This window comes from Pseudophryne corroboree, chromosome 12 (assembly GCF_028390025.1).
Source record: "Pseudophryne corroboree isolate aPseCor3 chromosome 12, aPseCor3.hap2, whole genome shotgun sequence".
Lineage (NCBI taxonomy): Eukaryota > Metazoa > Chordata > Amphibia > Anura > Myobatrachidae > Pseudophryne > Pseudophryne corroboree.
In genome coordinates, this window is record NC_086455.1 from 16,266,305 (window position 1) to 16,338,393 (window position 72,089).

General features: G+C 48.0%; 1 long non-coding RNA gene across 1 annotated transcript; it reads left to right on the forward strand.

The window, feature by feature from the left end:
- Nucleotides 1-2,994: 2,994 nt before the first annotated feature.
- On the forward strand, nt 2,995-26,825 carry LOC134981152 (uncharacterized). The gene is made up of 3 exons (XR_010190519.1): nt 2,995-3,096; nt 25,395-25,535; nt 26,585-26,825. It is a non-coding gene; the product is annotated as an uncharacterized LOC134981152 (long non-coding RNA).
- Nucleotides 26,826-72,089: the final 45,264 nt, after the last annotated feature.

Sequence of the window (72,089 nt, forward strand, 5' to 3'; positions counted from 1 at the left end):
CCTCATGATAAAGGCTATTACTAAAACACTTCCAGTTAGGACTGCTGAATCAGAGAAGCCGTGAAGTGGCCAGCAGCTAAACATGTGTTTGCAAACATTTGTGACTAATTCTCTGAATTTTATTACCAGATAGGTTCAGGGATGGTTACAGGTAATTTTCAGTGTGCGGAAGGGAATTTAGGGGTGGGGATTTGCACCCCCCTTCCTCTTTGTCTGTTGTTTGTCTGTGACCCCTCCCCCTTCCAGCACCTGATATATAATTACCTCCAGGTATGATTGAGCAGCTTCCAAATTATTTAAATCTGCTCGCAAGAAGCAAAATACGATGGCGTTTATCTGATGTAGTCAATATCCATTCCTCTTGACATCAGTCCTAGCCCTCTGACTAACCTGGCCAAGGCAAATACACAACAAACACAATGTTGGATGCTCTCCAACGCGTTTCATCAGAACTACTTCATCTGGACTTATGGAATATGGTATCCTACAATTTGTATAGTTTGGGAAATAATAAAATCTATATATGTAAAAATTAGAGATGAGCCGGTTCGGATTTACTCGGTTCTTTTACGCCAGAATTGTCGCCATTTCTTATTTTCTGGATTTTTCTTATTGGTTAACCAAAACACGTGACGTCCGATAGCCAATAAGGAGATTCGGGTAAATCTGAGTAAAACCGAACCTGCTCATCTCTAGTAAAAATGCATCTGTCTGAGGGCCAGGTGCCTTCTCAGTGTCATGGAATTATACATCAAGGGGGTCATCGCCAATGATAGCTATGCGCGGTTTGGATGACATTTGTTTACCAAGCACATGTTCCGCTGTAATACTCCTTCTGTGGGCACCATCTACAGGCTTTTATCTATTTTTTGACAATTATTATTATTATTATTCTAGTGAGTGGTGTTCAAACTAGAAGCCTGGACGTGTCTGCACTGCAGAGGCTACAATGGCTACACACGAGCCTATAACTTCAGCTGCTTAGGTGGATCTTATGATGGGCTTATGTTGTCCAGTTTAGCTTTATTTAAATGTTGGGAGGTATAAGTCTATACAGTCAGTAGGAAGTGAGACGTTTAGTGGGCAATCACTATCAATTCATGTTGTATACAATAAACAATAACAGGAGATGAGTCGTTATAAAAATAGCATATTAGCTTGTGGATGTTAGCGGGTCATTGCGACCCGATCGCATGCTGCGCTTCTTCGCAGCCGTGCGATCGAGTCGGAATTGCACATGCGCAGCGGCTGCATTGCGCAGGTGCGTCATTGCCCGGCGACTGCCGTCGTCGGGCAGCGACGTCTCCAATGAAAGCGGTCGCAGCGGCGACCGCAAGAAGATTGACAGGAGGAAGGCGGATCCGGGCGTCAACTTACCGTTTTCGGGGCGTGGACATCCGAACGCAGGCGTGTCGAGGCATTTGGAGGGCAGATGTCTGACGTCAATTCCGGGACCTGCAACGCTGAAGTGATCGCACAGGGTAAGTAAGTCTTACCCTAGTCTAGTTCTGCAGAAAACTTTTTTGGCATAACAGGGCTGCACAAGCATTCGCAGCCTTGCTATGCAAAAATACACTCCCACATAGGCGGCGTCTAGTTCATCGCACGGGCTGCAAAAAGTGGCAGAGTGTGATCAACTCGGAATGAGGGCCCTAATACAATGTGAATCAAGCACAAACATATACATATAATAGAAATTGATGCATTAAGAAAGATTTCTTCGATATGACATAGATGTCAGCTGATAACAGAACCAATATATGTGGATATTTGGAAATTCCATTCAATAGTTCAATCAGAAAAGTTTACAAATGGGCATATAATATATTGGAGTCTATATCCAGCTAAGGTAAGGATTTTTGTTACCAGTTCTGTGTTGGTGATTCTAAGGTCTCTATAGTAATGGATAACAATGCAGTTGGTAGTGGTACCCTCTGTTCCACGGTCTAATGGCAAATGGCAAAGTCGGTCCACAGTGGTCCTTATAGTGCTGTCACTGAGACAACTGACACGTTTCACTGTCTATATTCCACAGCTTTATCAAAGATGTACTGGGCTGTGCAAAGCTGTGCTTTATATACCCCAATTATTCCGTAAGTTGCATTTTTATGACTATCCGTTCAGCCCACAAAATGGCCGCCTGTACTGTGCAACTTAAATGCTGAGGTAATTAATGCACTGTAGGGGTATCCCAGTTAGAAAATACATTGCTACACATATGAGTGCAGGGATGTAACCAGACATTATTAGTCACTAGTGCAAAAAAAAAAACAACCTGCATCCAGTGAAAGAGAAAATGGCACTTTGCTACCAACGTAGATTTGGCCATAAATGCGAGACACGACCAATTTAGCATAGTTAGCAAATCTGCTTCATTCCCTATGCAAGTAATAGCAGCGATTCACCAGGATTAGTCTTGATTAGCCATACACATTACAGTAAATGGGCGGGAGGTGTAGGTAATGAGCACCCAAGTCACTTGGAACCTGTTAAATGCAAATCGAACAGAGCTTGAGTGTTTGGTACACTATACTCCCGCTATAAGGTTGCAGCCGCAGAATTTGGCTACATTTGCAAAACTGGGTGTGGCTTAGAAGTGTACGGGCCATTCAGGCGCAGCTGTCATCATCAATTTGCAATTTGCATCTGGGTCTGAGTACTGACAAGTCATCCCACTCCAGACGGGAGCATTTGCGTCTTTTAGGTGCCACGGATGCGTCCTTACTGTACCATAGCCCCATCTACACGCTCCCCCAACTGAGCATGTTGTGCGCAGCAAAGGCCTCTTACACGCAGAAAGTTAGGGGCTATACCTTTCCCTAACTGCAGAAGAAAGAGCGCAGTGATTGGAGTCACAGAGAAGGGGGCTGCCTGTAACCGCATCCTGCTTGTGTGACATAACTTGTGCAATAGCTCTAAACGAGAGGCACGCTACCGTCACTTTAAATGCAGACTCTGGTGGCAATTCAGTGTTTGACAGCGGAGAGAAGTAAAGGTGGTGCAGAGGCGCCACGACATCAGCTTCCTACTGACAGGCTGAAAACAGCTCTAAGTGACAGATGTCAGCTGCTTCTATTCCACACCGTGTGAGGGAAGGTGAGTGAGACAGATTTCACTGCATATTAATGTGATGTCAGAGTGACAGAGCTTTAAACAGCATTCTCACACAGGGAACATCTCCCAGCAAACAGTAGCTATGGATGAGAATTATTCTGCATGTAGAAAAGGAACCCAGCTCCCACTACAAAGCATTCCGGAGTCCGGGCAAAGCCTAGACTGCAATGTAATACGGACCCCTTGCAGTGGGCCGTACCGAGCGGTATTAGGCTGGGTACACATTGACGGATATATCAGCTGTTCGGCCGGTACAGCGCAAGTGGGTTGGCCGGTGTGTACACCCGATATGTCTGTGCACACATACATTTTGCGTCAGCCCTGCAGCACAGCCGATGCTGATATATATATATATATATATATATATACACACTGCTCAAAAAAATAAAGGGAACACTAAAATAACATCCTAGATCTGAATGAATGAAATATTCTTATTAAACACTTTGTTCTTTACATAGTTGAATGTGCTGACAACAAAATCACACAAAAATTAACAATAGAAATCAAATTTATTAACCCATGGAGGTCTGGATTTGGAGTCACCCTCAATATTAAAGTGGAAAAACACACTACAGGCTGGTCCAACTTTGATGTAATGTCCTTAAAACAAGTCAAAATGAGGCTCAGTAGTGTGTGTGGCCTCCACGTGCCTGTATGACCTCCCTACAACCCACACAGGTGGCTCAGGTAGTGCAGCTCATCCAGGATGGCACATCAATGCGAGCTGTGGCAAGAAGGTTTGCTGTGTCTGTCAGCGTAGTGTCCAGAGCATGGAGGCGCTACCAGGAGACAGGCCAGTACATCAGGAGACGTGGAGGAGGTCATAGGAGGGCAACAACCCAGCAGCAGGACCGCTACCTCCGCCTTTGTTCAAGGAGGAACAGGAGGAGCACTGCCAGAGCCCTGCAAAATGACCTCCAGCAAGCCACAAATGTGGATGTGTCTACTCAAACGATCAGAAACAGACTCCATGAGGGTGGTGTGAGGGCCCGATGCCCACAGGTGGGGGTTGTGCTTACAGCCCAACACCGTGCAGGACGTTTGGCATTTGCCAGAGAACACCAAGATTAGCAAATTCGCCACTGGCGCCCTGTGCTCTTCACAGATGAAAGCAGGTTCTCACTGAGCACATGTGACAGACGTGACAGAGTCTGGAGACGCCAAGGAGAACGTTCTGCTGCTTGCAACATCCTCCAGCATGACCGGTTTGGAAGTGGGTCAGTAATGGTGTGGGGTGGCATTTCTTTGGGGGGCCACACAGCCCTCCATGTGCTCACCAGAGGTAGCCTGACTGCCATTAGGTACCGAGATGAGATCCTCAGACTCCTTGTGAGACCATATGCTGGTGTAGCTGGCCCTGGGTTCCTCCTAATGCAAGACAATGCTAGACCTCATGTGGCTGGAGTGTGTCAGCAGTTCCTGCAAGACAAAGGCATTGATGCTATGGACTGGCCCGCCCATTCCCCAGACCTGAATCCAATTGAGCACATCTGGGACATCATGTCTCGCTCCATCCACCAATGCCATGTTGCACCACAGACTGTCCAGGAGTTGGCGGATGCTTTATTCCAGGTCTGGGAAGAGATCCTTCAGGAGACCATCTGCCACCTCATCAGGAGCTTGCCAAGGCGTTGTAGGGAGGTCATACAGGCACGTGGAGGCCACACACACTACTGAGCCTCATTTTGACTTGTTTTAAAGATATTACAGCAAAGTTGGATCAGCCTGTAGTGTGTTTTTCCACTTTAATTTTGAGTGCGACTCCAAATCCAGACCTCCATGGGTTAATAAATTTGATCTCCATTGATGATTTTTGTGTGATTTTGTTGTCAGCACATTCAACTATGTAAAGAACAAAGTATTTAATAAGAATATTTCATTCATTCAGATCTAGGATATGTTATTTTAGCGTTCCCTTTATTAATTTGAGCAGTGTATATATATATCTGCAGATATATTGATACATATTGGGTTTATTTGTTCTTCCAAGGTGGGTGGACATCAGTATGGGGTGTACAGAAGGATAACCCTTATCTGTGCCTGGGAAAAAGTCTTATAATCTGTGCTGAACATGACCATAATACATGTATTACACGCACCCCATACAGACACAGGACACTACACCCCAACATGACCTGACCACTGACCGTAATACATCTATTACACTCTATACAGACATAGGACACTGCACCCCCAACATGACCTGACCACTGGACATGACCATAATACATCTATTACACCCTATACAGACATCGGACACTACACCCCCAACATGACCTGACCACTGGCCATGACCATAATACATCTATTACACCCTATACATACATAGGACACTACACCCCCAACATGACCTGACCACTGGCCATGACCATAATACATCTATTACTCCCTATACAGACATAGGACACTACACCCCCAACATGACCATAATACATCTATTACACCCTATACAGACATAGGACACTACACTCCCAACATGACCATAATACACCCTATACAGACATCGGACACTACACCCCCAACATGACCTGACCACTGGCCATGACCATAATACATCTATTACACCCTATACAGACACAGGACACTACACCCCAACATGACCATAATACATCTATTACACCCTATAGAAACATAGGACACTACACCCCCAACATGACCATAATACATCTTTTACACCCTATACAGACATAGGACACTACACCGCCAACATGACCATAATACATCTATTACACCCTATACAGACACAGGACAGTACACCCCCAACATGACCTGACCACTGGCCATGACCATAATACATCTATTACACCCTATACAGACATGGGACACTACACCCCCAACATGACCTGACCACTGGCCATGACCATAATACATTTATTACACCCTATACAGACATAGGACACTACACCCCAACGTGACCTGACCACTGGCCATGACCATAATACATCTATTACACCCTATACAGACATAGGACACTACACCCCCAACATGACCTGACCACTGGCCATGACCATAATACATTTATTACACCCTATACAGACATAGGACACTACACCCCAACGTGACCTGACCACTGGCCATGACCATAATACATCTATTACACCCTATACAGACATAGGACACTACACCCCAACATGACCATATAACATCTATTACACCCTATACAGACATAGGACACTACACCCCCAACATGACCTGACCGTTGGCCATGACCATAATACATCTATTACACCCTATACAGACATAGAACATTACACCCCCAACATGACCTGACCACTGGCCATGACCATAATACATCTATTACACCCTATACAGACCTAGGACACTACATCCCCAACATGACCTGACCACTGGCCATGACAATAATACATCTATTACACCCTATACAGACCTAGGACACTACATCCCCAACATGACCTGACCACTGGCCATGACAATAATACATCTATTACCAGTGGCGGATTTAGGGGGGGGGCACCAAGGCACGTGCCCCCCCTGTCATTTTTAGTGCAGACTGACATGCGGACTAGCGTCCGCATGTCAGTCTGCGGTCTCGTTTCGTCCCCTGCTGTTAGGAGGGACACGGAGGGCACAGTGCGCGCCTCTCCTGTGTCCCTCCTGTGTCTCCGGCGGCCGCTGGTCTCATAAAGGAAGTGCCGTTCGTGAGCACTTCCTTTATTACAGTGACCCGCGGCCGCCGGAGACACAGGACGGACACAGGAGAGGCGCGCACTGTGCCCTCCGTGTCCCTCCTAACAGCAGGGGAGCGGGGGGAGCATCAGCGGCGGCGGAGGAAGGGACGCACTGGGGGGTTATATCTGGCACTGGGGGCATATTTGGCAGGGTGGGGGGGGTGGGAGAACATCTGGCACTGGGGACATATATGGCACTGGGGGGAATATCTGGCACTGGGGGGGGGGGATATCTGGCACTGGGGGCATATTTGGCAGGGAGGGGGGGGGGAGAATATCTGGCACTGGGGACATATATGGCACTGGGGGGAATATCTGGCACTGGGGGCATATCTGGCACGGGGGGGGGGGATATCTGGCACTGGGGGCATATGTGGCACTGGGGGGGGGATATGTGGCACTGGGGGGAATAACTGGCAGGGGAGGGATATCTGGCACTGGGGGCATATGTGGCACTGGGGGGGGGGGATATCTGGCACTGGGGCATATGTGGCACTGGGGCATATGTGGCACTGGGGGCATATAAAGCACTGGGGGGGGGAGATATCTGGCACTGGGGGCATATGTGGCACTGTCTGGGAATATCTGGCACTGGGGGTATATGTGTACCTGGCACATGGGGGGGGCTATATTTGGCACTGGGGGCATGTGAGTACCTGGCACCGTGGGGGAATATCTGGCACTGGGGACATATGTGGCACTGGGAGCACAGCCCTAGCAACAAGGACTACCTCCTAGCAACGAGCATGACACCCAGTGCATGAAACCCCTGGCAACGAGCATGACACCCAGTGCATGAAACCCCTGGCAACGAGCATGACACCCTGAGCATGAAAACCCCTGGCACCGTGCATGGAACCAAGAGCATGAAACCCCTGGCAACGAGCATGACACCCAGTGCATGAAACCCCTGACAACGAGCAGGTATTTGAAAAGTAATTAGAAGCCTTACTGTAGGACTTAATGTGTAATGGGCATTACGGTGTGTGGCATAATGTATCACGGACATTGCGGTGTGTGTCATAATGTGTCACAGGCATTACGGTGTATGGTATACTATATCGCTGGCATTGTGATATGTGGTATAATGTCTCAGGGTCATTGCAGTGTGTGGCATAATGTATCACGGACATTGCGGTGTGTGTCATAATGTGTCAGGCATTACGGTGTGTGGTATACTATATCACGGGCATTGTGGTATGTGGTATAATGTCTCAGGGTCATTGCAGTGTGGCATAATATATAACGGGCATTACGGTGTGTGGCATAGGGTATAACGGGCATTGCGGTATGTGTCACAGGCATTACGGTGTATGGTATACTATATCACGGGCATTGTGGTATAATGTCTCAAGGTCATTGCAGTGTGTGGCATAATGTGTCACAGACATTGTATGTGCTATAATGTATCAGGGGCAGTGCAGTGTGTAGCATAATGTATAACGGGCATTGCGATTCCTGTCATAATGTGTCACAGGCATTACGGTGTGTGGCATAATGTGTCTGGGGCATTACAGTGTGTGCATATTGTGTCATGTGCATTATTGTGTGTGGAATAATGTCTAAGGGCCATTGCAGTATGTGGCATTACTATAAGGAGGAAAAATGACAAATAATGTAAGGGGCATGAATCAGGATTATTTTTCTTTCCTGTGGTGGCCAACGTCTGGGCGTGCAGGTTGCAAAACTGGGGTATAAGGTAGTCTTTTCCTGCAATACCACGCCCATTCCAACGAAGCCACGCCCATTCCAACGAAGCCACGTCCCTAATGGTGCCCCCCCTGTAATTTTTTTCTGGATCCGCCCCTGTCTATTACACCCTATACAGACATAGGACACTACACCCAAACATGACCTGACCACTGGCCGTGACCATCTCCTATATAATAGCCCAGATCTGTGACTTTGTGCTTCATTTGCTAACGCTGGGCGGAGTCAAAACACTGGGCGGAGATAGTCAAATGAGTCACAGATCTGGGCAAATCCATAGGAGACTTGGAGCAGGAGCAGATGGTATGGGCATGGCACAGGCAGGGGTGCATACCTCCCAGCTTTCTTCAGGCAGGAGGGACACACGCACAGCAAAAAGGGGCGTGACCAACGGGAAAAGGGGCGTGGCTTAGCGGGTGGACCCACGATCGCGAGCCACGCCAATGTTTTCGTCAGTGAGGGGGCATGCCCAGTGCTCTGTGAGCTGCTGGCATGCCCCCAGCGGCGGATTATGAGTCCGGGGGGCCTAGGGCACTTGAGACAGGAACCCTATCTCATTGCTGTGTCTGCTGTGGGTTTGAGGGCGTGACCTAATTGTGGGTGTCGTGGCCACGCCCCCTTATGCAAATTCCGGGATTCTTTTTTTTTAACGGGATTTTGGCCCCTCAGCTAGGGGTAAATCCAGAGGGAGTGGTTTCTCCCCCCTACACACCCGCACAGGCAGAAGACAGCAGGGAGGCTGCTGCCTCCCTGCAACACCACAGACCTGCCAACACGCAGCAGCGTGTGCTAACTGTAACACAATGCTGCTGCTGTTGCTGGCAGGATGGGGGAGCTTCAGAGCTGGGGCAGAGCTACTCCAGCCGGGGGGCCCCCTAAAACTGTGAGGCCCGGGGTACGTACCCACTGGGTCCACCCTTAATCCGTACCCCCTGATGCCCCCTCTCCCTCTGTCTCCACTAAATAGACGCTGTGTGCATGCTAAGCAGAACAGCGAGTACAGGAGCTTCCCAACTGCCCCACCCCCACCCCCACCGCGGGACACTGCGGCCCGCGGGTGGGACAGTGGGACAGACCCCAAAAAAATGGGACTGTCCCGCGAAAATCGGGACAGTTGGGAGGTATGGCGGTGTGTGAGGGGGTATGCCATACAGACAGACGGGCACCGGCTCACTGTGTACTTGACCCCCCACATCAGCATACTCAGCTGGATCTCTCTGACGCGGAGGAGCGTCACTTTCTGGCACACTCCACGCTTCTTAGCTGCAGTTTTGTGGGGCACCTGCCGCTGTGCAGGTTCTGTACCGCCTCTGTTATCTCCAGCCCCGGCAACCCCACCGCTAGCTGCAGCGCTGCCGCCCGCAGTGAGGTGCGCCCAGCTCCTTCACACACTTTAGCCGGCGGGCAGCGCTGCAGAAGTCCGCGCTGCTTGCAGGCTCCGACCCCCTCCTCCCTCCAGCCGCAGCGTCTCCTGGGGGCTAACCAGTCACTCCCAGTCTCCCCTTACCACAGTGCCCGGCAGCCGCGAGGTCCGCACCGCGTGCATGCTATGACCCCCTCCTCCCTCCAGCCGCAGCGTCTCCTGGGGGCTAACCAGTCTCTCCCAGTCTCCCCTTACCACAGTGCCCGGCAGCCACGAGGTCCGCACCGCGTGCATGCTATGACCCCCTCCTCCCTCCAGCCGCAGCGTCTCCTGGGGGCTAACCAGTCACTCCCAGTCTCTCCTTACCACAGTGCCCGGCAGCCGCGAGGTCCGCGCCGCGTGCATGCTATGACCCCCTCCTCCCTCCAGCTGCAGCGTCTCCTGGGGGCTAACCAGTCACTCCCAGTCTCCCCTTACCACAGTGTCCGGCAGCCGCGCGAGGTCCGCGGTGTGTGACTGAGGAGTGGGGGGGGGATGCGGACGCGGACGGGCAGAGGAAGCAGGACTCCAGCCTGAGTCAACCATGCCAAGTCTCCACCAGCAGCAGATCCAAACAGGTTGGAGTGGAACAGCAGCAGCCAGCAGCAGTGACTCCGGTAAGACACATCTGTCTGTCACCACTGTTTTGTCCCTAATACCAATCTCTCCCGTGCACTGTGTTCTGTCATGTCCCTGTCACCCCTATCCTGGCCCTGTCAACCAAATCCTGGTCCTGCCGCCCCTATCCTGGCCCCGTCGCCCCTGTTCTGGCCTCGTCGCCCCTGTCCTGGCCCCGTCACCCCTGTCCTGGCCCCGTCACCCCTGTCCTGGCCCCGTATCCCCTATCCTGGCCCTGTTACTGCATACTCTCCAACTACCTTATTGGCAGGTACAGTACCCGCAGCGCCTCCAGACCCCTCCCCAATGCACCACACCTCCGCACCTTCCCCTCCACCACATGCGACACTCCACCCCTCCCCCACACGCGGTGCCTCCAGACCCCCTGCACCACCAGCGGCTCCCACTCCCCCACCACCCACAGCACCTCCAGACCCCCTCCACCATCCACCCCCCATATATGTCTTCCCCCACACCTGTCCCCCTCCACCCACAACATCTGCAGACACCCTCCTCCATTCGTGGTCCCCCCCTCACCCACCCACGGCACCTCCGCACCTGCCCCTTCACCATCTGCAGCGCCTCCGGACCCCCTTCCCCGTCCGCCGCACCTGCCTCTCCCCCACCGCGGTGCCTCCGGACCCCCTACCCCACCCCCGGCACCCCCGCCCCTTCCCATCCCACAGCACCTCCGGAACCCTTCACCCATCCGCAACATCCCTGCACCTGCCCCGCCCCCGTGGCACCCAGGGCCGGCTCCAGGCCTACTAGCACCCTGAGCGAGAAAATGTAAAAGTGCCCCCCCCCCATGCGCTCTTGGAAAAGTGGGCATGGCCTCCTGAAAAAGTGGGCGTGGTCTCGTCCCCCAGCAGTGCCAGCTACACATGACATGCCCTCCAGCAGTGCCAGCTACACGTGCTAGTGTTCACTTTTTAGGGCAGGTTGCTGATCACAGGGAGGGCACATTTTTAAGTTAGGTGGGCAAAATGATGTACATACTGTAATGCTTGTTGTTCCCATTTCCACACGCTAAAGCATGGACAGTGCGCAAAAATTTAGGGGAGTTACTTCGTGGGGAAGGTGCGTAGCCACATTATAGTGGCAATTCACATTACACCACACAGTAGTGCAGCTAATACACATTGCACCAGGTAGAACCTCCTATAAGAGCACGTTAGACACATTGCGCCAGGTAGAGCACTGAGACACACTGCCCAGCCACAGACGCCTAGCGGGAACACTACATGATATGCCCCCCAGCAGTGCCAGCTACACATGACATGCCCCCCAGCAGTGCCAGCTACACGTGACATGCCCCCCAGCAGTGCCAGCTACATAAATGGCCACACAGTTCCAGATGGATAAATGCCCCCACAGCGCAGATATGCCCCCACAGTGCCACATACATTAATGCCCTCACAGTGCAAGATATGCCCCCACAGTGCAAGAAATGTCCCCACAGTGCAAGAAATGCCCCCACAGTGCAAGAAATGCCCCCACAGTGCAAGAAATGCCCCCACAGTGCCAGATACATAAATGCCCCCACGGTGCCAGATACATAAATGCCCCCACGGTGCCAGATACATAAATGTCCCCACGGTGCCTGATACATAAATGCCCCCACGGTGCCAGATACATAAATGCCCCCACGGTGCCAGATACATAAATGTCCCCACGGTGCCTGATACATAAATGCCCCCACGGTGCCAGATACATAAATGCCCCCACGGTGCCAGATACATAAATGTCCCCACGGTGCCTGATACATAAATGCCCCCACGGTGCATGATACATAAATGCCCCCACGGTGCATGATACATAAATGCCCCCACGGTGCCTGATACATAAATGCCCCCACGGTGCCTGATACATAAATGCCCCCACGGTGCCTGATACATAAATGCCCCCACGGTGCCTGATACATAAATGCCCCCACGGTGCCTGATACATAAATGCCCCCACGGTGCCAGATAAATGCCCCCACAGAGCCAGATAAATGCCCCCACAGTGCCAGATATGTCCCCACAGTGCCAGATATGTCCCCACAGTGTCAGATATGCCCCCACAAGATAAATGCCCCCACAGAGCCAGATAAATGCCCCCACAGAGCCAGATAAATGCCCCCACAGAGCCAGATAAATGCCCCCACAGAGCCAGATAAATGCCCCCACAGAGCCAGATAAATGCCCCCACAGAGCCAGATAAATGCCCCCACAGTGCCAGATAAATGCCCCCACAGAGCCAGATAAATGCCCCCACAGTGCCAGATATGTCCCCACAGTGCCAGATATGCCCCCACAGTGCCTGATATGTCCCCACAGTGCCTGATATGTCCCCACAGTGCCTGATATGCCCCCACAGTGCCAGAAATGCCCCCACAGTGCCAGAAATGCCCCCACAGAGCCAGATAAATGCCCCCACAGAGCCAGATAAATGCCCCCACAGTGCCAGATATGTCCCCACAGTGCCTGATATGCCCCCACAGGGCCAGATATGTCCCCACAGTGCCTGATATGCCCCCACAGTGCCAAATATGCCCCCACAGAGCCAGATATGCAATGCCCCCACAGTGCCAGAAATGCCCCCCACAGAGCCAGAAATGCCCCCACAGTGCCAGAAATGCCCCCACATAACCAAAAATGCCCCCTGTGTGCCAGAAATGCCCCCACAGTGCGGATCTCCCCCCCCCCAAAAAAAAAATACCTGCGGCGCTGGGGAGGAGTACTGCTGTCCGCCTGTGTGGGAGCGCTGGCGGGCGGGCGGGAGGCCGGGCGAGTGAGCCTGAGCCTGGGTCCGGGCTGGCGGGCGGGCGGGTGGGCGGCCACTTGTGCAGGCGGGCTATGCGCGGCGCCGGCGTCTGACGTTAGATACCGGCGCCGCGCGGCGCGCATACACAGCGCGACCGCCAAATGCTGCAGCAGCACACACACAGGGCCGGCTCCAGCATCGAATATGGCGGCGCCAGCGCGTGGCGCCCATTAAGGGTGGCGCCCTGCGCGGCCGCTCTATTCGAACATGCCTAGAGCCGGCCCTGGTGGCACCCCTGCCCCTCCCCCACCTGCAGTGCCTCCGGACCCCTCCCCCATCTACAGCCTCCACTCTTCTGTCTCTCCCCCACCCGCAGCACGTCCCAACCCTTCCCCATCCGGGCCCTCCCGCATCTGCCCCCCCTCCACCTGCAGCATCTACAAACACCCTCCCCCATCCGCAGTCCCCCCCGCACCCGCTCATTCTGTACATCGTGCCCTGCAGGTGCTGTTCACGCCGTCGCAAGGGGCTGCGCCTCCTTCACCATCGCACGCCCTTTCATTGTGCAATATTTAACCACTAACAAAGGAATGCAGGTAATACTCCATATAATACAAATAGGCATGCAAGGGTTAAAGGGGCGTAGCCCCTTTGCGACGGTGTGAAGAGCGCCCGTAGGGCGCGATGAAGCACCTAGTAATACATATATTACACTATACTATACAGATATAGGATACTACACCCCCAACATGACCTGACCACTGGACATGACCATAATACATCTATTACACCCTATACAGACATAGGACACTACACCCCAACATGACCTGACCACTGGACATGACCATAATACATCTATTACACCCTATACAGACATAGGACACTACACCCCCAACATGACCTGACCACTGGACATGACCATAATACATCTATTACACCCTATACAGACATAGGACACTACACCCCAACATGACCTGACCACTGGCCATGACCATAATACATCTATTACACCCTATACAGACATAGGACACTACACCCCAACATGACCTGACCACTGGCCATGACCATAATACATCTATTACACCCTATAAAGACATAGGACACTACACCCCCAACATGACCTGACCACTGGACATGACCATAATACATCTATTACACCCTATACAGACATAGGACACTACACCCCAACATGACCTGACCACTGGACATGACCATAATACATCTATTACACCCTATACAGACATAGGACACTACACCCCCAACATGACCTGACCACTGGACATGACCATAATACATCTATTACACCCTATACAGACATAGGACACTACACCCCAACATGACCTGACCACTGGCCATGACCATAATACATCTATTACACCCTATACAGACATAGGACACTACACCCCAACATGACCTGACCACTGGCCATGACCATAATACATCTATTACACCCTATAAAGACATAGGACACTACACCCCCAACATGACCTGACCACTGGCCATGACCATAATACATCTATTACACCCTATAAAGACATAGGACACTACACCCCCAACATGACCTGACCGCTAGACGTGACCATAATCAGTGCTGTAAGTATGGCAGTACGGGGCGGTACTGCGTCACATCAAAGCTCGCGGTCCAGCAGTCAATCAAGAGCTGCCACAGCACTCGCTGCGCTCTCCTCCCCTAACACACACAGCAGAGGCTGCAAGTAAGATGGACGGCCGGTGGTACTGTCTGTCAATTTCTTACCGGTGCGCAGTTACGCCCCGTACAGCCATACTTGCAGCACTGATTATGGTCATGTGCAGTGGTCAGGTCATGTTGGAGGTGTAGTGTCTTACAGTGCCTTGCTAAAGTATTCACCCCCCTTTGCATTTTTCATGTTTTGTTGCCTCACAACCTGGAATTAAAATGGATTGTTTGAAGGTTTGCATCATTTCATTCACAGAACGTGGCTACAGCTTTGAAGATGTTTTTTTTTTTATTGTGAAGCAAACAACAAATAGGACAAAATAAAAGAAAACTTCAGCGTGCATAACTATTCACCACCCTACAGTCAGTACTTTGTAGAGCCACCTTTTGCGGCAATTACAGCTGCAAGTCGCTTTGGATCAGTCTCTATGAGCTTGCCACATCTTGCCACTGAGATTTTTGCCCATTCCTCAAGGCAAAACTGCTCCAGCTCCTTCATGTTGGATGGTTTCCGCTTGTGCACAGCAATCTTCAAGTCTGACCACAGATTCTCAATTGGCTTTGACTAGGCCAGTCCAACTCATTTAAATGTTTCCCCTTAAACCACTCGAGTGTTTCTTTAGCAGTATGCTTCGGGTCATTGTCCTGCTGGAAGGTGAACCTCCGTCCCAGTCTCAAATCACAGGCAGACTGAAACCGGTTTTGCTTAAGAATATCCCTGTATTTAGCACCATCCATCTTTCCCTCGACTCGAAACAGTTTACCAGTCCCTGCTGCTGAAAAACATCCCCACAGCATGATGCTGCCACCACCATGTTTCACTGTGGGGATGGTGTTCTTGGGGTGATGGGATGTGTTGGGTTTGCGCCAGACATAGCGTTTTCCTTGGTGGCCGAAAATTTTTAATTTTAGTCTCATCTGACCAGAGCACCTTCCTCCATACATTTGGGGAGTCGTCCACATGCCTTTTGGCAAACTCAAAAGGTGCCTTCTTATTTCTAACACTAAGTAATGGCTTTTTTCTGTCTACTCTTCCATAAAGCCCAGCTCTATGGAGTGTACGGCTCATTGTGGTCACATGCGTAGATACACCAGTCTCTGCTGTGGGTCTCTGCAGGTCCTTCAGGGTTACCTTTGGTCTCTATGCTGCCTCGCTGATTAATGCCCTCCTTGCCCGGTCTGTGAGTTTTGGTGGCCGGCCCTCTCTCTCTCGCAGGTTTGTTGTGGTACCATGTTCTTTCCATTTGAAGATGATGGATTTGATGGTGCTCCGGGGGATCATCAAAGATTTGGATATTTATTTTATAAGAGAAATAGAAAGTCTGAAAGCGCTGGTATTCAATAAAAAAAATAATCTTTCCTTTTTATTTTATGTTTGAAATGTATACAGATATATATCTCTTAAAAAAAACAAAAACCTAAAATCTATTTATAATGTTAATTATTCACTCACCACTGGACATGACCATAATACATCTATTACACCCTATACAGACACTGGGGGTCATTCTGAGTTGATCGCTCACTGCCGATTTTTGCAGCGCAGCGATCAGGTGAAAAAATGGCATTTCTGCGCATACGTATGCCCCGCAATGTGCACGCGCGACGTACGGGTACAATGCTCTTTGTGGTTGTGCTCAGGTTTTAGCAAAGTTTTCCTTCGCACTGGTGGCCGCAAGAAGATTGACAGGAAGGGGGCGTTACTGGGTGTCAACTGACCGTTTTCAGGGAGTGTTTGCAGAAACGCAGGCGTGTCTGAAAAAATGCAGGCGTGGCTGGGCGTTCGCTGGGCGGGTGTATGACGTCAAATCCGGACACGAATAGGCTGAAGTGATCGCAAGCGCTGAGTAGGTTCAGAGCTACTCAGAAACTGCACAAACAGTTTTTGCAGAGCTCGGCTGCACATGCGTTCACACTTCTGCTAAGCTAAAATACACTCCCCAGTGGGCGGCGGCATAGCGTTTGCACGGCTGCTAAAACTAGCTAGCGAGCGATCAACTCGGGATGACCCCCATAGGACACTGCAACCCCCCACGTTGCAGAGGTTTTGGGTGCAAGAGAGAGGGAGGACTAGCTGTTGCAGATGGCACTCTGCTGTGTGCTGCGCTGGGGAGAGAGGCAGAAGTAAATCAGTCTTCTTTCTCCTTGCGTTTTGTGTGGGGGGAGCGATCGCGCCGCATTTGCACCAGCCCGCCGCCACTTCCTCCCCCTCCTCCACTCTTCCTGCCCGCTATTTACCGCCCCACTGCATAGGGGACTTGTGCGGCCGCAGTCTTGCCCCCCACCCAATTACCGGGGCCCGGCGAGGCTGTCAGCACCTCTAAGTACATCTGCCCTATTGTAGTTAGTTGCTAGCATTTATTGCACAATTTCGCCTTCATGCATGAGTTCTGGGGCGTGGAAAATGTCAGTCACTGAACAACTGCTTTCCTCACTGTCGCTGTAATTCTCAGACATTCTGCTTCTGCATAGGAAAACAAAATATCATTAGAGAGAAAATAATTATTTCTACCCCTTTCATACTGAATTCCCGGGTCCCACCCGGGATTCGGAACCAGATTTGAACCATGTTTCATCAAGCCGCGTTCAGATGTACTTCCTGGCTCTGCGCCTTTCACACTAGACCCGTGTCTGCCAGTGCATCATATAAACTGAATGCTTGAAGATGACATCATCCTCATGCGCCCCTGAGCCGCCAATCAGCTCAATTTAGGCAAGACCCGGTTCATGCTTTTCACATCGCGGGCTACCTGGGTCTATCCCGGGAATTGAGGGTTACAACCAGGGTGGAAGTGCTGGGGCACACAACTCTGGTCGACCCTTTCACACCAACACCCGTACCCAGGTCACCCTGGCAATATCTTGGGTCAGAGGTGCTGTGTGTAATGGGTATTATTGAGTCAGTTGACTCCTTCAGACTCTCTGGGTCCCGCGCTTGCATCGTAACATCACAATGTCACATGATTAGTGGGCGGGGCCTGCACAGTGCGGAAATATGGTCCTGCCACGTATGGCTGCTTGCACCTGGGTAGACGGGATGTAGGTGGTCTAGTGCAAGCAATGTAGAGCCAGTCAATTCCATGGTCTCATAGTATACACAGATGCACAGCGCTAAAAAGACACATATATGACAAAGCTGTATTATACGTGGGCCTCCAGGGCTGGGTGCAAGGAATGGATGGTGATGATAACGGGCCCCAGTGCTAGTGAACCGCTTGTGATCGGCTGCGATAACCTATTTATTCATCATTCGGCTTTTTTGCGTCTCTGTGTCCTTGTTGGAGCCAAACCTCTCCTTTATTTATCGTACACAAGACGTACGGGGAGCTGTTTGCGCTGTACTAGAGGGCCTTCAGCAATTCTACCGATGCCAAATAGTGAACGCCTTGCATCAAATAAAATAAATGATCAAAAACATGCAAGCAAATGGGCACAGGTGTTGGAGAAGTTTCCCAGGCTTATATACTGCAGATTTAGAATGTATTGGCTTTAGGACATACAGTGGGACTGAAGTTGTAAAAAATGAACTTTTACACCATTCTTTCAATAGGTACTTTCAGGCAATTAATGAACTTTAATTAATTTTTAGGTAATTAAACTGAGTGGCTTCCCCCGGAGACCACGGATACCGGATAATTATACTTTGTACAACATCTATGGCCCAGAAATGAATGTATGCATTTATTTTTTCATTAAAGCTATCTATGGGGGTCATTCCGAGTTGTTCGCTCGTTGCTGATTTTCGCTATGTTGCGATTTGTTGCTAAGTGCGCATGCGCATGGTACGCAGAGCGCATGCGCTTAGTTATTTAACACAAAACTTAGCTGTTTTGCTGTGGCTTCTGCTGCGCTTTTCAGTCGCACTGGTGTTCGGTAAATGATTGACAGGAAAGGGGCGTTTCTGGGCGGCAACTCAGCGTTTTCCCGTCGTTTGCTAAAAACGCAGCCGTGTCAGGGAAAAACGCGGGAGTGTCTGGAGAAACGGGGGAGTGGCTGGCCGAATGCAGGGCGTGTTTGTGACGTCAAACCAGGAACTAAACGGACTGAGCTGATCGCAATCTGTGAGTAGGTCTGGAGCTACTCAGAAACTGCAAAGAATTATTTATTAGCAATTCTGCTAATCTTTCGTTCAATGGGGGTAATTCCAAATTGATCGCAGCAGGAAATTTTTTAGCAGTTGGGCAAAACCATGTGCACTGCAGGGGAGGCAGATATAACATGTGCAGAGAGAGTTAGATTTGGGTGGGTTATTTTGTTTCTGTGCAGGGTAAATACTGGCTGCTTTATTTTTACACTGCAATTTAGATTGCAGATTGAACACACCACACCCAAATCTAACTCTCTCTGCACATGTTATATCTGTCCCCCCTGCAGTGCACATGGTTTTGCCCAACTGCTAAAAAATTTCCTGCTGCGATCAATTTGGAATTACCCCCATTATTCCGCTATGCTAAGATACACTCCCAGCGGGCGGCGGCCTAGCGTGTGCAATGCTGCTAAAAGCAGCTAGCGAGCGAACAACTCGGAATGAGGGCCAACGTACGGGTACAAAGCGTATCATTGCTGGGCGATGGGTTTTACGAAGAATCCATTCGCACAGCCGATCGCAAGGAGATTGACAGGAAGAGGGCGTTTGTGGGTGTCAACTGACCGCTTTCTGAGAGTGTTTGGAAAAACGCAGGCGCGTCCAGGCGTTTGCAGGGCGGGTGTCTGTCGTCAATTCCGAGACCAAAAAGACTGAAGTGATCGCAGCGGCTGAGTAAGTCCAGAGCTGCTCAGAAACTGCTAAAAACATTTTCATCCCGCTCGACTGCACAGGCGTTCGCACACTTGCAAAGCGAAAATACACTCCCTCGTGGGCGACGACTATGCGTTTGCACGGCTGCTAAAAGTAGCTAGCGAGCGATCAACTCAGAATGACCCCGTTAGAGTGTAAGCTCTGTAGATCACTGTGCAATTGTTTATATAAACAAAGAATAATGCGGATAATGGCCCTCATTCCGAGTTGTTCGCTCGGTATTTTTCATCGCATCGCAGTGAAAATCCGCTTAGTACGCATGCGCAATGTTCGCACTGCGACTGCGCCAAGTAACTTTACTATGAAGAAAGTATTTTTACTCACGGCTTTTTCTTCGCTCCGGCGATCGTAATGTGATTGACAGGAAATGGGTGTTACTGGGCGGAAACACGGCGTTTCAGGGGCGTGTGGCTGAAAACGCTACCGTTTCCGGAAAAAACGCAGGAGTGGCCGGAGAAACGGTGGGAGTGCCTGGGCGAACGCTGGGTGTGTTTGTGACGTCAACCATGAACGACAAGCACTGAAATGATCGCACAGGCAGAGTAAGTCTGGAGCTACTCTGAAACTGCTAAGTAGTTAGTAATCGCATTATTGCGAATACATCGGTCGCAATTTTAAGAAGCTAAGATTCACTCCCAGTAGGCGGCGGCTTAGCGTGTGTAACTCTGCTAAATTCGCCTTGCGACCGATCAACTCGGAATGAGGGCCAATGTTTATGCGGATCACCGGAGAACAATTACTATGTTTCTGCATATTAATTAACAACACACAGAGCAGCGTGGACGTAAAATGAATTAATTTGGTGCTATATGGTTTTAAAAATGTATTTAGTTTAAAAAAACAAAAACATTTTGTGCCCCTTCTGTTACATGGCAGCCGTGCCCTCCTCCCCATATACCCAGACTTCTAGATAAAGACTGACGGCCTCAGGCACAATCTCAATAGAGACAAGGTCAGACTCATCGCTGGCAGATCCAATTATTGTTAATCATTTTATTCCCACAGCTAAGAATTCTTTGATCTCTCTTGATTATATAGGGTGGGCAGACAGGGGATTGGGTATGCCACTCTAAACTGATTTACTGGCATATCCGTAGTGAAAGGCTGGATAGGGGGAGGGGGTATAATGTTATTTGTTGTTTCTTTGCACCAGTCTGTGCCAGCTACTCTCTCACGGTCCCTGAGTGGCATGCAGATCACGCTCGCAGTCAGACTGGCAAATCCTTTAATGGTATCCTCAGTCTGCTGTGCCAGTGTGCCCCCTTGTCTGTGACTCTCGTGGGGCACTGGACTCTACCCTTGCATTGTTCCCCCAGCTGCTGCATGCGGCAGGCTCCGTAGTGGCAGAGCAGCTGGGCAGACAAAAGAGTGGCACAGTCCAGCATAAAAAGACTGGTGGGAATCAGGAGACAAAGCCCATTCTGGTGGGAGCCAAGGTGCCGTCTAAATAGGGCAAGGGTGGCCAGTTGCCCGCTGCTAAATATGCATTGTTTGCAAAATAAGTGATTTGTTGTAAGAAAAGACCGGTTCTCCTGTGGCATATCCCGTGTTTAACAGCCCATGAGCGGAGGGAAACAAACAGCACTGCACACAGAGCAGCTGTCATTCTATCTGATGCCCACCCATACATCGCCAGCACCCTCATACAGGCTCGGTGACACAACACGGACGCCATCTTGTTTATTATGAGGAGAACACACACAGGTGATTGTAGTTCATAGGAGACTTAAAACCATAAAATAAATAAAGCATGCATATTTCTCATTAATCCTCATTTTCTTTGCTGTCTTTTTAGTTATTTTTTTTGTTTAAATCCACTCACTGATCCCAGTCTAAAAAGTACTATGGGGAGTTGCATCAAGCCTTGGAGAGCGGTGAAGTGGAGTAGTTGCCCAGACAAAACAATCAACGTCTGACTGCTATTTCAAATACAGTGCTAGACCTCGCTTGCTGGAGCCGGGTGGACGCTGCCGTGAGCGGTGGCTGTGACACATCCTCCGGCTACGCTGCTATAGCCGCTGCTGTGGCGCTGCTCTCCCCCGTCTGCCTGCGGCTCTCCCCCGTCTCAGCTCCCGCATCTCAATTCTACTTTTTTTAAAGTCGAACTGAGATTGCATTGAATAGCCCAGGTCGGATCCATTCCGACAAATGAATGTCGGAATGAATCCGACTTCAATTGAATATACCCCTATATCTTCCATCCGTGTGAACAGGCCTTCATTCATTCCAGGACTGATAGAGCCACGAGAGCAGAATGGGCAAATCTTATGCGATTTTGTCGCTCACAGTTTTGGCATACCTCCCAACATTGGACAAACTGCGAGCGGAACGTCTGTGCAGCAAAACCAAGGCCGCGGTCTTAAAGAGGGTGTGGTCTATGTGAAAGGGGCGTGGCTTCGTGTGAGTTACGCGATCGCAAGCTACAGCCCCATTTTCGTCACTGAGGGGGCATGCCCAGCGCTCTGTGAGCCGCTGGCATGCCCTCTCTTCCTCTGTCTCCCGTGAATAGAAGCTGGGCACATGCACACAGCGTCTATTCACTGCCGATCTGCTAATTAGCAGTAGTGACAGGAGGCTCACAACTGACCCCCCCCCCCTCCCCCACCACTGCGGGACACTGCGGCCCACGGCTGGGACAGCGGGACAGTTCCAAAAAATACAGGACAGTTGGAAGGTATGCTATGGCCAAATGTAACTATAATCCTGGAGCACGACTGCTGAATTGGGATATGATTGGCTGCTGCCACCTTTAGGCAAGCCTGGGACTCTCCAGCTGTTGTGGAACTACAAGTTGGGAAATGGATCTTTTTTGATCGCTAGGCGTACGCAGATTGAGTGACAGGAAGCGGGTGTTTGTGGGTGGTAACTGTCCGTTTTCTGGGAGTGTCAGGAAAAACGCAGGCGTGCCCAAGCGGTTTCAGGGCAGGTGTGTGACGTCAGCTCCGGCCTCGATCAGCCTGTTTGTATCACACAGTAGGAGTAAGTCCTGGGCTACGCACAGACTGGAAAAATCATTAGCTGGTGAGTCGTGAATGGATTTGCAGCTGACCGGTGTATACAAAGCTTTTTGCACGGCGTACGTCGCAGACTTGCACGCGGTGTATTTCCACTCTGTCTGGGCGGCGACTATCCGATCGCAAACCTCTGCAAATTCACAGCAGTGCGATCAGGTCTGAATTAGGCTCTAAAATAAAAGAAATAGCAACATCTTATAAAAGGTTTCTGTACAACCCCTACACACCTCCTAGCTCGGAGTCAGTCATGTCACCGGTTACTAGTAACCTGATTGAGTGAATTCTCACAGGTATTTGTTCAGGCCACAGAAACGCCTGAGCCACAATGTACTAAAATGTGCTGTAACCCATAACAACTAATCCAGTATTAATTTATCTGCCCCATTTAGTCAGGTTGTTGACAGCACCCGTGTTCTTATCTGATACAGCGCAGTATAATCCGTACTACGGAGTCACATCTGATTTATTCCTAATTCTATAGCACAACAGTTCACTAGGATTCAGTGACATCACCGAGGAAGATATAACGCCTCATGACTCAGTGATGTCACTAGTTCCAATTAATGTTGGCTCAGACAGCAACAGGGCTACCTTCACCCAGTGCTGGCAAAAGGTGCAATTTAATAATTCAGATCTGATTGCTGCTGTGCGTTTTCGCACAGCGGGCCATCAGGTACTGACTGCGCACGCATATGCACCGCAATGCGCACACGCATCGGACAGAAACACAGGGCATCGCTGGTCAGCGAGTGGATGGTGCAAAAAATCCGATCGCATGGGCGTTCGCAAAGGTGATTGACAGGAAGAGGCCATATGTGGGTTGTAACAGACTGTTTACTGGGAGTGTCCGTAAAAACGCAGGCGTGCCCAAGCGTTTTCAGGGAGGGTGTCTGACGTCAGCTCTGGCCCCGATCAACCTGATGTACCTCTTAGGATAGGGATCACTAATCCCTCTGCTTACTGTGTATTACATTAGTTCAGTGAGAGGCGGAATAATACATGCAGAAAAAACGTTGTCTGGACAAAGAATAAATTGTTCATTTAAAAAAAAAAAAAAGATTGCATTGGCCAAACCATTGATTTTAGAGCAATAGGGGAGAATATGTATAATATGTTGTGCATGTGGCTGTGTGTATAAACATAATGTGCAGCCTCTTGTTCCGCTGCCAGTTGGCACGTACACGGCATGGTAAAGGGGCAGCTGGGTATTTTATGACACCCGCGCAGTAGGTGTCAGAGAAGAAGCCTCTTAAGCATCAGGGTGACGCCGCGTTGAACAGATCGGTTTGTTCACTGTTTATTTTTTATTTTTCTGCTACCCTGTCTACCTTGGAAAGGTGTCAATCTCTTAACCCCTTAATTGCCACTTAGGTTGTATCGTATGCCCAGCCAGCACTTGTCTGAAGATGGGAAGCTAAGGTGGGAAATGGCCACTGCACACCTCCTAGTGGCGGAGTCAGACAGGATGAGAACTGGTGAATACATTATCACTGCAGGCTCAGTGGATTTTCCTGTACAGGAGGAATCTTGGGTTCTATGCTGCATAAATAATCTGGACCAGTGGTTGTCATACTCGATCCTCAGGACCCTGGACACGTTTTCCAGGTCACCCAGCAGACGCACGTGTGCCCTCATTACTCACCGACACATCTTAAAAGATCCACAGGTGGAGCTACTGTAATTATTTCACTTGTGATTCTACGAAGAGACCTGGAAAACATGAACTGCTTAGGGTTCTGAGGACCGAGTTTGAGAACCTATGATCTGAACTAGCTGGAATGCAGACAAGCTATAGGGTGACAGATAAGGTTGCACTGAATGTAACACTCCGTTAGGAAATCAGCTTTTCACCAATATTCCTGTCTGGCTGGAAATTAACGATAAGATTTAATCATGAAGGCACCGCCTATGTTAAAATGCAAATTAGGGGTGCATTCATTTAAATATTCAGCTGCATCTTTTATATAAAGTATTTCTATCCGTCTGATTGGTAATGTGTGTATTCCCTGGATTGTTACTTACAGCGCGTTGCTGATCCGTGTATGGTGAACGCTTCTAGCAGGTGAGGCTAAACGAGTCATAGGTGGATGCAGAGACGTTACGTAAATGCAGCTACAAATCTCTTTCCATGGTGTACAGCCGCCCCTGAGTCTCAGGTGTAACTGGGCCTCTGTGTGTAGACACCGTGTAACGCTTGTGCCGTAAGAGTTTTTAGGAATTTTCATGCACGCACACTAGCAGAGAATATCACATAGTGGGGCAGATGTATTAAGCCTGGAGAAGGCATAAGGAAGTGATAAACCAGTGATATGTGTAAGGTGCTAATCACACCAGCCAATCAGCTCCTAACTGTTAATTTACATATTGGAGCTGATTGGCTGGTGTGTTTATCACCTTGCACATATTACTGGTTTATCACTTCCTTATGCCGTCTCCAGGTTAATACATCTGGCCCAGTGAGCGTTTAGTCACTTGGGTTCCAGCTTCTGCCGGACGATTTCTGCCATAAATCTCTGTTAGCCTCTACACTACACGTCTACTGATCCCATCTTTTTTTCTGCCACAGTTTAACATGAATGTTTTCCTTAACTTAATTCAGACGCCATACAGACCTACACTCCCAGAACATCTCAGAGACCGAGGCATTTTAAGACTGGAGGGTCCGGTGTGCAGACTGCTGTGGGTCCATGTCGCTGGGAAGACCATCGAAGGATCCACCATGGATGGTCTCCACACACAGGTACAGGCAGCAGCTCTGATCTGGGGGGAGGTGGGCGATGGCCAATCAGGGAAGGGAAGGTCCTTAATAGAACATCTCACAGATTAGCCCCTGCTTGAATGCAATGACCCGGACAGAGACATAGGACGCTATTCTGTAGGGATTGCAAATTCTGCTTTTTAGCAGAATTTGCAACCTTTGTCTCGCATGCTGGGGGCCGGGTCGACAGGCAGGGTCGTTCACGGGGCGGTCAGTGGCAGCGATGCAGCGCTGCAGGGGCATGACGCCAAAAACGCGGCAGGTCTGGGACATTTTTTTTTTGGGAGAGGACACGTGACATCATATGTGTCCGCTGCAACATTTACGATGGCCGCACTGTGCATGCCTTTGCAGCCAGGCTGCGTAGGCAGGGGGGCATCACTTATTTTGTGGAGAGAGCGATGCGATCGCAATTGAATTGCAATTGCATCATTGGCGGCCATTAGCATGCTGGGCGGCCTTGCCCTATGTTGGGCAGCCCACCTAGAATGCGAGTGCTAGCTATACTTACCGACTTCCTGGCTGCCCTTTTCTGGGAGAGAGCAGCCAGGTCGGCTCAGCAGGGGGCAGGGCAGGGCAATGATGAGCAGAGGCGGCGGGGCAGAGGCGGTACGGGGCGCGGTTACAGTGTTGCATAATTTAAGCCACGCCCCCGCTCTGTAATGCCGATATTACCGGCATTATACAGCAGGGGGCGTGGCTATGATGATGCGATTCAACTAGAAATGCATCATCGACTGCCGAGACCGCCCACTTTACTTACTAAGTGGGCGGCCGGGCAGGGGGGGACCAGAAAAATCGGGAGACTTGCCTGCTCTTATGGGGGGCCGGGAGGGTCACCCGATTTTTGGGAGCCTCCCGACCATTCCAGGAGAGTAGGGAAGTATGGTGCAGGCAGTTGAAGTTTTAATAAATTAGCAATATTGCAACTGAAGCTGAAAAGTTGATAAATATGCCCCTACATAAGTCACAAAATGGCGTTGCCTTTTTCCTTATTTCATATAACATTTCCATTTTTATTTAAATTCCAGGTATATGGAGGGGGCCCATCCCATGCCTCCTGTCAGTCAAAATGACTGACGGTCCTTTCCACGTCTTCTCAGGCAGCAATATCTTCTCAATGTGTCCTGTTATCTATTGGCTTAGAACTCTAGATTTCCACCCTTGAATCAATTACCCAGTTTATATATAGACTGAAGAAACAGTAAAACTGCACCCTGATAATCAGCTGCTTCACACGAATAAACCACAAAACAAATGAGAAAACCTCATCTGGGGAAATATTAACTGTGTGTCCTGTCTTTACCCAGCCGACACGGTCTCTGCAATCTGCTATGCCGCACACTTGTCAGGCCATCTACAGGGCTCCCGGCTGCCGACGCTCGCTGGACCGTGCACATAATGCCAAGAAAATCTGACCCGGGGGTTTAATCAGGTTGCCTTGTGCACCAAACCGCATGTCACATTTTCATGGTTTTCAACCCAATCAGCACACAATGAATCTAAAGCTGTGCTTCCCGTTATCAGCATCCCAACTGCAATTACAGCTTGTACTGAAGAAACAACCCACACAGGGTTCTGTCCTTACGCTGTAGATGCAAAAGCTATTCTTATATTGCGGCATTATACGGTGCTGGAATGTCACTGTTATACCAGCTACAGAACAGTAACAATAACACCTGTATCGGCTAATAACCGGAGCACCTATTGTTACCTCTGCTGCCAGAATAAATGATCTACGGTGCTACCAACTCCCTGCAATTTGTAATGAGGGCCAGCGCCCAGTGCAGAGTACTAAGCCAGCTCTGCGTGGGAGGAACACAGAAGCAGTGTGTAGTGCGTAGGTTCTCAAACCAGGCATAGGCGTGCGCAGAACATTTTATTAGGGGGTGCACCGTCGGAGGGGTGTGTTTAGCACCACCTACTGGTCGTGTCTAGCACCACCTATTGGCACTCAAAGCAATATAAACATATGCCCCCAGCGGTGCCCCTTACTCAATACCCCCAGTGGTGCCAGATAAACACATGTCCCCAGCGGTGCCAGATACACACATGTGCCCAGCGGTGCCAGATACATAAAAGCCCCCAGCGGTGCCAGATACATATATGCCCCCAGCGGTGCCAGATACATAAATGCCGCAAGTGGTGCCAGATACATAAATGCCCCCAGTGGTGCCAGATACATATATGCCCCCATTTGTGCTCACCCTCCTTTGTTGCCAGTGCCGCCGATTTCCGTCTCTGCCGCTGAGGGGAGGAGAGTGCAGCGCGCGTCTCTCCTGTGCCTCACTTCACTGAGTCCCTGGCCGTCTCCGGCGGCCATTTGAAATATGGCACCAGCTAATGAGCCAATCAAAGCTCACGGGCCGGCAGCCAATCAAGAGCCGGTCCGCGAGCTCTGATTGGCTGACAGCCGAGAGACATTGTAAATGACTGCCGGAGATGGGGACAGACAGTGAGGGGCAGGAGAGACGCGTGCAGCGCTCTCCTCCCTTCAGCGTCAGACTGAGATGGGAATCGGCGGCAGCAGCAACAGGCGTGCGCATGTGTGCGGGGGGTACCGGACATTAGAGGGTGCCTGTGCGCCCCAGGCACCCCCCGTGTGCACGCCTATGAAACCAGGTCCTCGGGGCCACACACAGTACATGTTTTCCAGGTCTCCTTACAGAGGGTAGGATGCACCAAGGTAAAAAATGCGCTCAAACCTCCGAAAATGCAGTTTTTGGAATTTTGCCCGCTTACCGCATTTGCACCAAGCCTCGGAACGCGTAGATTCCAGGGCTTGGGTATGGTGGGCAGTGCCATCTTTTACTGGCATTGCCCTTTAGAAGTCTGTGGGCAGGCCTAGAGTGGGCAGCGGCCTGCTAATGCCATCACACATACTACCCCGCTGACATTAAGATGAGAGTGGCGTCACTTACTCACTCCCTATCGGTGGAGGGGTATGAAATACAGACAAAGATAAAAAGTTAGCAAAACTCCCCGAAAATCAGGAGTCTTCCAATATGAGATGTAAATATGTGTCCACTCACATCTAGCCTCCCTGGCCTGTCCAATAAAACTGCTCTTCGGCGTGACTCGGTATCACAGAGCGTCTTTATGTGCAACTTTTTCCATTACAATGAGTCTTATTTGCAAAAGGGTCCTAGAATTTCTTATTATAATTTTCTTTTTTTGCCTTTTTTAGTCACGATATTCTGGTATTATGATTCCCAAATGAACAAGCCTTCTAATCTCTGGCACCACGCGTTGCGCTGCTGGATCCGACAGGGCAGCAAATTTCGCTCCCACTCATCTCATAAACTCACCCAGAGGACTCCATTAATAGACCAGCTCGTGAGCCTTCGGCCTATTTGGTTTCTCCAAAGTTAATTGGGCACAAACCCACTCACCAGGGAGTACTCACGTCCCTCTGTTAAAGAAAGAATCACTTGACCTCCCCCTTTGTGGCTGTGACCCTTACCTCCCGGGTCAGGCCTTCTACAAGAACGTCAAAGGGATATGTGGTGACCCCGTGATAGGGTGGGAAAAAAAACTACAACCTGTTCTTGTTGTCAGGACGACTGGCCCGTAGGGAAAGCGAGAAGTCATTAAAGTCTTTGAAAACGAAGAGGGGGGGGGGGGGGGGGGGCGACAAAGAGTGATACAACAATTAGCAAATCATTATCTGCCGTCAAGGATGGGCTGGAAAGAGCTTTTAGCCACAGATTAGCTGTGAGGAGTCTCAGATCATACAGTGGCTTCCTGGATTAAGTCACAATTTAATGGCCTTTAAGATTAGGGCCTTTCACTAGATAGTGACTCACATATTATTTCCTTTTTGCTGTACCTCGAAGGAGCCCATCCAATAAGGCCAGCTGGTTGAGATGAGAACAAGGTGTGGGGGCATGAAGGAGAATTATGGGCTTTAAGGGGGGGACTAAATTGTTTTATAGGTGGCGCTAATTAATGGGTGCCTAAAGGGCCAATTCACTAGCTCTGGGCTCACATTAATTATACCGCTTGTTGCACCCAGTGAGACCGGGTGTCATCTAAACCCATCTAAACACCTGCTTGGGGTACCCAAACAGCTATTACGGTGGCCAAACCATGGAGGTTTCGACATTTCTGTTTGCCACCTCAGCAGGCTGCGAGCAAAAATGTTTTCCCCCACTGCAATCCCACCCGAACGGAGCAACAATTGAATTACTCCATCGGACTTCAACTAGTGGCGGGCGGGCGGAAGGAAGGAAGGAAGGAAGGAAGGAAGGAAGGAAGGAAGGAAGGAAGGAAGGAAGGAAGGAAGGAAGGAAGGAAGGAAGGAAGGAAACTGTGGTCTGATGTTGGAATGAAATATTTTAAAGTTTCTATGATATGCAAAGTATCCAGTCTATGCTACTGTATGCTTCCCGATGTTTTCAAAGTAGATCGATTATCGGTGGTCTGAGCACGCATCTAAGCTGCTCTGCGTATGTCCTGCAATGATCTTGGGCTCACGCAATGGGTTTATTTGCAAAGTGATTGACAGTCAGGGACAGTTTGGGGCGTGACAACAAAAAGAGGAGACATGTCATGGCTGTTTTCAATATAAGGGAACGTTTATGAAAACTCTGCTGCATTTTATTGAAAATAAATAAATAACATTCATATTTTTGCTACATATCGGCTAGTGGTATATCGGATCATCGATGATCGGACCATAGTGGCGTTACAATTCCCTGGGTATACGGTTGCTACTCTTTGCAGTGGCCGGGTAGCAATGATGAAGCAGAGTTTTCTGTAACACTTCACCGCTTCCCATAGATACAGCAGTAGGCAACATTGGCCTTGATGAATACAGAACATTATTAAAAATGAAATACAGTATTTGTAGGGTAAGGTCAAAACCCATTTCTCTAACGTCCTAAGTGGATGCTGGGACTCCGTAAGGACCATGGGGAATAGCGGCTCCGCAGGAGACAGGGCACAAAATAAAAGCTTGAGATATCAGGTGGTGTGCACTGGCTCCTCCCCCTATGACCCTCCTCCAAGCCAGTTAGATTTTTGTGCCCGGCCGAGAAGGGTGCAAACTAGGTAGCTCTCCAGAGCTGCTTAGAATGAAAGTTTAGTTAGGTTTTTTTATTTTCAGTGAGTCCTGCTGGCAACAGGCTCACTGCATCGTGGGACTAAGGGGAGAAGAAGCGAACTCACCTGAGTGCAGAGTGGATTGGGCTTCTTAGGCTACTGGACGTTAGCTCCAGAGGGACGATCACAGGTTCAGCCTGGATGGGTCACCGGAGCCGCGCCGCCGTCCCCCTTACAGAGCCAGAAGAGACTAAGGTCCGGTGAAAGCGGCGGCAGAAGACATCCTGTCTTCAAGACTAAGGTAGCGCACAGCACCGCAGCTGTGCGCCATTGCTCTCAGCACACTTCACACTCCGGTCACTGAGGGTGCAGGGCGCTGGGGGGGAGCGCCCTGAGACGCAATATAACACACATATACCTTAGCTGGCAAAAGGAATACATCACATATAGCTCCAGGGCTATATGGATGTATTTTTTCCCCTGCCATTTTACACAAAAAAGCGGGAGTTAAGGACGTCGTGAAGGGGCGGGGCCTATCTCCTCAGCACACTGGCGCCATTATTCCCTCACAGCTCCGCTGGAAGGACGGCTCCCTGATTCTCCCCTGCAGTACTGCATCTGATTCAGGGTAAAAAAGAGAAGGGGGGGCATTTTGGCAGCAAATAACTAGATTAACAGCAGCTATAAGGGATTAACACTTATATAAGGTTATCCCTGTATATATATAGCGCTGGGTGTGTGCTGGCAGACTCTCCCTCTGTCTCTCCAAAGGGCTAAGTAGGGTCCTGTCCTCTATCAGAGCATTCCCGGTGTGTTTGCTGTGTGTCGGTACGCGTGTGTCGACATGTATGAGGAGGAAAATGAGGTGGAGGCGGAGCAGTTGCCTGTGTTAGTGATGTCACCCCCTAGGGAGTCGACACCTGACTGGATGATTGTGTTTAAGCAATTAAGTGATAATGTCAGCAATTTACAAAAAACTGTTGACGACATGAGAAAGCCGGCAAATCAATTAGTGCCTGTTCAGGCGTCTCAGACACCCTCAGGGGCCCTAAAACGGCCGCTACCTCAGTGGGTCGACACGGATCCAGATACAGATACTGAATCTAGTGTCGACGGTGACGAGACAAACGTAATGTCCAGTAGGGCCACACGTTACATGATCACGGCAATGAAAGAGGCATTGAACCTTTCTGACACTACAAATTGTTGCCTTATAGGTAATTGTCTGCACTTAGTATAATATTAGGGCAATGGATATTGTCTGAATCAAAATATAATTCATTATAAATAGGCGATGTTACCATAGTGGACAGTATACTGGATATATATAGTAAGGAATAGATATGAAATAAGTTTGAATGTATGAGGTAATGTTTAGCTGATTTAAGAGATTAGGTTTGTGTATGTGTTTATATAGATATACTGTATATTTGTGTTTTACAGCAAGATGGTAAAAAATAGTGTAGGGAACAGGTTTATTCTGCTCTAGTCATAAATAAGGCCAGAGAGGTTACAGTAAGATCAAGAGTCATTGTAGAGAAAAGGTATTAGGCCATAAATGATAATAGGTATGTGACAGAGCTCTGTTGGTCATTGGAATTCACAGGTGTGCTTACAGTAGATCAGAATCTACTGGTTTGTCTATTGTCCAGTGAAGGTTAAAAGCTAGGGAGTATAAATTAACTACTATGAAAAGAGATCACATCCATTGATAAAACATTGTGTAACCGACCCCAGGAAAACTTGTCAATACAACAGAACTTTGGATGAAAAGACATTCCAGATTTTACAATACTATACTTGCTTAAGGCAGTGTGGACACCACACTTTTATGACACCATGCCTCCGTGAACAGGACACGACAGCCCAGTTCAATGTTTGTTTTATTACACCTTGGAATCTGACAAACCTATAATTACCTATTCCATTGGAAACTATGAGAATATGATAGTTTGAATTGGTAAAATATGAGATAAAAGGACCAGACTTGTAGTTAGGAGTTAGAAGGAAGAGGGAGAGGGAGAAGAAGAAGGAGAAGGAAGGAAGTCAGTCAGGAGGAGAAGTCATGGAGAACATGCAGAAGGAATGATTCTTGGGATGGCAATCTTTAACTTGCAAGTATACATTTTATGTTAGCAATTGAAACTGTTTGTGAAACTTATGTCATGTTGTTTTATGTTATGTAACGAAGGAAGCATATATAATTATAATTAGTATATATATCACTACTGTGTATATCTTATTCTGTACGATTTGATCTGCCTGTAAATAAAGAATCATATAAAAAGAGCGGTAATATTCAAGCTTGAACTCTCTTTAAGGAATCTTAACTTAATAACTTCATAAGTCATATGTATAAGGACTGCATATATGTATCAGCCAATTAGTTTGTAAGCCTGACATAATATATTTGCAGATATATATGATAAATGCATATTAATTGAAATATATCCATATATTAAATACCATATATGATATATTAAATATTAATATTCATAAATAAGATTCCATAAATCAATATTGGCGACCACGAATTGGACTTGTTATTACTGAATCTGATTATCTGATCTATAATATTTATGAGGAGTAGCAGATGCTATAAGCTGGCTACCAAATCTGCAGAATCACGGTGGGGATGTATCTATGAAAATTTATTACCATTGTGTAATGTCAATTTTGTATTCTGTATAACCTAGGATAAATGTGTTAGTGCAATATACGTTATTTTAACTAACATAATATCTATTAGGAAGCAGCACCAAAGGCTATAAGCCTGCTGGCAAAATACAAGATCACAGTGGAATAGGTTACAAATGAGAATAAAGAATTTAAAGGCCTAGAATAGAAAATGTGCACAGTGGAAAAGAGTATTTCCAAATAAATGTATAAATGTACCAGGTATTAGAGTTTAACCTTAAGACACCGGTCAATCTTAAGGAGAGGATACCTTCAGTACTAAAAACAAAGAATATATAAATTTAGCATTGAAATGTTAAAAATGCAAAAGTTTTCTGTAGCATTTAGAAAAATGCGCAGAACTGCGGCTCTAGAAGCCAAACAGAAATGTAAAGAAGAATCAGGTTCACGTCTTCGTAAGGCGTGCCTGACCATTAATGCAAAAATGCATTCGTTATTTAAGTCCCTTAAACAGAAAAATAAACAGAAAAAGTTTGGGGCAGAAGCGAAAAGCCTGACAGTTTGTAATCAAATTGTCAAGATCTCTGATGAAGAGATAACATCCAGCAAGCAAGCTGAGATAGAAACACCAAACAGGAATAGTGTTGAGGTATGTGAAACTCTGTACACAGAGTCTACAGGAGTCAGAAATGACTTAATCAGTCAAGATCCTAAAATTAAGGAAAGTTACATGTTGCAGGACTGCATCAATGTGCAGCGCATGGAGTCTGCTATGGTCACACAGACCACCAGCAGAACAGCCTCTGTGGTAAAGGAAGAAAGTAGCAATGTGCCGGATGTGTCTATCATCAGACAGCACATTAATGTAAAGGAGGTAGCAGCAATAGGAGATGTCCCCTATACTGTGTCTAGTAAGGGGGAAGATCATTGTAACTCAGATTATGAGTATTCTGCTGAATACACTCTCAGAGTTCCCAATGTAAATGAAGAATTTGTTATGCCCTTAGGCAAAGGTGAATTGTCAGCAGATTTAAACACTGATAGCAGCAGTACAGTGCACACAGGGGTGGGGAAGTTCCCCATGGTGAAAACTCCCATGGCAACCAGAGTTGCAAACCTTGAAATGTATTCACCTGGAAACATGTTTAAAGGGAAAATCCATGAAATTAATTCAGGAATGCATGTTTACAAACAAAGTTCCCAAACTTATGTAACCCCCACAGAGCACTCAGAGACTTCTAGTGATGGTGCAAATGTTTGCATGCTCTCAGAGAGACCACATGCAGAGTGTCATTCTGCAAACCACACACCAATTAACAATGACAAAAAGGATCACCAGGATGAAAATGTTTTTATGCCCTGGTGCCATAACCATTTTATTACAGGTGTGGAAAGACAGAAAGCCCTGGGACCTGCAATACATATTTGGCAAAGTTTAACAAGTTTCTCTCCCCACAAAAGTAGGTTTTTTCAGAAGCTCCAAGATTCTTCCAAACTAAGGAGCCACACCAAGCAGCAAACGCTATGGTTAAAGACAGTCTGGGACCAGGCTGCATCACAAGGGAGTATGGTCACAAGTGAATACGGTAGTATCATTCCTTTACTTGTTAGATCCAATGAAGCCATTGTTTGCTTTGATGTTCAAACAGCCACAGTTTCCAAATTAAACCTGCATCATATCTGCAGCGACAATTGTGCTGTCATTGACACACAATGTGACAGGAAAGATTGGCACAGGCCAGAAACAATTGTTTGTTTGTTATTCAATCGTTAAAAGACACATTTGTAAATTCTGTACCTGATAACATGCAGCAGATAGGACAGAATGCATAGCAAGCTATGTTAAATCACTGTATAAATATCTGTGATAGTCATTGTATGTATTTTTGTTTGATTCATAGTAATCCTGGCAACCTGTATACAGAATGGTGCAAGACTCCAAAAAGACTCCAATTTACAAGGGAAAAGGTCTTCATTAACCCTTTCATCGCTGCTATCCAGCAAAATCTACATAGCATCCCTAAAGACTGATATATGGACAAATCCTCAAGGAGTTTTCCAGTTTCACAAGAAAGGGGAAGGTTTTCATTAACCCTTTCATCACAAGTAATCATTACTTGTCTTTCAAACTACATGTACACCCCCACAACAGTGTACAGCACATCTCATCACTGTGATTATACAGAACTGTCTCATCCCTTCATATACCTTAATCACATATATGTAAACATTTGTCTGAGATATATTTTATATCATTGCATATATACCTTGTAAATATTTTATGTTTTTTTTATATATTACACAATAGATACTACCTATGCTTCCTTCGTAAAAGCTTCAAAAGTAATTAAATATCTAATACAGGATGGTATACCACGTTATAACAAATTGGGCCGAGATTATTAAGTGGGATGAATAATTCTCTTAATAAAGACTGTCACAAGTCTAAGATAATTATTTGTAGCATAACAGGGTCACTGTATATGCACATGGCTGCATATAAAATAATATTGGATGGAATTAGATATATTTAAAGCCATTCCTAAATGATATTTAATATCTGTTTGAAGCAAAATTATATTCATTTATTGTATTGATAGGATGTTACTATATACACATCAAAAGCATTTTAAATAATTATTAGTCAAAATATAGGTAGGATAGAAAACGCCTTTATATGGGTTAAACTGGTATAAGTTTATGTAAGATTGAGATGTATAAATAGGTACAAGGTAGAATAAGGAGATTTAAGACTGCATGGTAATTTATTCAGTGAGGAAATACAGAACAGAGTAGGTGTACTACTCACAGCCATTTGTGGTACTATTGCCCGAAGACAATTAAGACCTACTATTAACAAGCAAGGAAAGAAAGAAAGAAAGAAAAAAAAAAAAAGACTGTTTCATATATGCCTGTTCTATTCAAAATCACAACCTGTTTGTGCAAAAGCAATATGGACACTGGTCACAACTGCGGCATTGGATAAACGCAAAGGAAACAGAACTGCTAAAGACTGTATAAAGACTATTACTATTACTGAGGGTCGTCACAAGTACTGAATGTTCAAGACACAGCACTCGACGTACACAGCCCTCTGCCTCAAACAGCGAAATGGCAAGCAAAGGAGCAGCTGCTACGAAGAATTCTACTTCTAGTAATGGTGCAAATGTTGCAAACGCAAGGCCATAATGCAAACGCAAGGCATCTCCAATTGCAAGCAAACCACGCAGATGACAGTCTTATCCCAGTAAATTGCTACATACAAGAACAGCAAAAATGTCCAAACGTACTGATCCAGATACAGAAAAAAGGTCTACAATTGGGCTATGGTATTCCAAATGTCTGTAGAAATTAGTTTTCCTCATGAATACTGAATAAAAACCTCAGTTTTGTCTGCTTTAGTTAAAAGTAGAATAAGGTTAGGTAAGCTAAGAATTTTTAGAGATTTTTAAAATCATAATGGTTATTATTATTACACTTATGGTATATATTATGGTTACAACGAAAGTTATGTTTGAAGGAATATTTTGAAATGTATTTGGAAGCAATTACGCTAGTTTAATGTGTGGCCAATCAAAAGAATTTCTCATGGCCACAAGGGGGCGACTGTTGCCTTATAGGTAATTGTCTGCACTTAGTATAATATTAGGGCAATGGATATTGTCTGAATCAAAATATAATTCATTATAAATAGGCGATGTTACCATAGTGGACAGTATACTGGATATATATAGTAAGGAATAGATATGAAATAAGTTTGAATGTATGAGGTAATGTTTAGCTGATTTAAGAGATTAGGTTTGTGTATGTGTTTATATAGATATACTGTATATTTGTGTTTTACAGCAAGATGGTAAAAAATAGTGTAGGGAACAGGTTTATTCTGCTCTAGTCATAAATAAGGCCAGAGAGGTTACAGTAAGATCAAGAGTCATTGTAGAGAAAAGGTATTAGGCCATAAATGATAATAGGTATGTGACAGAGCTCTGTTGGTCATTGGAATTCACAGGTGTGCTTACAGTAGATCAGAATCTACTGGTTTGTCTATTGTCCAGTGAAGGTTAAAAGCTAGGGAGTATAAATTAACTACTATGAAAAGAGATCACATCCATTGATAAAACATTGTGTAACCGACCCCAGGAAAACTTGTCAATACAACAGAACTTTGGATGAAAAGACATTCCAGATTTTACAATACTATACTTGCTTAAGGCAGTGTGGACACCACACTTTTATGACACCATGCCTCCGTGAACAGGACACGACAGCCCAGTTCAATGTTTGTTTTATTACACCTTGGAATCTGACAAACCTATAATTACCTATTCCATTGGAAACTATGAGAATATGATAGTTTGAATTGGTAAAATATGAGATAAAAGGACCAGACTTGTAGTTAGGAGTTAGAAGGAAGAGGGAGAGGGAGAAGAAGAAGGAGAAGGAAGGAAGTCAGTCAGGAGGAGAAGTCATGGAGAACATGCAGAAGGAATGATTCTTGGGATGGCAATCTTTAACTTGCAAGTATACATTTTATGTTAGCAATTGAAACTGTTTGTGAAACTTATGTCATGTTGTTTTATGTTATGTAACGAAGGAAGCATATATAATTATAATTAGTATATATATCACTACTGTGTATATCTTATTCTGTACGATTTGATCTGCCTGTAAATAAAGAATCATATAAAAAGAGCGGTAATATTCAAGCTTGAACTCTCTTTAAGGAATCTTAACTTAATAACTTCATAAGTCATATGTATAAGGACTGCATATATGTATCAGCCAATTAGTTTGTAAGCCTGACATAATATATTTGCAGATATATATGATAAATGCATATTAATTGAAATATATCCATATATTAAATACCATATATGATATATTAAATATTAATATTCATAAATAAGATTCCATAAATCAATAAAATACCTCAAAGGCGGGTATTATGTGGGGTGTGAAAAAACTGCCAATAGTTTTTCCTGAGTCTGAGGAAATAAATGAGGTGTGTGATAAAGCGTGGGTTTCCCCCGATAAAAAACAGCTAATTTCTAATAAGTTATTAGCACTATACCCTTTCCCGCCAGAGGTTAGGGCACGGTGGGAAACACCCCCTAGGGTAGATAAGGCGCTCACACGTTTATCTAAACAAGTAGCGTTACCGTCCCCTGATACGGCCACCCTCAAAGAACCAGCTGATAGGAGGCTGGAAAATATCCTGAAAAGTATATACACACATACTGGTGTTATACTGCGACCAGCAATCGCATCAGCCTGGATGTGCAGTGCTGGAGTCGCATGGGCGGATTCCCTGACTGAGAATATTGATACCCTGGATAGGGACAATATTCTGTTAACTATAGAACATTTAAAGGATGCATTGCTATATATGCGTGATGCGCAGAGGGATATTTGTACCCTGGCATCAAGAGTAAGCGCAATGTCCATCTCTGCCAGAAGAGCATTATGGACCAGACAGTGGTCAGGGGACGCAGATTCCAAACGGCACATGGAAGTATTGCCGTATAAGGGGGAGGAGTTATTTGGGGCTGGTCTAACAGACCTGGTGGCCACGGCAACGGCTGGAAAATCCACCTTTTTACCCCAGGTTACTTCACATCAACAGAAAAAGACACAGTCTTTTCAAACTCAGTCCTTTCGTTCCCATAAGTACAAGCGAGCAAAAGGTCACTCTTTTCTGCCCAAGGGCAGAGGAAGAGGAAAACGGCAGCACCATGCAGCCGCTTCCCAGGAGCAGAAGCCCTCCCCTGCTTCTGCCAAGTCTTCAGCATGACGCTGGGGCTTTACAAGCAGACTCAGACACGGTGGGGGCCCGTCTCAAGAATTTCAACGCGCAGTGGGCTCACTCGCAAGTGGATCCCTGGATTCTACAGGTAGTATCACAGGGGTACAAACTGGAATTCGAGGCGTTTCCTCCTCATCGGTTCCTGAAGTCTGCTTTACCAAAGTCTCCCTCCGACAGGGAGGCAGTTCTGGAAGCCATTCACAAGCTGTACTCCCAGCAGGTGATAATCAAGGTACCCCTCTTACAACAGGGGAAGGGGTATTATTCCACACTATTTGTGGTACCGAAGCCGGACGGCTTGGTGAGACCAATATTAAATCTAAAATCTTTGAACACTTACATAAAAAGGTTCAAATTCAAGATGGAGTCACTCAGAGCGGTGATAGCGATCCTGGAAGAGGGGGACTATATGGTGTCGCTGGACATCAAGGATGCTTATCTCCACGTCCCAATATATCCTTCTCACCAAGGGTACCTCAGGTTTGTAGTACAAAACTGTCATTATCAGTTTCAGACGCTGCCGTTTGGATTGTCCACGGCGCCTCGGGTCTTTACCAAGGTAATGGCCGAAATGATGATTCTTCTACGAAGAAAAGGCATCTTAATTATCCCTTACTTGGACGATCTCCTGATAAGGGCAAGAACCAAGGAACAGTTAGAAGTCGGAGTGGCACTATCTCAGGTAGTGCTAAGTCAGCACGGATGGATTCTAAATATTCCAAAATCGCAGCTGATTCCAACGACACGTCTACTGTTCTTAGGAATGATTCTGGACACAGTCCAGAAGAAGGTGTTTCTCCCGGAGGAGAAGGCCAGGGAGTTATCCGAGCTAGTCAGGAACCTCCTAAAACCAGGACAGGTCTCAGTGCATCAGTGCACAAGGGTCCTGGGAAAAATGGTGGCTTCTTACGAAGCGATTCCATTCGGAAGATTCCATGCAAGAACTTTTCAGTGGGATCTACTGGGAAAATGGTCCGGATCGCATCTTCAGATGCATCAACGGATAACCCTGTCGCCAAGGACAAGGGTGTCTCTCCTGTGGTGGCTTCAGAGGGCTCATCTACTAGAGGGCCGCAGATTTGGCATTCAGGATTGGATCCTGGTAACCACGGATGCCAGCCTGAGAGGCTGGGGAGCAGTCACACAGGGAAGGAATTTCCAGGGCTTGTGGTCAAGCATGGAAACATCTCTTCATATAAACATTCTAGAACTAAGGGCCATTTACAATGCCTTAATTCAAGCAAAACCTCTGCTTCAGGGTCAGGCGGTGTTGATCCAGTCGGACAACATCACGTCAGTCGCCCACATAAACAGACAGGGCGGCACGAGAAGCAGGAGGGCAATGGCAGAAACTGCAAGGATTCTTCGCTGGGCGGAAAATCATGTGATAGCACTGTCAGCAGTGTTCATTCCGGGAGTGGACAACTGGGAAGCAGACTTCCTCAGCAGACACGACCTTCACCCGGGAGAGTGGGGACTTCACCCAGAAGTCTTCCACCAAATTGTAAACCGTTGGGAAAGACCAAAGGTGGACATGATGGCGTCACGTCTAAACAAAAAACTGGACAGATATTGCGCCAGGTCAAGGGACCCTCAGGCAATAGCAGTGGACGCTCTGGTAACGCCGTGGGTGTACCAGTCAGTGTATGTATTCCCTCCTCTGCCCCTCATACCGAAAGTATTGAGAATCATAAGAAGGAGAGGAGTAAGAACTATACTCGTGGTTCCGGATTGGCCAAGAAGGTCTTGGTACCCGGAACTTCAAGAGATGCTCACGGACGAACCGTGGCCTCTACCTCTAAGACAGGACCTGCTACTGCAGGGGCCTTGTCTGTTCCAAGACTTACCGCGGCTGCGTTTGACGGCATGGCGGTTGAACGCCGGATCCTGAAGGACAAGGGCATTCCAGAAGAAGTCATCCCTACTCTGGTAAAAGCCAGAAAGGAAGTAACCGCAAAACATTATCACCGCATTTGGCGTAAATATGTTGCGTGGTGTGAGGCCAAGAAGGCCCCTACACAGGAATTTCAACTGGGTCGTTTCTTGCATTTCCTGCAAACAGGACTGTCTATGGGCCTAAAATTAGGGTCCATTAAGGTTCAAATTTCGGCCCTGTCGATATTCTTCCAGAAAGAACTGGCTTCAGTACCTGAAGTTCAGACATTTGTGAAAGGGGTGCTGCACATACAGCCTCCTTTTGTGCCTCCAGTGGCACCTTGGGATCTCAATGTTGTGTTGAGATTTCTAAAATCACACTGGTTTGAACCATTGTCTACGGTAGATTTAAAATATCTCACGTGGAAGGTGTCGATGCTGTTGGCCTTGGCTTCAGCTAGGCGTGTGTCAGAATTGGCGGCTTTATCATGTAAAAGCCCTTACCTAAATTTTCATTCTGACAGGGCGGAATTGAGGACTCGTCCTCAATTTCTACCTAAGGTGGTTTCTGCATTTCACATGAACCAACCTATTGTGGTACCTGCGGCTACTAGGGACTTAGAGGACTCTAAGTTGCTGGACGTTGTCAGGGCCTTGAAAATATATGTTTCCAGGACGGCTGGAGTCAGGAAAACTGACTCGCTGTTTATCCTGTATGCACCCAACAAGCTGGGTGCTCCTGCTTCAAAGCAGACGATTGCTCGTTGGATTTGTAGTACAATTCAGCTTGCACATTCCGTGGCAGGATTGCCACAGCCAAAATCAGTAAAAGCCCATTCCACAAGGAAAGTGGGCTCATCTTGGGCGGCTGCCCGAGGGGTCTCGGCTTTACAACTTTGCCGAGCAGCTACTTGGTCAGGGGCAAACACGTTTGCTAAATTCTACAAATTTGATACCCTGGCTGAGGAGGACCTGGAGTTCTCTCATTCGGTGCTGCAGAGTCATCCGCACTCTCCCGCCCGTTTGGGAGCTTTGGTATAATCCCCATGGTCCTTACGGAGTCCCAGCATCCACTTAGGACGTTAGAGAAAATAAGATTTTACTTACCGATAAATCTATTTCTCGTAGTCCGTAGTGGATGCTGGGCGCCCATCCCTAGTGCGGATTGTCTGCAATACTTGTATATAGTTATTGTTACAAAAAATTCGGGTTATTATTGTTGAGCCATCTTTTCAGAGGCTCCTTTAAATTTATCATACTGTTAACTGGGTTCAGATCACGAGTTGTACGGTGTGATTGGTGTGGCTGGTATGAGTCTTACCCGGGATTCAATATCCTTCCTTATTATGTACGCTCGTCCGGGCACAGTATCCTAACTGGCTTGGAGGAGGGTCATAGGGGGAGGAGCCAGTGCACACCACCTGATATCTCAAGCTTTTATTTTGTGCCCTGTCTCCTGCGGAGCCGCTATTCCCCATGGTCCTTACGGAGTCCCAGCATCCACTACGGACTACGAGAAATAGATTTATCGGTAAGTAAAATCTTATTTTTTTGTCCCCAGGCGAAAGCACCTGCTGCATCGATTCTGTGCTTCTGGGGTGTTTTCTCTTTTAAATGTAGCTTGCAGGCTCTACTGCATACTGTAGGTCTTCAACCTGTGGCCCTCCTGCTGCTGTGGAACTACACATTCCAGCATCCCCTGTCTCAGAGCATGCTGGGATGTGTAGTTCCACAGCAGCTGGAGGGCCACAGGTTGAAGACCCATGCTACTGTCTTAAGATTCAGAGATAATGCTGCCTGTACTACACTACCTTACCCACCATAGAGCATCACAGTGACTGCCATATAATACAGGGAGCATCATTGACTGCTATACACCACAGGTAGCACCAGTCACTACAATATAACGCAGAGAGCATCAGTGACTACAGTATAATACATAAGTGACCACCATATAATACAGAGAGCATCAGAAACTGCTATACAATACAGAGAGCATCAGTGACCTCCATATAATACAGAGAGCATCAGTAACAGCCATATAATACAGAAAACATCAGTGACTGCAATAAAATACAGAGAGCATCAGTGACTGCAATACAATACAGAGAGCATCAGTGACTGCAATAAAATACAGAGAGCATCAGTGACTGCAATACAATATAGAGAACATCAGTGACTGCAATACAATACAGAGAGCATCAGTGACTGCAATAAAATACAGAGAGCATCAGTGACTGCAATAAAATACAGAGAGCATCAGTGACTGCAATACAATACAGAGAGCATCAGTGACTGCAATACAATACAGAGAGCATCAGTGACTGCAATAAAATACAGAGAGCATCAGTGACTGCAATAAAATACAGAGAGCATCAGTGACTGCAATACAATACAGAGAGCATCAGTGACTGCAATACAATACAGAGAGCATCAGTGACTGCAATAAAATACAGAAAGCATCAGTGACTGCAATACAGTACAGAGAGCATCAGTAACTGCCATATAATAGAGAGCATGAGTAACCACCATATAATACAGAGAGCATCAGTGACTAAAATACAAGAGCATCAGTGACCTCCATATAATACAGAGAGCATCAATAACTGCCATATAATACAGAGAGCATCAGTTACTGCAATACAATACAGAGAGCATCAGTGACCTCCATATAGTACAGAGAGCATGAGTAACCACAATATAATACAGAGAGCATCAGTAACTCCCATATAATACAGAGAGCATCAGTGACTGCCATATAATACAGATAGCATCAATTACCTCCATATAATACAGAGAGCATCATGACCAATATACAATACAGAGAGCATCAGCGACCACCATATAATAGAAAGATCATCATTGACCGCCATATAATACAAAGACCATCAGTGATCATCATATAATACAGAGAGATTCTGTGACCAGTGGTGTCACAGGGAGGGTGCGGGCTGCTCTCGGGTGGCACCCTTCCTTGGGGGTAACATCAAAATGCTGACTCCTCCGCAGTGATAGTAACCTGCAGCACTCGGCTCCTATCACTGAAAAGGAGCCAGCAGTGCAACAAGAGTCTCTGGGGGCAGCCCACAGGCCCCCAGAGTGAGGTCATCGGGGCTTCCCCACAAAGCCACATACCTTTAGTAGGGTCATTGGGGCTCCCATGAAGCCACACCTTTTTTTTGGATGTGCATGCTCGGGTCTCTTGCCACCGGCGGTGTCACTACTGTCAGTGGCCTCCATATAATACAGAGAGCATCAGTGACTTCCATACAATACAGAGAGCATCAGTGACTTCCATATAATACAGAGAGCATCAGTGACAACCATATAATACAGAGAGCATCAGTGACATCCATATAATACAGAGAGCATCAGTGACTTCCATACAATACAGAGAAATCAGTGACAGCCATATAATACAGAGAGCATCAGTGACAGCCATATAATACAGAGAGCATCAGTGAATTTCATATAATACAGAGAGCATCAGTGACATCCATATAATACAGAGAGCATCAGTGACAGCCATATGATACAGAGAGCATCAGTGACAGCCATATGATACAGAGAGCATCAGTGACAGCCATATAATACAGAGAGTATCAGTGACAGCCATATAATACAGAGAGTATCAGTGACAGCCATATGATACAGAGAGCATCAGTGACAGCCATATAATACAGAGAGCATCAGTGACATCCATATAATACAGAGAGCATCAGTGACATCCATATAATACAGAGAGTATCAGTGACAGCCATATAATACAGAGAGCATCAGTTACTTCCATATAATACAGAGAGCATCAGTGACAGCCATATAATACAGAGAGCATCAGTGACAGCCATATAATACAGAGAGCATCAGTGACATCCATATAATACAGAGAGTATCAGTGACATCCATATAATACAGAGAGCATCAGTGACATCCATATAATACAGAGAGTATCAGTGACAGCCATATAATACAGAGAGCATCAGTTACTTCCATATAATACAGAGAGCATCAGTGACAGCCATATAATACAGAGAGCATCAGTGACAGCCATATAATACAGAGAGCATCAGTGACAGCCATATAATACAGAGAGCGTCAGTGACGCCATATAATATAGAGAGCATCTGTGATGCCATATAATACAGAGAGCATCAGTGACAGCCATATAATACAGAGAGCGTCAGTGACAGCCATATAGTACAGAGAGCATCAGTGACATCCATATAATACAGAGAGCATCAGTGACAGCTATATAATACAGAAAGCATCAGTGACAGCCATGTGACACAGAGAGCATCAGTGACTTCCATATAATACAGAGAGCATCAGTGACAGCCATATAGTACAGAGAGCATCAGTGACATCCACATAATACAGAGAGCATCAGTGACAGCCATATAGTACAGAGAGCATCAGTGACATCCATATAATACAGAGAGCATCAGTGACAGCCATATAGTACAGAGAGCATCAGTGACATCCATATAATACAGAGAGCATCAGTGACTTTCATATACAGGTTGAGTCTCCCTTATCCAAAATGCTGGGACCAGAGGTATTTTGGATATGGGATTTTTCCGTATTTTGGAATAATTGCATACCATAATGAGATATCATGGTGATGGGACCTAAATCTAAGCACAGAATGCATTTATGTTACATATACACCTTATACACACAGCCTGAAGGTAATTTTAATACAATATTTTTAATAACTTTGTGTTTTAAACAAGGTTTGTGTACATTGAGCCATCAGAAAACAAAAGTTTCACTATCTCACTCTCGCTCAAAAAAGTCCGTATTTCGGATATTTGGATATGGGATACTCAACCTGTAATAGAGAGAGCATCAGTGACAGCCACATAATACAGAAAACATCAGTGACAGCCATATAATACAGAGAGCATCAGTGACAGCCATATAGTACAGAGAGCATCAGTGACATCCATATAATACAGAGAGCATCAGTGACTTACATATAATACAGAGAGAATCAGTGTCAGCCATATGATACAGAGAGCATTAGTGACAGCCATATAATACAGAGAGCATCAGTGACAGCCATATAATACAGAAAACATCAGTGACAGCCATATAATACAGAGAGCATCAGTGACTTACATATAATACAGAGAGCATCAGTGACAGCCATATAATACAGAAAACATCAGTGACAGCCATATAATACAGAAAGCATTAGTGACTTTCATATAATAAAGAGAGCATAAATGTCTGCCATATAACACAGAGTATCAGTGGCTGCCATATAATACAGAGAGCATCAGTGGCTGCCATATAATACAGAGAGTATCAGTGACAGCCATATAATACAGAGAGTATCAGTGTCTGACATACTGTATAACACTGAGAACATCAGTGACAGTCATATAATACAGAGAACATCAGTGACAGCTATATAACACTGAGAACATCAGTGACAGCTATATAACACTGAGAACATCAGTGACAGCTATATAACACTGAGAACATAATTGACAGTCATATAACACTGAGAACATAATTGACAGTCATATAACACTGAGAACATCAGTGACAGCCATACATCAGTGTCCAGCGCTCTGTGAGCTGCTGCCATGCCCCCTCTCCTTCTGACTCCCGTGAATTGATGCTGTGTGCACGACAGGAGCATCCCAACTGCCCCTTCTCCCCCCCCCCCCCCCTCCCCCCAGCCGCGGGACACTGCAGCCTGCGGGTGGGACAGTCCCAAAAAAACAATAGTGGGCAACCTAAGTCTTGTGGACCTAATGACCGTAAGCAGGTTGGAATTAGAACTTGTTTATTGATGTTGGTAGAACAGGTAGAGATCTGTGGAGGCACAATGTTATGGGCCCTACACACTGGCAGATCCGCCGACGAGCTGACGGTGACCCGTCGGCGGGGCGGGGGGGGGGGCAGTGACGGGGGGGGCTCCATAGCAGTGCAGGCAAATATGGACGAGAGCGTCCATATTGGGCTGCATGCACAAGCGACGGGGCACCAGCGATGAACGAGCGTGGGGCCGCGCAACGTTCATCGCTGTTGCCTCCACACTGAAAGATATGAACGATATCTTGTTCATTAATGAACGAGATCGTTCATATCTTGCAGTCAAATCGGCCAGTGTGTAGGGCCTATAACAGTCACTGATTACCAGTAGGGACCGGTGAATAAAATCAAGACAAGGAACTGTGGAGAGTGTCTGGTACAGATTAAACATAGAGAGTCTCTCAGTATAATTGACAGTCACTTGTAGTACAGGAGCCAAAGGGTATTCCAAAAAACACTCTTGATCACGCTAGCACAGCCACACTCAGGCTAGGCGCACAACAGATGATATGTCGTCCGATCCCACAGATTGGCGCGACGTATCGTACACATTGTCTGATGTGTACCCATTATTGCGCACTCCCACCCCCGACATCAGCGTCCTCCCATCTGCTGTTCTGCGCATCAGATGGGACAGCCCAGTGGCTGACAGCATGCAGCTAAATGCGGCTAATGAACGATAAATATTGTGATACATCATTCGGTGTGTATGGGCAACTGATGTATCGTTACATCGGTCCTCCCATCAGCAACGATACACATCGTTGTGATGAGTACCTGATATTAAAATACAGGAACTAGAGTTTGGTGCCAGCAGAGTGAATGTATGTTGGAGGAGCCCAGGAGTCCACAGGAGCACCCACCTGTAGTGACTGGTGCTAGAGACCGTGTAGAGGCGCTCAGTAGTAATAGCTAGCACTTGGAGTATCTCAGGAACATACAGGAGACTGTGGCGAATACTCAGCAGTACGGATAGTGCTTAGAGAATCACAGCAGTATTGGGAGCACACTAAACTGTTGAGCCAAACTCTGGCTGGAAACCGCAGACTGGAAATAGCAGTCAGGTTACAGCAGCAGTTGTACTGGCCAGGGCATGCTGGCTTACTCTACCGCAAGTTGTGGTAGACTCCTGATTTTTGGGCAGTCCCCAGCAACCCATGGAAGAGTGATGCCCACTTCCTAGTGAAGTGGGCAGGATAAAATAAGAATTTACTTACCGATAATTCTATTTCTCGTAGTCCGTAGTGGATGCTGGAACTTCCGTAAGGACCATGGGGAATAGCGGCTCCGCAGGAGACTGGGCACAAAAGTAAAAGCTTTAGACTAGCTGGTGTGCACTGGCTCCTCCCCCTATGACCCTCCTCCAAGCCTCAGTTAGGATACTGTGCCCGGACGAGCGTACATAATAAGGAAGGATTTTGAATCCCGGGTAAGACTCATACCAGCCACACCAATCACACCGTACAACCTGTGATCTGAACCCAGTTAACAGTATGATAAACGTAGGAGCCTCTGAAAAGATGGCTCACAACAATAAACAACCCGATTTTTTTGTAACAATAACTATATACAAGTATTGCAGACAATCCGCACTTGGGATGGGCGCCCAGCATCCACTACGGACTACGAGAAATAGAATTATCGGTAAGTAAATTCTTATTTTCTCTGACGTCCTAGTGGATGCTGGGACTTCCGTAAGGACCATGGGGATTATACCAAAGCTCCCAAACGGGCGGGAGAGTGCGGATGACTCTGCAGCACCGAATGAGAGAACTCCAGGTCCTCCTCAGCCAGGGTATCAAATTTGTAAAATTTAGCAAACGTGTTTGCCCCTGACCAAGTAGCTGCTCGGCAAAGTTGTAAAGCCGAGACCCCTCGGGCAGCCGCCCAAGATGAGCCCACTTTCCTTGTGGAATGGGCTTTTACAGATTTTGGCTGTGGCAGGCCTGCCACAGAATGTGCAAGCTGAATTGTACTACAAATCCAACGAGCAATCGTCTGCTTAGAAGCAGGAGCACCCAGCTTGTTGGGTGCATACAGGATAAACAGCGAGTCAGATTTTCTGACTCCAGCCGTCCTGGAAACATATATTTTCAGGGCCCTGACTACGTCCAGCAACTTGGAGTCCTCCAAGTCCCTAGTCGCTGCAGGTACCACAACAGGCTGGTTCATGTGAAACGCTGAAACCACCTTAGGGAGAAACTGAGGGCGAGTCCTCAGTTCTGCCCTGTCTGAATGAAAAATTAGGTAAGGGCTTTTATATGATAAAGCCGCCAATTCAGAGACACGCCTGGCTGAAGCCAGGGCTAACAGCATGACCACTTTCCATGTGAGATATTTCAATTCCACAGTGGTGAGTGGTTCAAACCAATGTGATTTTAGAAGACTCAACACTACATTGAGATCCCAAGGTGCCACTGGAGGCACAAAAGGAGGCTGTATATGCAGTACCCCTTTGACAAACGTCTGAACTTCAGGCACTGAAGCCAGTTCTTTTTGGAAGAAGATTGACAGGGCCGAAATTTGAACCTTAATGGACCCTAATTTTAGGCCCATAGATAGTCCTGTTTGCAGGAAATGCAGGAAACGACCCAGTTGAAATTCCTCTGTAGGGGCCTTCTTGGCCTCACACCACGCAACATATTTCCGCCAAATGCGGTGATAATGTTTTGCGGTTACATCCTTTCTGGCCTTGACCAGGGTAGGGATGACTTCATCTGGAATGCCTTTTTCCTTCAGGATCCGGCGTTCAACCTCCATGCCGTCAAACGCAGCCGCGGTAAGTCTTGAAACAGACAAGGTCCCTGCTGGAGCAGGTCCTTTCTGAGAGGTAGAGGCCACGGGTCCTCCGTGAGCATCTCTTGCAGTTCCGGGTACCAAGTTCTTCTTGGCCAATCCGGAGCCACGAGTATAGTTCTTACTCCTCTCCTTCTTAAGATTCTCAGTACTTTGGGTATGAGAGGCAGAGGAGGGAACACATACACCGACTGGTACACCCACGGTGTTACCAGAGCGTCCACCGCTATTGCCTGAGGGTCCCTTGACCTGGCGCAATATCTGTCCAGTTTTTTGTTTAGACGGGACGCCATCATGTCCACCTTTGGTTTTTCCCAACGGTTTACAATCACTTGGAAGACTTCTGGGTGAAGTCCCCACTCCCCCGGGTGGAGGTCGTATCTGCTGAGGAAGTCTGCTTCCCAGTTGTCCACTCCCGGAATGAACACTGCTGACAGTGCTACCACATGATTTTCCGCCCAGCGGAGAATCCTTGCAGCTTCTGCCATTGCCCTCCTGCTTCTTGTGCCGCCCTGTCTGTTGACGTGGGCGACTGCCGTGATGTTGTCCGATTGGATCAATACCGACTGACCCTGAAGCAGAGGCCTTGCTTGACTTAGGGCATTGTAAATGGCCCTTAGTTCCAGGATATTTATGTGAAGAGACGTTTCCATGCTTGACCACAAGCCCTGGAAATTTCTTCCCTGTGTGACTGCTCCCCAGCCTCTCAGACTGGCATCCGTGGTCACCAGCATCCAATCCTGAATGCCGAATCTGCGGCCCTCTAGAAGATGAGCACTCTGTAACCACCACAGGAGAGACACCCTTGTCCTTGGAGATAGGGTTATCCGCTGATGCATCTGAAGATGCGATCCGGACCATTTGTCCAGCAGATCCCACTGAAAAGTTCTTGCATGGAATCTTCCGAATGGAATTGCTTCGTAAGAAGCCACCATTTTTCCCAGGACTCTCGTGCATTGATGCACTGACACTTGGCCTGGTTTTAGGAGGTTCCTGACTAGCTCGGATAACTCCCTGGCCTTCTCCTCCGGGAGAAACACCTTTTTCTGGACTGTGTCCAGAATCATCCCCAGGAACAGTAGACGTGTTGTTGGAATCAGCTGTGATTTTGGGATATTTAGAATCCACCCGTGCTGACGTAGCACTACCTGAGACAGTGCTACTCCGAACTCTAACTGTTCCCTGGATCTTGCCCTTATCAGGAGATCGTCCAAGTAAGGGATAATTAAGACGCCTTCTCTTCGAAGAAGAATCATCATTTCGGCCATTACCTTGGTAAAGACCCGGGGTGCCGTGGACAATCCAAACGGCAGCGTCTGAAACTGATAATGACAGTTTTGAACCACAAACCTGAGGTACCCCTGGTGAGAAGGGAAGATTGGGACATGGAGATAAGCATCTTTGATGTCCAGAGATACCATATAGTCCCCTTCTTCCAGGTTCGCTATCACTGCTCTGAGTGATTCCATCTTGAATTTGAACCTTTTTATGTAAGTGTTCAAGGATTTCAGATTTAAAATTGGTCTCACCGAGCCGTCCGGCTTCGGTACCACAAACAGCGTGGAATAATACCCCTTTCCCTGTTGTAGGAGGGGTACCTTGATTATCACCCGCTGGGAATACAGCTTGTGAATAGCTTCCAATACTGCCTCCCTGTCGGAGGGAGACGTTGGAAGAGCAGACTTCAGGAATCGGCGAGGGGGAGACGTCTCAAATTCCAATTTGTACCCCTGTGATACTACCTGCAGGATCCAGGGGTCCACTTGCGAGTGAGCCCACTGCGCGTTGAAATTTTTGAGACGGGCCCCCACCGTGCCTGAGTCCGCTTGTAAAGCCCCAGCGTCATGCTGAAGACTTGGCAGAAGCGGGGGAGGGCTTCTGCTCCTGGGAAGAGGCTGCCTGGTGCAGTCTTTTTCCTCTTCCTCTGCCCCGGGGCAGAGATGAGTGGCCTTTTGCTCGCTTGTTCTTATAGGAACGAAAGGACTGAGTTTGAAAAGACGGTGTCTTTTTCTGCTGAGAGGTGACCTGGGGTAAAAAGGTGGACTTTCCAGCCGTTGCCGTGGCCACCAGGTCTGATAGACCGACCCCAAATAACTCCTCCCCTTTATACGGCAATACTTCCATATGTCGTTTGGAATCTGCATCACCTGACCACTGTCGCGTCCATAACGCCCTTCTGGCAGAAATGGACATCGCACTCACTCTTGATGCCAGGGTGCAAATATCCCTCTGTGCATCACGCATATATAGTAATGCATCCTTTAAATGCTCTATAGTTAATAAAATACTGTCCCTATCCAGGGTATCAATATTTTCAGTCAGGGAATCCGACCAAGCCACTCCAGCGCTGCACATCCAGGCTGAGGCGATTGCTGGTCGCAGTATAACACCAGTATGTGTGTATATACCTTTTAGGATATTTTCCAGCCTTCTATCAGCTGGTTCCTTGAGGGCGGCCGTATCAGGAGACGGTAACGCCACTTGTTTTGATAAGCGTGTGAGCGCCTTATCTACCCTAGGGGGTGTTTCCCAACGTGCCCTAACCTCTGGCGGGAAAGGGTATAGTGCCAATAATTTGTTAGAAATCAGCAGTTTTTTATCGGGGGAAACCCACGCTTTATCACACACCTCATTTAATTCCTCTGATTCAGGAAAAACTACTGGTAGTTTTTTCACACCCCACATAATACCCTTTTTTGTGGTACTTGTAGTGTCAGAAATGTTCAATGCCTCCTTCATTGCCGTGATCATGTAACGTGTGGCCCTGCTGGACATTACGTTTGTCTCCTCACCGTCGACACTGGATTCAGTATCCGTGTCTGGGTCTGTGTCGACCATCTGAGGTAACGGGCGTTTTAGCGCCCCTGACGGTGTCTGAGACGCCTGAACAGGCACTAACTGATTTGCCGGCTGTCTCATGTCGTCAACAGTTTTTTGCAAAGTGCTGACATTGTCACGTAATTCTTTAAATACGACCATCCAGTCAGGTGTCGACTCCCTAGGGGGTGACATCACTAACACAGGCAATTGCTCTGCTTCCACATCATTTTCCTCCTCATACATGTCGACACAATCGTACCGACACCCAGCACACACACAGGGAATGCTCTGATAGAGGACAGGACCCCACTAGCCCTTTGGGGAGACAGAGGGAGAGTTTGCCAGCACACACCAGAGCGCTATATATATGCAGGGATAACCTTATATAAGTGTTACTCCCTGTTATAGCTGCTGTATTATATATTAGCTGCCAATAGTGCCCCCCCTCTCTTGTTTTACCCTGATTCTTGTAGCAGGACTGCAGGGGAGAGTCAGGGAGCCGTCCTTCCAGCGGAGCTGTGAGGGAAAATGGCGCTTGTGTGCTGAGGAGATAGGCTCCGCCCCCTTCTCGGCGGCCTTTTCTCCCGCTTTTTTCAGGAAAACTGGCAGGGGTTAAATGCATCCATATAGCCTAGGAGCTATATGTGATGCATTTCTTTAGCCATATAAGGTTTTTATAGTGTTTTATTGCGTCTCAGGGCGCTCCCCCCCAGCGCCCTGCACCCTCAGTGACCGGAGTGTGAAGTGTGCTGAGAGCAATGGCGCACAGCTGCAGTGCTGTGCGCTACCTTATTTGAAGACAGGAACGTCTTCTGCCGCCGCTTTCTCCGGACCTCTTCGCTCTTCTGGCTCTGTAAGGGGGCCGGCGGCGCGGCTCCGGGACCCATCCAGGCTGAACCTGTGATCGTCCCTCTGGAGCTAATGTCCAGTAGCCAAGAAGCCCAATCCACTCTGCACGCAGGTGAGTTCGCTTCTTCTCCCCTTAGTCCCACGATGCAGTGAGCCTGTTGCCAGCAGTACTCACTGAAAATAAAAAAACTATTTAAACTTTTACTTCTAAGCAGCTCAGGAGAGCCACCTAGCATGCACCCTTCTCGTTCGGGCACAAAAATCTAACTGAGGCTTGGAGGAGGGTCATAGGGGGAGGAGCCAGTGCACACCAGCTAGTCTAAAGCTTTTACTTTTGTGCCCAGTCTCCTGCGGAGCCGCTATTCCCCATGGTCCTTACGGAAGTCCCAGCATCCACTAGGACGTCAGAGAAAAGAGATTATACCTGGGATTCCGGCTCCGTAAAAAGGGGGCGGGCCTAAATGGAGTGAATTTGCATCATTTAGCCGCACCCCCTCCCCAAAGACCCGCTAATTGCAGCATTTTGCGGTAATGGGGCAGGGCTTAGCGTCAAGACAGCCTTGCCCTGCTACCCAAAATGTCCTGCAGTGGGCTTCTCCTGGATAGGAGACCATAAAAGTAGGTAAGAATTGGCCAGGGAGAGGTTTATATCGGGCACCCTGGCTGCGGATAGGTCACTGGAGTCTTGTGCAGGGAATCAAGTCTAGGATTGGTCAGCTGATCTCAGGTGGCGTTTGGGGAAATCAGGGGTATTTCATTGTGTACTGATTTTTTTCCACTGAACCATACTGCGATTTTTGCATATATTAGTAAGGCAGTTCTTAGATGTGAGTGTTATGCTATGCTATAATGTACAACAGGAATAAAAATATGTGGCAAGCACAACACATACACTACAAAACATTAAAATAGAATATAGAAGCATTGGGACTGGTGGTTGTGTACCTAGGTGATGGCACTTATGAAGAATTTGATCTGAGCCTAGATGACTGGTCCTCAGACTAATGAGGTCTTTCAGCTGCAGCCTTTTGCCTTTTGCTGACTGAGGCCAGGTGCTGGCTGTAGACTGGTGACTGGCCCAGATTAAACTTGAATGGTAGGAATATGAGGCCAAAGCATGAGGGGTAATGGTTGAAGTCTGCGGTTACTGGGACTGGGCCTTGAAGACTGGTGTCTAGGGTTGTGGTTGGGCTGGTGTAGCTGGCTAGACCTGAAGCTGGGGCTGAGGATTGGTAGCAGCCTATGAGGCCTGGAGCTGAGCTTGAGGCCTAGGGCTCTGTGGGGGCTCAAGGGCTGGTGAGGTTGGGGCTTGGACTATGGTCAAGGCTTAGACTAGGGGTTTGCTGGGGCATGGGGCTAGTAGGGAAGGACAGACATATACTAACTTGGGGATACATTTGCAGCTACCCTATGGGTACTGGAACAGTACACCCTCAAGTGTCCTGTTCCAGTATGCAGAACATATCTTGTTCCAGTACCAGGGGGTGTCCTGTTCCTGCATTAAGAGAAAGTCCTGTTCCAGTGTCTAAAGCACTGGTTCCCAAACTCAGTCCTCAAGGGCCCCCAACAGTTCATGTTTTCCAGATCTCCTCAGACTCACAAGTTAAATAATCAGCTCCACTCATGTGGATCTTTTAAAACATGCTATGAGTAATGAACTCACCTCTGGGTGACCTGAAAAACGTGAACTGTTGGGGTCCTTCAGGACCGAGGACAGAGTGTGTCCTGTTTCATTGTCCAGAAGGTGTCCTGCACAGGCATAAAGATGGTGCCCTGTTCCAGAGTCTAGAGGGTGTCCTGTTTCAGTGGCTAGAGGGTGTCGTGCACCAGTGCCTAGAGGGTGTCCTGCACCAGTGTCTAGAGGGTGTACTGCACCAGTGTCTAGAGGGTGTACTGCACCAGTGCCTAGAGGGTGTCCTGCACCAGTGTCTAGAAGGTGTCCTGCACCAGTGTCTAGAAGGTGTCCTGCACCAGTGCCTAGAGGGTGTCCTGCACCAGTGTCTAGAGGGTGTCCTGCACCAGTGTCTAGAGGGTGTACTGCACCAGTGCCTAGAGGGTGTCCTGCACCAGTGTCTAGAGGGTGTACTGCACCAGTGCCCAGAGGGTGTACTGCACCAGTGCCTAGAGGGTGTCCTGCACCAGTGTCTAGAGGGTGTCCTGCACCAGTGTCTAGAGGGTGTCCTGCACCAGTGCCTAGAGGGTGTACTGCACCAGTGCCCAGAGGGTGTACTGCACCAGTGCCCAGAGGGTGTCCTGCACCAGTGCCTAGAGGGTGTCCTGCACCAGTGTCTAGAGGGTGTCCTGCACCAGTGTCTAGAGGGTGTCCTGCACCAGTGTCTAGAGTGTGTACTGCACCAGTGCCCAGAGGGTGTCCTGCACCGGTGCCTAGAGGGTGTCCTGCACCAGTGTCTAGAGGGTGTCCTGCACCAGTGCCTAGAGGGTGTACTGCACCAGTGCCCAGAGGGTGTACTGCACCAGTGCCCAGAGGGTGTCCTGTTTCAGTGTCAATAGGGAGCCTCCTGTTCCTGTGTCAGTAGAGTGTCCTGTTGCAATCTCCAGAAGGTGTCCTGCTCCAGTGCCTGAAGGGTGTACTGTTCCAGTGTACAGAGGGTATCCTGTTCCACTGTCCTGTTGCAGTATTAAGAGGGTGTTCTGTTCCGGTGTCCAATTACAGCAGTCAGAGGGGTCCAAGCAGCCAGAGGGTGCCAGATGTCCATACCAACTACGCAGAGTCAGATAAAGGGTGGTGGGTGCCCAGGGCAACGTAGATTGTGGAGGCCCCCACTACTACTATGATTACTGGCACCTCCCCGGGCAGCGCACGTGCACACACACACATACATACACACACACATATACACACACACACACACACACACACACACACACATCATCACTTGCAGTCACTGTCTCGCGAGACTGACTGTGCAGGAGCTCCTCGGCGGCTGCTGTTACTGATCAGCTGAGCCGCCAAAGACTCCTACATTTCAAAACGCAGGATGTGGGGGCCGTCCCTGTTGCCCCTGCCTTAATCCGGCTCTGCAACTACACCCCAGAGGATCAGCCAGCCAGTCCAGCCACAGAAGGGTCTAGAGGCAGGAACAGTGCAAGGTTTCTCCATGCCTCTCCCGTCACCTGGGTAGGCCATTGCTCTCTATAGCCCTGTAATTTCTTTTTACACACACACTTGGAGTGTGAGATAAACCCGGAGTGGGTTCAGTATGATTTCCCGATGTACTGGATACCGGCGGTCAGAATACCAACAGCGGCATCCCGACCATCAGAATCCCGACAGCCCCCTCTAAAGTCCCTTAACCCTCCTCTGCCCCCTACCCTAACCCTCCTCTGCCCCCTACCCTAACCCTCCCCTGCCCCCTACCCTAACCCTCCCTTGTGTGTGCGTTCCTGTGCCTATCCCTAACCCTCAAGGGTGGTACCTAACCCTCAAACAAATAACAAGTGGCGCTTGACGATCAGAAAGTTGAAAACATTTATTTGTATAAAATGTATATAAGAATTACAACAACCTCCCGGGGGTAAAAAACAATATTAAAATATCACAATAATATAAATATGCACTGTATTGTAGCTCCGTATTCAAATTATAATAAAAACATCAATAGTGAATAATCTTATTTGCATACGATTAATTATTAATAACACCTGGAAGGTCATAAAGCGTACTGGGTTCAATATGTGCACAAAAATATAAAACTGTTAGATGCTTAATCTAAGCAAGAATCACTCACGGCTGTATGCTTTAAAAGGATTGCATATATCACAAATTCATGGCAATGAACGGCTGGTGCAGGAAAAATAATTTTTAAATGCACAATTACCGCTGGGCAGGAGCTTCTTCGGTCCCTGCTCCCTGGTGCCGGGAGGTTGTTGTAATTCTTATATACATTTTATACAAATAAATGTTTTCAACTTTCTGATCGTCAAGCGCCACTTGTTATTTGTTTGATAGTTTTGTTTTAAGGGACTGGCAATTCCCTTCTACAAGAGGCTGCTGACAATCATAGTGCAGTGCTACTCACCTGAGCGCATAGTTTTCCCCTTTTTTTCTTATTTTCATGCATTACTGGTACCTAACCCTCCCTTCCCCGCTGCCTAAACCTAACCCTCCCCGCTAGATGCCTAACCCTAACCTCCCCTTCTATGTTCCTAACCTTCACTCCCCGGTCCCTAACCCTAACCTCCCCTTCTATGTGCCTAACCCTCCCTCCCCGGTCCCTAACCCTAACCTCCCCTTCTATGTTCCTAACCCTAACCTCCCTCCCCGGTCCCTAACCCTAACCTCCCCTTCTATGTTCCTAACCCTAACCTCCCTCCCCGGTGCCTAACCCTAACCCTCCCTCCCCGGTCCCTAACCCTAACCCTCCCTTCCCGGTCCCTAACCTCCCCTTCTATGTGCCTAATCCTAACCCTCCCTCCCCGGTCCCTAACCCTAACCTCCCCTTCTATGTGCCTAACCCTAACCCTCCCTTCCCGGTCCCTAACCTCCCCTTCTATGTGCCTAACCCTAACCCTCCCTCCCCGGTCCCTAACCCTAACATTCCCTTCTATGTGCCTAACCCTAAACCTCCCTCCCCGGTCCCTAACCCTAACCTTCCCTTCTATGTGCCTACCCCTAACCCTCCCTCCCCGGTCCCCAACCCTCCCTTCCCCGCTGCCTAAACCTAACTCTCCCCGCTAGATGCCTAACCCTAACCTCCCCTTCCATGTGCCTAACCTTCACTCCCTGGTCCCTAACCCTAACCTCCCCTTCTATGTGCCTAACCCTCCCTCCTCGGTCCCTAACCCTAACCTCCCCTTCTATGTGCCTACCCCTAACCCTCCCTCCCCGGTCCCTAACCCTAACCTCCCCTTCTATGTGCCTAACCCTCCCTCCCTCCCCCTAACCTCCCCTTCTATGTGCCTAACCCTCCCTCCCCGGTCCCTAACCCTAACCTTCCCTTCTATGTGCCTAACCCTAACCCTCCTTCCCCAGTCCCTAACCCTAACCTCCCCTTCTGCGTGCCTAACCCTAACCCTCCCTCCCCGGTCCCTAACCCTAACCTCCCCTTCTATGTGCCTAACCCTAACCCTCCCTCCCCGGTCCCTAACCTCCCCTTCTATGTGCCTAACCCTAACCCTCCCTCCCCGGTCCCTAACCCTAACATTCCCTTCTATGTGCCTATCCCTAAACCTCCCTCCCCGGTCCCTAACCTCCCCTTCTATGTGCCTAACCCTAACCCTCCCTCCCCGGTCCCTAACCCTAACATTCCCTTCTATGTGCCTAACCCTAAACCTCCCTCCCCGGTCCCTAACCCTAACCTTCCCTTCTATGTGCCTACCCCTAACCCTCCCTCCCCGGTCCCCAACCCTCCCTTCCCCGCTGCCTAAACCTAACTCTCCCCGCTAGATGCCTAACCCTAACCTCCCCTTCCATGTGCCTAACCTTCACTCCCTGGTCCCTAACCCTAACCTCCCCTTCTATGTGCCTAACCCTCCCTCCTCGGTCCTTAACCCTAACCTCCCCTTCTATGTGCCTACCCCTAACCCTCCCTCCCCGGTCCCTAACCCTAACCTCCCCTTCTATGTGCCTAACCCTCCCTCCCTCCCCCTAACCTTCCCTTCTATGTGCCTAACCCTCCCTCCCCGGTCCCTAACCCTAACCTTCCCTTCTATGTGCCTAACCCTAACCCTCCTTCCCCAGTCCCTAACCCTAACCTCCCCTTCTGCGTGCCTAACCCTAACCCTCCCTCCCCGGTCCCTAACCCTAACCTCCCCTTCTATGTGCCTAACCCTAACCCTCCCTCCCCGGTCCCTAACCTCCCCTTCTATGTGCCTAACCCTAACCCTCCCTCCCCGGTCCCTAACCCTAACATTCCCTTCTATGTGCCTAACCCTAAACCTCCCTCCCCGGTCCCTAACCCTAACCTTCCCTTCTATGTGCCTACCCCTAACCCTCCCTCCCCGGTCCCCAACCCTCCCTTCCCCGCTGCCTAAACCTAACTCTCCCCGCTAGATGCCTAACCCTAACTTCCCCTTCCATGTGCCTAACCTTCACTCCCTGGTCCCTAACCCTAACCTCCCCTTCTATGTGCCTAACCCTCCCTCCTCGGTCCCTAACCTCCCCTTCTATGTGCCTACCCCTAACCCTCCCTCCCCGGTCCCTAACCCTAACCTCCCCTTCTATGTGCCTAACCCTCCCTCCCTCCCCCTAACCTCCCCTTCTATGTGCCTAACCCTCCCTCCCCGGTCCCTAACCCTAACCTTCCCTTCTATGTGCCTAACCCTAACCCTCCTTCCCCAGTCCCTAACCCTAACCTCCCCTTCTGTGTGCCTAACCCTAACCCTCCCTCCCCGGTCCCTAACCCTAACCTCCCCTTCTATGTGCCTAACCCTAACCCTCCCTCCCCGGTCCTAAACCTCCCCTTCTGTGTGCCTAACCCTAACCCTCCCTCCCCGGTCCCTTACCCGAACCTTCCCTTCTATGTGCCTAACCCTAACCCTCCCTCCCCGGTCCCTAACCTCCCCTTCTATGTGCCTAACCCTAACCCTCCCTCCCCGGTCCCTACCCTCCCCTTTTATGTGCCTAACCCTAACCCTCCCTCCCCGGTCCCTAACCATAACCTTCCCTTCTATGTGCCTAACCCTAATCCTCCCTCCCCGGTCCCTAACCCTAACCTTCCCTTCTGTGTGCCTAACCCTAACCCTCCCTCCCCGGTCCCTAACCCTAACCTCCCCTTCTGTGTGCCTAACCCTAAACCTCCCTTCCCCGCTGCCTAACCCCCCCCCCCCCCCTCTCTCTCTTCTGACTAAACTCCCGCCGCAGCAGGACGGCAGCGCGTCCCTCTGGATGGATGTTCGGGATTTCAGCTGTCGGTATCTAGACACTGGGATTGCACCCTCCTTCGGGATCACGGCATCGGTATATCGTACGCCGGGATCCCGTCCGTCGGGGTAGCTAACTGCTTCCTCCTGGAGCAGCTGGGGGGAGATGAAGCAATCACGAACAGAACATACAGGGGCAGATGTATTAAGCTTTGGAGAGTAATAAAGCAGAGAGAGATAAACTACCAACCAATCATCTCCTAACTGTCATTTTTCAAACAGCCTGTGGCATGGCAGTTAGGAGCTGATTGACTGGCATTTTATCTCTCTCCACTTTATCACTGTCCAAAGCTTAGTACATCTGCCCTACAAATTTCATGTATTTCTATGTAAAACTGTGCCTGCCTAATTGTAACTACTTGTGTACCTGCTAAAATATAATCATACAAGAAAAAAAATCTATTCACTACTAGTAGCTGGTTCTAAAAACATTATTAGTGATAATAGTGAACGCAAAAATCATCTCCATGGAATGACCTCGGAGAGAGGAGATGTTTCATTGTAACTGGACAGAGTGCAATCATATAATGGACGAAGCAGCAATGGTGGCACAGACGTGGTAGGTTGGAACTAATTCATTATAATACTTACATGTAAGCCCTAACACAGATCCCCTTATACATACTGTTGACCATTGTACATACGTTGCAGTAACCGCCATCATTCCTGGGATTGGGATATATATTCATTGGGATAAGGTATTTCTGTAATCCGCTAGATTGTCAGCTCCTTAGACAGCTCCAGTGGATTTCAAGCTTCGTGGGACTAAACTAGTGTTTCCCAACCGCGGTCCTCAAGGCACACTAACAGTCTAGGCTTGAACACAGGTGACTTAATTAGTAGCTCAGTTATTTTGATTTAACCTTCTGTGCTGAAGCCTGGATATCACGAAAACCTGCACTGTTGGTGTGCCTTGAGGACCGCGGTTGGGAATTCCTGGACTAAACAGTACAATTCTGGGGGCCAAGACTTTCTGAACCCTTTGAGGATGCAGCCACTGGTTTCGACACACCCAGAAAATAGTGCCGACTTGCCCCGTGTTCCAGAACACTGCCTGTCACTGCCCCTGCACACCAGCCGCATATCAATTGGACGCATGCGCAGGCAGAAAACATTGGACACTTGCGTATGATGTCACAACAGCGTCCACCTCTAAGCCTCCTATCATATCTACTGCAGCACGTATTATGCAATTTACTATGTTATTATATATACATGTATTATTTTATGTGAATTCATATACAGGTTGAGTACCCCTTATCCAAAATGCTTGGGACCAGAGGTATTTTGGATATCGGATTTTTCTGTATTTTGGAATAATTGCATACCATAATGAGATATCATGGCAATGGGTCCTAAATCTAAGCACAGAATGCATTTATGTTACATATACACCTTATACACACAGCCTGAAGGTTATTTTAGCCAATATTTTTTATAACTTTATGAATTAAACAAAGTGTGTCTACATTTACACAATTCATTTAGGTTTCATATACACCTTATATACACAGTCTGAAGGTAATTTAATACAATATTTTTAATAACTGTGTGTATTAAACAAAGTTTGTGTACATTGAGCCATCAGAAAACAAAAATTTCACTATCTCACTCTCGCTCAAAAAAGTCCGTATTTCGGATATTTGGATATGGGATACTCAACCTGTACATTTATTTTCACACACAGCGTTGATTTATGACCTCATTTAGATATCTCCTGCTGAGTCTGTCATGGCAGTATGTGTTTTATGGCATCATATACCTACGTGTTAAAATATTATATAGCGTTGCACAGCAGTTGTGCACTTTTTATGATGCTCTACCACGCAATGTTATGGTATTTTAATTTAGATTTGGTTAGTAATTTGTCAGTTGATGAAAAGCATCACCTTGAAATGTTTTGTAGACACCAAGACCATAAATTCTGCTTTCCCAGATCCGTTCTCTGGGAACCTCACCAGCACGCCGCTTTGTAATAATGCTCCCCTTAGTACGAATCAAGCTAATAGCCCGATATTAATTCCTGCTAAATGTACTGTCTCTGGAAATGTCACAACAACCATCTGCAACCTGCTTCTAACCATTATCTAAAGAATGTCCATATTCTGTGCATTTTCCCTAGCATACAAATACTGGCCCATAAATACAGCATTGTTAACATAATTCCCAGGCTTTGCATGTATTACAGTTGCTGTGAAGAAAACAAGGCGCAACGTCTGCTATCTATTAATTCAAATCAAAGAAGACCCCAAAAAGCAGTATATCTTTAGCGCCATCTTCTGCCATATGTGAGTACTGCACCTCTGATTGGGCTCCACTGCACTGACTCATGGGAACCGAGGACTCTTTTATTTTTCTATCCCTCCCTTTCCAAGTGGCCCCAGGATACATTGCATGGAAGCCTTATCACTCAGATGCCATCGACACACACACACACACACACACACACACACACACACACACACACACACACATAAATGAAGATGACCGCCCCCCACCACACAACCACCTCATCCCCTAGCTGAATATGTGAAGAGTGCATTTTTTTTTTTCATGGCATTTCATTGGCCTGTGAATCAGACGGCCTCAAACAAAGGCGTTCTGTCAAGAGTGGCTTACGAGTCCATTGTTTTTCTTCTCATCCGTATGCAAAACAGGAGACCGCAGATTTGTGCGCGCCATGGTAACGAAGGTGGAAGGACACGAGTGTAGGATTCCGGCTGGGAAGTGTCTCGTACAGTGGGCTCATTTAAATAATGCAACTTTCCCAAAGCCAGACAGTAACGTGCATTGTTGAGAAAGCAAGAGGGCTTGTAATTATTTTTGGGAAGGGGGGGGGGCACCCTAATTTGTAGAAAGAATTGTGGTCACAGCACATCTGTCCTCAAAGTCACCTTCCTGTAGGAGCCGCGTTACAATAATACATGGACAAAGAGCTTTTTTTCCCTGACACGTAATTATATGTCGCTTATATTCCCACATTCCATGGTCACAGATTCTATGTAGATGAGTGACAGATGAATTTAGAACTCCAGTAACATCCGGCCGCAGATGGGACGTATTTGCAAGGACCTTTCTACTGGACTGCGAGTGCGCTAAAGCCTAACGGACTGGGGACACCCACTATAAAGGGGTTATTCAGAGTTTGGCACCAAGGACTGGTTTTGAAAGCAGCTGATACTGACAAAAGAAAGAGATATTTAAAAATATATATTTTTATTTTAGGTATATAAAGACGATTTTACACCTAAAAAAAAAAAAGTACACCTAATCAATGTAACCAGAGACGACTGTTCCGTTGACCAATTCCAGAATCCCGATGCCGGAACACCAACCGCCTACATACCGAAGGTAAGTATTGGGGTCACTGTTAGGATTAGTACCCGGAGGGGAGGGGTGTTAGGGTTGGGCACTAGAGGGGATACTATAGCCAACACCCCCGAGTCCTTAGCCCTAGCCGCCCCCCAAGAAGTCTTAGCCCTAAAATAATTACCCAGTCCCCTGTTGGTATTTGTAATGCAGGGTTCCCATGTCGAACCCGTTCCATTAAATGTTCCAAACTGGTTAAAATGGGGCTAGTGGAGTGGACAGTATTAAATGTCCGGACATAGATTACGTGTTTTCACATTGTGCATACACCAGAGCCGACTGTACGCAAGTATGAACCATGATGAATTGTGCGCAAATCAGGTGCGTCCCTGCTTGAGGTTGAATGGATATAATATAACCATGTTGTGACGGGGACCTCGCACATCCATTCAGTGGTGGGTGTCGACGGACTGCATGCTATGCCAAGTTGTGGGCAGGCATATTTAAACATTTGCAGATAGAAATGTCGCTCTTGTACTTACGTGTGTAGTGGTATTAAAGGACAGTGACCCTAATGATTGAGTTTTCATTCTTCCTCAGTCATTGTCACCTGGAGAGTAATAAGAGTGACAAGACTGAGTTGGATAAAGGATACAGCTCGAGTGAGCAGAGTACTGCGGCAAGACAAAGATAGAGTATGGTTTTATTTACTAAAAGGAACGCCATGTTTGAGATTTCACGCCTTAGAATGAAAATAACAGGTGTCTCCGCCACTTAATGCACGGCTTGTTCCTCTCAAGAAAATCAGACAATTATACACTGCTCCTAGTGGGAGGCTGTCCTGTCATCAGGCTCTGCGATGCCAACAATATCCGTTCCGCCTTGATGGGCGATGGTAATGTAGAAGATGGATGGATGGATGACATATTTGTGCAGGCAAATACACAAGTATATAATGATGAATCTGCAAAACAGTAACATGCTCCTGGATTTATAGTGTCAGGCACAGACGTGCGCAGCACATTTTATTAGGCAGTGCACCATCGGAGGGGGGGGGGGGGTCTAGCACCGCCTATCAGCACTGCAATATGAAACATCCACCCTGGTGCCAACCCTATTAATGCTGATACATTGTCAGATGCTGCGGTGTATACCAAACAAACACCCCAGATGGCACACGCTGCATTTAAGGGCTGTATTAACACTAGAACGATAATGCCTGATTTCATCCGATTTCGGCCATTCGGGCCGACATATTGGATGAAATCGGGTATTTCAGATGTGTTTTACATCCGATCCGATGAGCGTTCCCGTGAATATCGGATCGGATACCCTAGATTGACTGTGCTGCACTAGCGACATGTCGGACCCAGCAGGCATGGCTGGAATTGCACATGATACATCGTAAGCAAAAGGACCACATACGATGTATCTTATGCGAATCTGCCGCCCGGGAGGCTGCCGGTGTGATCGCCTGCAACATGACGGTCGGACATGTCGCATTAATGTATGGGGCCCTTTACAGTGGTCACCCCCACCCCCCCGGCCAGCTACTGTGCAGTACCCCCTCCCCACAAAGGTATCTTCACTGGGTAGACAGCATGTTCAGACAGTATTCGCTATTCATGTAGGAGATCACATTGTCTGGAAGATGCCTGTTTGTAAAGGAATATAACCAATGTCGTCACCACTCCTGCATCATCTCTCAGCCACACCATTATCTTCTGCCTGCATCTATCAGTGACACCATCCTCTCCCTGTATCTCACAGCCACACCATCATCTCCCTGTGTTGCCTCGCAGCTGCACCATCATCTCCTCCCTGCATTTCTCAGCCACACCATTATCTCCCTGCATCATCTCTCAGCCACACAATCATCTCCTCCCTGCATCGTCTCTCAGCCACACCATCATCTCCTCCCTGCATCTCTCAGCCATACCATAATCTCCGCCTGCATCTCTCAGCCACACCATCATCTCCTCCTGCATCTCTCAGCCACACCATCATCTCCTCCCTGCATCTCTCAGCCACACCATCTCCTCCCTGCATCTCTCAGCCACACCATCATCTCCTCCCTGCATCTCTCAGCCACACCATCATCTCCTCCCTGCATCTCTCAGCCACACCATCATCTCCTGCATCTCTCAGTCACACCGTCATCTCTCCCTGCATCGTCTCTCAGCCACACCATAATTTCCTCCCTGCATATCTCAGCCACGCCATCATCTCCTCCCTGCATCGTCTCTCAGCCACACCGTCATCTCCTCCTTGCATCTCTCAGCCACAATATCTTCTCCCCTGTGTCTCTCAGCCACACCAACATCTCCCTGTGTCGTCTATCAGCCACACCAACATCTCCTCCCTGAGTCATCTCTCAGCCACACCATCATCAAAACTGCTGTTTTTGGAGGTTTTCCGCTACGCCCAAATCTATTAAGCTTCGGAAATGTAAAACTTTCCTGAGCTTGTACCCGATAGGCAACCCTAATAGAAGCCTGTGGACTTGTTTTTGCATAATGCCCGAGAGGGATGCAGTGGAATTCCTCCCAGTGCCCCCCACACGATCCCTTCCAGTGTCCTTACAGCTACACATGCCCAGAAGGATTCTTGGGTTATAAATCTGGGAGTCCTCATATTGCAATGGACAGCTGTTTTCGGAAGAGATGTTCTTTGTGTTTATATTCGCAGATCTCCATGCATACAGCCTTAATAAACGCTGCTATGGGTGTAGTAAGGGGCGGGATGTATTGCATTATTAATGCGATGCATGATACATCCCGTCTTAGAATCGAAAGTTAACAGTGAGAACCCCATGTGTTTATTATAAACCTCACACATACTGTATGTGCACACAGGTGTCCATTTCCTAAATGACAGGTAAGGTTTCTGCAGCCGTTCAATATAGTTACCACATATGATTTTCTTTCCAGTGCCGACGGAAGACGTCTTCCCTTTGTTCAGATATACCGCACAGGAAGGCGCGTTCGGCAGCTTATTAATTCACCCCATAGAGGCTGTATCTACATGTGTCACTTAAATAGGAACATTAAAAGGACCATTCATTTTTAATTTGTGTAACCCATTCATCTGAAGAAGAAAACACCTGTGTATACTTAATAAACAAATGTGTTGGTCTTATTATGGTCCTGGGGGTCAAATGAGAAATTAAATGGTGTCCTTTTGTGCTCCACGGTCACACGGTGACTCCCAGGCATGGCAGAGAACACTGTGTGTAGGGGATTGCAGGAAACGCCTTTTGTGGTCAGTAAAAAGGTCACTAACAAGAAAAAATGTTCATTGAATGGCTAATTAACAATAAGGGAAGGAGTTGCATTATCTGACACCTCACAATACAAGCAGTGTGAATTGTGCTAGCTTACACCAACTAACAGCCTGCAGCACAACCTATACAGCGCGGACACTTCCTGTCCCCCCCACCCAAGTGCCACATTATAGCAACAGTAACTGGATATTGTGCCTGTGCGGTGTAATCCTCATTATGCACTATATAGCTCCCATGTCTGTCAGCGTGCCGCGAGGCTTCCCCGTCTGTCAGCGTGCCGCGAGGCTTCCCCGTCTGTCAGCGTGCCGCGAGGCTTCCCCGTCTGTCAGCGTGCCGCGAGGCTTCCCCGTCTGTCAGCGTGCCGCGAGGCTTCCCCGTCTGTCAGCGTGCCGCGAGACTTCCCCGTCTGTCAGCGTGCCGCGAGGCTTCCCCGTCTGTCAGCGTGCCGCAAGACTTCCCGGTCCAACAGTGTGCCGTGAGACTTCCCGGTCCGACAGCGTGCCGTGAGACTTCCCGGTCCGACAGCGTGCTGTGAGACTTCCCCGTCTGTCAGTGTGCGGCTTCGGCGTCTGTCAGTGTGCTGTGCGGCTTTCACGTCTGTCAGTGTGCTGTGCGGCTTCCACGTCTGTCAGTGTGCTGTGCGGCTTCCACGTCTGTCAGTGTGCTGTGCGGCTTCCACGTCTGACAGTGTGCTGTGCGGCTTCCACGTCTGACAGTGTGCTGTGCGGCTTCCGCGTCTGACAGTGTGCTGTGCGGCTTCCGCGTCTGTCAGTGTGGTGTACGATGCGGCTTCCACGTCTGTCAGTGTGCTGTGCGGCTTCCACGTCTGACAGTGTGCTGTGCGGCTTCCGCGTCTGACAGTGTGCTGTGCGGCTTCCGCGTCTGACAGTGTGCTGTGCGGCTTCCGCGTCTGACAGTGTGCTGTGCGGCTTCCGCGTCTGTCAGTGTGGTGTACGATGCGGCTTCCACGTCTGTCGGTGTACGTTGCGGCTTCCACGTCTGTCGGTGTACGGTGCGGCTTCCACGTCTGTCGGTGTGCTGTGCGGCTTCCACGTCTGTCGGTGTGCTGTGTACTGTGCGGCTTCCACGTCTGTCGGTGTACTGTGCGGCTTCCACGTCTGTCGGTGTACTGTGCGGCTTCCACGTCTGTCGGTGTACTGTGCAGTCCTAGTACACTCACATGTATATGGAGCTGTTAGGCGCCGAGGGTCCGCCCGTCAGTGCGGCCCGGCGCCTAGCAACTAGGGACGCCGCAGGCAGACAGCCGCCGGCTCCCTAGCAACGCTAGACGCCGGGCGCACGGAGCCGCTCAGACCCTAGCAACGGGGACGCCACGGGTCTTAATTAATCAGTGCTTGTGTATTCTGGCCGTGCAGCATGCAGCTGCACGGCATCATTATGTGATTACCCTGTCTGAATCATGATTGGAGGGCTCCCAAATTTAAGCACTCTCAGGACTTCTCACAGACGCCGGTGATAGCTTCCTGTTTGCTGTGTCAGTTACAGAGCGTTTCCAGTCCTGCTCAACCCGGTTGTTCCTGTCCTCAGTTATCCAGTACTCGGAATTTGTCATCTATTCCTGGAGTCCGACCGAGCACCTTTAACATCCTGTGGTGTTCGTGAGTCGCGGCGTAGCCGTGTGTTGCGGCTTGACCGCTACTATTTATTATTTAGTTTATTGTGTTCTGGAGCTTTTGCGGAGGATTCCGCTCCCAAAAATCCACTCTGGTATCCAGCGGTGCTGGATAGGAGTAACGGATCAGTGGATCTTTGGTTGTCCTTTTCCCTGGCGGTTTGTCCGCACATACTTTTGGTTTAAGTTAGATAGCTTGTAACCCCTGGCCTGGTTGCTTAGTCAGAGGGCCCCTTGTTATCACCCTGTCTCGGATTTCCCTTTGTCTCCCATTAAGACCTGAGGGGGCATCGGGGTTGGGCAGACATAATCCGCCCTTCGAACGCGGCTGCCATGGGCTCAAGCAACCATAGTCTCGCAGGGGATTTCTGATAACACGGGCGAGACAACGGAGTTAGGGCGCCAGGGGTTACTAGGCTTTCCTGCTCCCGTACCAGCATATCCTTCCAGTACTCAGACCTCTGCCATAAAGATCTCCTCTGGTCTGGAGTACGGGAATCATAACATTATCACCGGCCTAACTAAAATTTAAAATTAAACAGGAGTTAATTTTTTCCCTTATTCTGTTGGGAGATTTGTCAGCCTCATGAATCCCACCGGTGTTGGGCCAAATCCTGGCCAGCTTTTAGTTAGCCAGATTCAAGAGCTTACTCAGATGGTTCAAGATCTGTCCCTTCGGGTGAGGTCACAGGAAGATCTGTTACGGACTTCCCCGAGGGTCATTCCTGAACCAAAAATGCATCTGCCTGACCGTTTTTCTGGGGATAGAAAGCAGTTTTTTAATTTTAAAGAGTCTTGTAAACTGTATTTTCGTTTAAGACCAGTCTCCTCAGGTACGGAATCTCAGCGGGTAGGAATTATTATTTCTTTGCTACAGGGGGATCCTCAGACCTGGGCTTTTGGCTTAAAGACAGACGATCCGGCTTTATTGTCTGTAGACGCCTTTCTGGGGTCTTTAGGGCTATTGTATGACGACCCTGATAGAGAGGCATCCGCCGAGAGTCAGTTGCGTGCTCTCAGACAGGGTAGGAATCCCGCAGAGATTTATTGTACGGAGTTTCGCCGTTGGTCGAACGACTGTGGATGGAATGACCCAGCCCTGCGCAGTCAGTTTTGCCTCGGCTTATCCGAGTCTATAAAAGACAGTCTCCTTCAGTATCCCGCTCCTGAGACTCTCGATAAACTCATGGAGCTCTCTATTAAGATTGATCGTCATCTCAGAGAGCGGAGGGCTGAAAAAGGAGCATCTGTCGGGTCTTCTCCTTGTGTTTTTTCCATTCCTGTGGACATAGAGGAGCCCATGCAGATAGGCCTCTCCAAACTGTCTCCTGAAGAAAGAACCAGAAGGCAAAATTCTGGTCTTTGTTTATACTGTGGGGGTAAGGGACATTTTGCCCGTAGTTGTCCGAACAAGTCGGGAAACGCCTCGACCAAGTGAGTTGTGAGGGGGTTCACTTTGGTCTGCAGCTTATCTCCTCAAATAATTCACTGTTGGTTCCAGCTAAAGTTTCCTTTGGCAGCCTCTGTTCCTCGGTCTCGGCTTTTGTGGACAGTGGAGCTGCAGGGAACTTTATGGATTTGACATGGGCTAAGGCCTTAGGTATTCCTCAATTAGCCTTGGGTAGGTGTATCACCATGCATGGTTTAGATGGGAGTCCCTTGTCCAATGGGGTTATTTCTCTCTGTACACCTCCTGTTCTACTTTCGGTAGGAGCTCTGCATTCTGAAAAGATTGAGTTTTTCCTTACCCATTGCCCAGCAGTTCCTGTGGTTCTGGGTCACCCTTGGCTGGCCTTTCATAATCCCATCATTGATTGGCAGTCGGGGGAGATCTTACAATGGGGTACCATCTGTAATAAGGAATGTATTACGCTTCCCATCAGAATAGCTGCTGTCATTCCCGCACCCATTCCTGTGGAATACCAGGATTTTGTTGATGTATTTTCCAAGGGCAATGCGGATATTCTGCCTCCCCATAGGCCTTATGATTGTGCTATCGAGTTAATTCCTGGTGCCACTTTGCCTAAGGGAAGGTTATATGCATTGTCCGGACCTGAAACTGTGGCCATGAATGAGTATGTTAAAGAAAGCCTAGGGAAAGGATTTATCAGGCCATCTAAATCCCCTTTAAGTGCAGGCTTCTTCTTCGTGGAGAAGAAGGATGGATCACTTAGAGCCTTGAATAAAATCTCAGTAAAGAATACTTACCCTTTGCCGCTGATTTCTGTCCTCTTTGATCAGCTACGTTCGGCTGTGATTTTTTCTAAGATTGACCTGAGAGGAGCATATAACCTCATCAGAATCAAGTCAGGGGATGAGTGGAAAACGGCATTCAGTACTCAATCAGGCCACTATGAGTATCTGGTTATGCCATTCGGCCTGTCCAACGCTCCGGCAGTTTTCCAGGATCTCATTAACGATGTGCTCCGTGAATTTCTTGGAAGATTCGTTGTAGTCTACTTAGACGATATTTTGATATATTCTGACTCTATTGAACAACATGTTACCCAGGTGCGTCAGGTTCTAAAAAAATTACGTGAAAATCACCTATATGCCAAGCTGGAGAAGTGTGAATTTCATGTCACGGAGGTATCCTTTTTAGGGTACATTATTTCCCCTCGGGGATTCTGTATGGAACCAAAGAAGCTCCAAGCCATCCTTAGTTGGGCGCAACCCACCAATTTAAAAGCAATTCAGCGCTTTTTAGGGTTTGCGAATTACTATAGAAGATTTACTCACTCTTTCTCTGACCTAGTTGCTCCCATTGTGGCACTGACTAAAAAGGGAGCAGATCCTACCAACTGGTCACGTGAAGCGGAGTTATCTTTTCAGGCCTTGAAACAAGCCTTTGTCTCAGCCCCGGTCCTCAGACATCCCAACCCAGAATTGCCTTTCATTGTTGAGGTTGATGCCTCGGAGGTTGGAGTAGGGGCTATCCTATCTCAGAAGGATCCGGATTCCCTGGAATTACATCCTTGTGCCTTTATGTCCAGGAAATTCTCATCTGCTGAATCCAACTACGATGTTGGTAACCGGGAATTACTGGCTATTAAATGGGCTTTTGAGGAGTGGAGGCATTGGCTTGAAGGAGCCACTCATACCATTTCAGTTTTGACTGATCACAAAAATCTTCAATACATTGAATCAGCTAAACGGCTGAATGCCCGGCAAGCTCGTTGGGCTTTATTTTTTACTCGTTTCAAGTTCATTATCACCTTCAGGCCAGGTTCCAAGAATACCAAGGCAGATGCCCTGTCACGCAGTTTTCTTCCAGTTCAAGACAACAGTCCTGTTACTCCCATACTTCCGTCTTCAGTCATTCGGGCAGGTCTCACACAAGATTTATTTACCCAGTTAAAGCAGCTTCAACATCAAGCTCCTGGAAATACTCCTGCTGGTCGTCTTTTTGTCCCCGAGTTTTTGAGAGCAACGGTTTTGACGGAGTTTCATGATAGCAAGGTTGCCGGGCATCCGGGGATCGCTAAAACTTTTGAATTAGTTTCCCGCTCGGTATGGTGGCCTGGTCTTTCCAAAGACATTAAGGAGTTTGTTTTTTCTTGTCAGGTCTGTGCACAGCATAAGGTTCCCCGTTCCTTGCCTATTGGTCAACTTATGCCCTTGAATGTTCCTCTTAGGCCATGGTCTCATATTTCCATGGATTTTGTGGTGGACCTCCCTCTGTCAGCCGGATGCCGAGTCATATGGGTGGTAGTGGACCGTTTTAGCAAAATGGCCCATTTCATTGCTCTTCCCCGATTGCCATCTGCCCAGGGATTGGCA